This window comes from Cricetulus griseus, chromosome 2, assembly GCF_003668045.3.
Source record: "Cricetulus griseus strain 17A/GY chromosome 2, alternate assembly CriGri-PICRH-1.0, whole genome shotgun sequence".
Taxonomy (NCBI): domain Eukaryota; kingdom Metazoa; phylum Chordata; class Mammalia; order Rodentia; family Cricetidae; genus Cricetulus; species Cricetulus griseus.
In genome coordinates this window covers 426,771,933-426,844,021 of record NC_048595.1, presented here as the reverse complement: position 1 = coordinate 426,844,021, position 72,089 = coordinate 426,771,933, and the positions used below count along the sequence as shown (strand labels likewise).

At 41.9% G+C, this 72,089-nt stretch overlaps 1 pseudogene; it reads right to left on the bottom strand.

Annotated features, from left to right (window-relative positions):
• Positions 1-52,614: 52,614 nt before the first annotated feature.
• LOC100757774 lies at positions 52,615-53,155 on the bottom strand (annotated as a pseudogene).
• Positions 53,156-72,089: the final 18,934 nt, after the last annotated feature.

Here is a 72,089-nt window from a genome sequence, read left to right as displayed (position 1 = left end):
TCTTGGTTTTTGAGACATAGTCTCTCAGTGAACCTGGATCTTATGGAATTATACCGGCTAGCTTGTGAGCCCCAAGCATTATTCAATTTCCACTTCTCTTTTGTTCTGGAGTTACAGGAGCTCTCCTCCACACCTGTATTTTAACGGAATGCTACGGATTTGATATCAGTCCTCATGTTTGCACGGTAGGCATTGAGTCACTCTCACAATCCCTCCTCTCTCTGTACTTCTTACCATACCCACAGCCTCGAATGCAAAGGAGAATGACACACCTTTTTGGAGACATGGTTGGTGACCCTTCTTTTATAGGAAGTAGGTCAGAATCTCCTCTGCCTGTCTCAAGATAAGTCTATCCTTACACCTGGTATTTGGAATGAGGGAGATGAGGTGGGTCTTTCTGGATGAAAGAAGGCTTAGTCGTCTAACACAGTTTAAAAAACAAACCCTTATACTTTGGGGTTAGGAAAGTCAATCTAATGACCGAATGCCTACTTTGATCTTCCTCTGCATCCTGGTTTCAATTTTTCAGGCACCTGATGATAGAATAATGGAGGAGACCGAGGCATGACATTAAACATGCTTGGCTCTTCTTGTCTGTTCACTTCTACAAAGCCTTTTTAGAGCTCCCCTCCACAGACTCCAGCACTTTCCAAGGTGATCCCTGGTCATCTTAGAGCTTCCACTATTATTAGGTCACATGATAGTGTGCCTAAAGAGGATACAGTATAGAGGCAGCTAGGGGAAAAGAGAAGAGAAACAGAGGCAAATCAGCAAGGATGTCATGTGTGCCATAAAGGTGCTGAGAAGCATGGCAGTATGCTCTGGAAACTGGCTGCTTTTTCTGTCTTCTGCCTGTCCTGGAGTTGAAGCCCATTTCCAGCTCCTTCTAGCAATGTGAACTTGTACAACTTCCTCGACATCTCTGTTCCCAAGTCTAATTACAGTGCTTGTCCCATAGGAATATTTTGAGGATTAAATGAATTCTTAGGCAACATCAGGACATAGTGAATATTAGGTGGCAGTATTTATCACCAATCCTACTGCCGTCATCACCATCACCAACCTCTTCCTCCTCTGTAGCATAATGAACATGGACTTATTAGATGCAACCTCACCTCAGGACTAGCTTAGATGGTAGATGAGATTCAGTCCTCATTCATGCTCTGAGAGCAATTGCAAGCAGAGTTAGAAGGTTCTGGACGGAGCAGTCAGGTATCTGGAAAAGCTCTGTCCCGGACAAGCAGGGGGAATCCTCTTCAGATCCTGTTCCCAATACCTCCATTTCTTTTGTTTGGTTCACTTGATTAACAAGAACAAAAGAAGAGAATCTATCTTGTTGCCCGAAGATGAGCCAAGGCTATTCTGAAGCCTTCCCATCTCGGAGTCTCTGTCCTTGGCATACAAGTTTTCTTTGCTACAGTCTCACAGTACATCTCTCTCCTCTCCAAAGAATGAAGCACAAAAACAAAACAGTTACTTCTACCATATAAAACTGGAACTTTGTTCATGCTCTGAATGACATGGTTTCTCGCTTCTTCCCTTCACCATGGGGACAGGGTGGAGCCCACATTCCCACAAGGAACCCAAGGTCACAACATTCATGGGCAATTGCTGCTACTAGAATGCATTTCCAATTCACACACACAAAGTACTTCCTACTATCTCTTAAATTATGGTCCTATATTTATCACTGCCAGCACACCCCTCCCTCCCATCCCAGCTCCCCAACCCCTCATCCCTGCTCCCCCTTTCATCATGTTTCCATTCTTCTTCTTTCCATTCACAGAGCCAATTTTGTGATAAGAAGAATGCAATTGTTGCTAACATTGATTTCCCTGCTCATTGAAATTTACTTGATGCCAAAGGCTGAGGTTTGTGGTATAAGTCTGCCTTTGCTTCCAATTTTTCTCCCTATGGGTGTTTAATCTGTGCTGAATTTCATTACTAGCTGAATTACTGTGTTCTCAACAGAGGACAGAATATTTTTAGTGTCAACTTTTTTCTTTTTTCCATCTTCCACTCTGTTACTTTTAACTTTCAATAATACATATTGACAGTTATTTGCACACGCACGTGCCCCCCCACAGGTGCGCAAGTGTATACACACACACACACACACAGAGAGAGAGAGAGAGAGAGAGAGAGAGAGAGAGAGAGAGAGAGAGAGAAAGAGAGAGACAGACAGACAGACAGACAGACAGAGACAGAGACAGAGACAGACACACAGAGAGGTATGTGCCTATATTCTTTCTTTCTCTCTCAGACCAGCCCTGCTCTCCTCTCTCCACATCCCATCTTTTCTCATTATTGCCTTGTTGAACAGGTTGGCATTTCAGCTTTGTCCTTCCCACTGGCTGGGATGGGAGGGAGCTTCCTCCATTGGGAGGTTATTGGGGATCTACATACTGTCCTCAAAATACACCTCCAGCTCTGAAACTGTGAATCACAGGGGTCTGACCCCCACCCTTTTGGAACATGAGAGGCTACGTCAGCTTTCTAAGAGACCAGAGTCAGGGCAATCCAAAACACATGATTTTATATAATATTTTCATAATTAGATACCTAAATGTGTGTAATGTGTGCATGTATATGCACAAATGTGTGTGTGTGTGTGTGTGTGTGTGTGTGTGTGTGATGGTGGGGGAGAGGCAAGGATTCATGTGAAGTCAGGAATAAAATTTTTCCTTTGCTCATTTATTCTTAATTCCTAAGATACACACAAATGGAGTTACCCCATAATGGATGGGCAATATCCCAACTGGGAACTATATCCTATCAAATAAATGCCCAAGTATCAGGGATGAGTTACCTCTTTAGGAGTTGTTGACCAGTGGGGTCTTATAGACCAAACATTACTGACTATCATCAATGCTAATGATTATCTTCTAGAACTTGAAAGAATGACACTATAGCTGAAGATACTTGAGTCGTGGAACACTAAGATCCGTACCAGCTAGCTCTCATATGCTAGTACTATGCATACTCTCAGATGAGAAAAGTAATTATCAGTCTCACCCAGCTGTGAACTCTGCACCTGCAGCAACAACCCACCTGGCAAGAGATGCCAATAGTGGCATGCACCCTTTAAAACTGAATTTAAGACCTGCTCTGTGAGACAGAGCCCATAGCTGACACTATCAATGAGGCCAAGATCCTGTGTTTAGATAGGTAATAGGACCTAGCAGAGAACCTACTGCTTTTCTTTTGCTACAAGTACAAAGCATTAATGTTGGCTTCTAAGGTTTTATTGCTATATCTGTAGATCAGAGCATTTCTATCCTCATCAAACAAGCTTCATCTTGCAGTTGATGCTGATTAACACAGACTTGTCAGCTCCATCACAACAATTCAAGGCCCAGGGATCTCTGCAGAGATGGGAGTGGAGTAAAAAACAGAGGTAGTGGATTAATTCTTCTCAATAAGAATTATTCTGAAAAAAAAAGTGATTTTGACCCAAAAACTCCATTCTTCTGTGAATGGGTCCTGTGGAATAAGCTCTGCTGTGCAAGTTCATCTGCTCCTTGGTTATTGGGTCTACATGTCCACCAGTAGCTCTGGGACTCAGTTCCCTTAGCTTAAGCTTGCTAATCCCTGAGGAGACTTCCAGGTCAGTTGGTATTTCTCATCCTATGAGTCTTCTCTGGATTCATGGGTGAGGCTACTTTCTGGAAATACAGCACCAAATGACCTCGATGCTTTCTGTCATTCTCAATGCGGTCCTCCAGTGTCATGATTGGATAGGACTCAGGTACTGCAATAGGCTTGGGGAACAGCACCATTTGTGAGAGGGATGAGGGATGGTCTAACTGTTAACCACATATTCACGAAAAGAGTCATTCATGGCCTCTCCAGTCTCTTACATGTAGCCTGAAGTAAGTGAAATGAAAGAATTTCTTCCTGGCCATTGAGGGCCCCAAGTCTGATGTACTGGGGTAAAATTGAGCTATAAGGACCTGAAAGATGTAAAATGGTTCTCCAAACTGTGAGTGTGTTGTTCTCTGAACCTCCTACAAGCCTTAGCCTCTCTCTTACTTGATTCAGGGGCTCAGAGGAATACTTCTCTGCTGTGTAGGATCCAGAGAAAACTTGTTACCAAGTGAGGAAAACTCCTGAGAGGGATTCACATCCAGCCAGGGAATGCTTAGTCAGTCAGTTTCTCCTGAGAAACAATGAATTGGCTCAACGAGAAAGGGAGCAGGCCAAAGTATGTTGTGAAACCAAAAGCAAAAGGAGACTAAAAAAGTGATGGAAAAATTCATAAAAAGAGTTGGAACTCTTATAAAAGCCCAGCCCATCAGTAGGAATTCTGGAAGAGAAGGCTCCGATGCCATAGCTTCAGCAGTTTGAGCCTGAGAACACACACACACACACACACACACACACACACACACACACACACACACACACACACACTTTATTATGTATGTATCTCAAAAAAGACATATATGGATTCTTCCTATTATTCACTTAGTGTTTTTCTTCCTCTTAAAAAGCTAGGCCATTCAAAATGACTCTTAAAGAATAGATATCCAGAGAATAAAATATATTAGAAGAATTGAAGAACTCAGGTGCATATATAAGCTGAAGCAGCAGAGATAGCCCCATAAGACACAAGGTCATCCCAGAGCTGGCGTTAGTACACGATGCTTGACAAGGAACATCTCTGCAGTGAGGCTAACGATGTAGATAGTTAATCAAGGACTAGTAAATTAAGACAAGTTGTAGCTCTCCAAGTTATTACCATAAGGGGATTCAAGGAGGGACCTGAAGCTCTCAGCAGTCTCTGCAAATACCTTCTACATGGGAAAACTGAGGTAGTGTGGGAGAACATCTGTGCTCAGGCCTGGACATCTATGGCATCAGAGCCTACACTTTCAGAGTTCCTTCTGATGAGCTGACTTATTTGAGTCCCAACTCTTTTCTGATCTTCTTGGTTCTAATTTTTGTGCAGGGTGATAGATACGAATCTAATTTTATTGTTCTGCATGTGGACATCCAGCTTCCCCAGCACCATTTGTCTTTTCCCCAGTGCAGGTTTGTTTGTTTTTGTTTATTTTCTTCTTTGTCAAGTAGAAGATGGCTGTAGCTATGAGTACACATGTTTGGGTCTTCTATTTTATTCCATTGATATACATGTCTATTTTTGTGCTAGTACCATACTGTTTTTATTACTATAGCTCTATTATATTTTGAAGTCTTGCATATCAATCCTTGCAGTCCTCTTTTTGCTCAGGATAGCCTTGGCTACCTGGAGTCTTTTCTGGATTCTTTTGAATTCTAGGGTTCCTCCCATTTCTGTAAAGAATGTTGTGGATATTTTGATTAGGATTACATTGGATCTGTAAATTGCTTTGGGAAGGATAGTGATTTTCACGTTATTAATTCTATCAATCGGTGAATGTGGTATGTCTTTCCATTTTCTAGTGTCCTGATCTTTCTTCAGAGATTTGAAGTTTTCGTCATAAAGGTCTTTCACCTCTTAGATTCCATTTATTTCACGATATTTTATTGCATTTGATGCTGTTGTGAATGGGAGTGTGTCCGTTATCTTGTTGTGCTTGTTGTTGGTATTATAGAAAGGCTACTGGTTTTTCTAAGTTAATTTTGTGCCCTGTTACTTTGCTGAAATTGCTGATTGTTTCTAGAAGTATTTGGGATCTCTTATGTATAATATTATATCCTCTGCAAGAAGGGATAATTTGGCTTCTTTTCCTATTTATATTCCTTTTATTTCCTTCCCTTGCCTTTTTATTCCAGCTAGTGCTTCCAGGTCTGTGTTGGGAAAGAGTGGGGGTAGTGGGTAGCCTTGTGTCATTCCTGATTTTGATGAAATTGCTTTGAGCTTTTCTACATTTAGGACAGTGTTTGGCTGCTGCCTTGCCATATATAGCCTTTTTTATATTGAGGTATGTTCCCTCAAGTCCTACTCTTTTAGGACTTTTGTCATGAAAATATGTTGGGTTTTGTAAGAAGCTCTTTTTACATCTATTGAGATGATCATGTGATCATCTTTGTGTTTAAGTCCATTTATATGATTTATTATATTTATTGACTTACATATGTTGGACCGGCCTTGCATTGCTGGGATAGCCCTGACTTGATAATAGTGGATCATCTTCTTGATATGTGCTTGTATTTGGTTTGCTAGCATTTTTATTAAGAATTTTTACATCTATATTCATCAGAGATGTTGTGTGTGTGTGTGTGTGTGTGTGTGTGTGTGTGTGTGTGTGTGTGTGTGTGTGTGTTTACTAACCTGGTATTATCTGATTATTAGAGTTAAATTGGCTTTGTAGAATGAGTTTGGGAGTGATCTTTCCTCCCTCCCTCTCTCCACCTCCCTCCCCTCTTCTATCCATTCTTCCCTTTATTTTTTCTCAAGAGTTTAAGAAGGATTAGTTGTAGTTCTTTGAAAGCCAGTAGAATTCTGCTGTGAATCTGCTGGCCTTGGGATTTTTTCCTTTTTTAGTCAGGAGGCCTTTTATTATAGTTTCAATCTCCTCCTTCATCATGAGTTCATTTAGGATGTTGGCATCTTTTTGGTTTAACTTTGGTATTGTTTAATCTAGAAATTTACCCATTTCTCTTATATTTTCCATCTTAATTGAGCACAAGCTTTTAAACTCATAGTATTCTACATTTTATTGGTGTCTGTTGTCATATTTTTCTGCTCATTTCTAACTCTGTTAATATGGGCCATCTCTTTATTTTGGTTAGTTGGGCCAAAGTTTTGTCAATCATGTTTATCTTCTCAAAGAACAAGCTCTAAAATCCATTGATTCTTTGTATTGTTTACTTTGTTTTTATTTCATTAATTTCTGCTTTGATTTTTATTATTTCTTGCCATCTCCTCGGTTTGGTTTTGGTTTGTCCTCAATTTTCCAAGTCTCAAGTTGCATCATTTACTTGTGCTCTTTCTGATTTTTTAATGTAGGCACTTAGGGCTATAAACTTCCCTCTTAGAACCATTTATAGTGTGTCCCAGAGGTTTTGTTGTGTTGAGTTTTCATAGTTCCAGGAATATTTATATTTCTTTTCTTGATTTCACATTTGACCCATTCATCATTCAGCAATGAGTGGTTGAATGTCTATGAGTTCATCAGACTTTTGTTTGCTATTGATTTTAAGTTTTATTGCAAAATGATCCCAGATAGGAAATATGAGGTTGTTTCAGTTTTTCTGCTTTTATTAGGTTTTCTTTGTGTCCTAGCTTGTAATCTATTTGAGAAGAGCTTTCATATGTTATTGAATAGAATGTATATCCTTTGGCATTTAGGTAGAATGTCATCTAGTAATCTGTAAGGTCTATTTGATATCATTTAACTCTGAAGTTTTTCTGTTTACTTTGTCCAGATGACTTGTCTATTGGATAAAGTGGGGTATTAAAGTCTACTATTACTGGGGTGGTAATAATCTATGTCTTTAATTCCATTAGTATGCTTTTTTATGAAACTGGCTTCACCAGAGTTTAGTGCATATATGTTTAGTACTGTGGTATTTTCTTGATTAATTGATCTCTTGTTTAGAATGAAATGCCCTTCTTTGTCCGTTCTGATTAGTATTAGTTGGAAGTCTGTTTTGTCAAATATTAGGATGGCAATACCTGTTTGCTTCTTGATCTCATTTGCTTGGAACCCCTTTTGCCATTCTTTCTTGCAGACAACAGATATATGGATTTTTTTTCTTAATCTTTTTGTTGAAGAGATGAGACCATTAGTATTGAAAAGTATGTGTAGGTTGCAGTAATTTTGCTGCTTTGTGTTTGTGATTGTGGTTTGTTTTCATTAAATTATAGCATCATTGTTTTCCTTTGAGAGTCTCTTGTCCATGCTTATTCTTTTCTTCCGTTTGAAGTATTTCTTTCAGCATTCTGCTTAGCATTTTCTATTGTCGTTTTAAGGTGTATGGATCATGGACAGTTTTTCTTTTCACTTAAAATATAGCAGATAGTTTTGCTGGGTACAATAGTGAGGCTGGTAGTTGTGACCATTTAGAACGTGGAGTATATTTCCCCAGACTCCTAGCTTTCATAGTTTTCCTTGAGAAAGCAGGTGTTATTCTGATGTGTTTTCCTTTATATGTGACCTGTGGTTTTCTTCTTGCAGCTTTCCTTTTTTGTTCTGTGTACTTAGTGTCTTGAATATGATAGCTTTTGGGGTGTTTCTGTTTTGGTCTTCTTTCGTCAGGGTTCTGTGTGCTTCTTGTATCTATATGGGTGTGTCTTTCCTAAGTTTGGCAGAGTTTTCTTCTATGATCTTGTTAAATATATGGCCTATGTCATTTCTTGAGATTCTTCTTCCTCTTCTCTGACTTTAATTAAGTGATTTGGTCTTTAATGGTATCCCACATTTCCTGCATATTTCTATCCTGTACTTTTTAAACATTTTCATTTTCTTTGATTATTTTGTCCAGATTTTCTACTTTATCTCCAAATACTAATATTTTTTCTCCAGTTTTATTCATTCTGCTTGTAAGGCTTTCCCCTGGATTTTTTAATTGGGATGTTGAGTTTTCAACTCCATTTTTATTTGGTCTCGTGTTCTCTTCAACATTTCCAACTCTTCATTGAATTCAGTTTTCAAATTCTAGATTATTTTTGTTATTTCCCCTAGGTATGCATTTGTATTTATTTTAATTATCACTCAAGCACTTATTGTTACCCTTTTAGAGTTCAATGAAGTTGTTTGTCCATGTCTTCTTCTTTAAGGTTTTTGAAATCTTTGATAAAGTTTTTGGCTGCTTTTTTTACTTCTTGTTCTGAGTTCATGTAGGCAGTTCTCTTTAGAGAACCCTTCTATGGGACTAGTGGGTTTGACAGAAGACATGCTGTTTCAGCCACTCATGTGGTTTTCATTTTTGTATTTTGACCTAGGTGTATGAAATTTCTTTCTTTAGTTGTATGTCTGGGGTCATAATCTGGCCTTCCTTAGACTGGGTCAGTGTAGGAGACACATGACCTGAACTAGGCCAGGTAAAGCATATCAGGGAGCTGTTTAACTGGACTGTGGAAAGATGATTCCCAAACTGCCAGTCTAGGGCAGGGCAGGCAAAATAATTCACAAATGAAGAGGGTTCATAGTCACAGGGTTGGAACTAGGCCTGTGGGTTTTCATATGATGAAGAGCTGGGGGAAGAGAAGAAAGGGGGGAAATGATTTGCTTAGGAATGGTAGCTAACATGCAAAAAGATTCATGGGCCACAGATCTGGAACTAGACTTGTTCTCTCTGCTTCTTGCTTGTAGCTCAAAATGTGAGCTCTCAGCTTCTTCTGTCATCATGTCTCCTGTTTGCTGCTATGGTTTCTCACCAGGATGGACTCTTATCCCTCTGGAACCTCTTTCCTATAAAAGTTGCATTGGTCATAGTGCTTTATCACAGCAAGAGAAAAGCAACTACTATTGTTTGTAGGTTCTGTTATGAAAAAAAAATTGTGAGTTATGTTATCTTTACATATTAGGTCTTAATGTTTTTCTATTTATCCATGTGTCTAAGAGACCATTTGTTACTGCCTAGTCCACAGCTAGTCTTTTAATAGTTGTGTTTATCTTATTGTATGAAAAAAATCATTCTTTAGTCTCTAGTTGATGGACTTGCAGGTTGTCTCCATGCTTCAATTACAGTAGATTACAAAGGTGATCCTTACTCAGGTCTGCATCCATACTCGTGGTTAGTCTTTCTTCTGGTCTCTACCCAACCTGAAGCAAAGGCAGGGGATACTTTCAGACCACTAATTTTGTGTGACTATTTAGCATTGCTCTATCACTAATTAGCCACAGGTTGCCATTTACTGCATAGGTTAATTTTACAGCAACCTTTAGGGGGCCTCATCAAAATGAATTCTTGAAATTGAACTCTTAACAGAATCAAAATCATGGTAAAAATGTTAAAAAAAAAAGCCTGCAAAGAGTTCCACCAGGTCTTTGGTACTCCATGAGCAAGACAGACTATTGAACAGTAGGGAAGGAGGTGATCTATGCTTCTATTTAACTTTTTTTGTGTCAGTTCATGGAGCATTTGTCTGCTGAGTCTTGGCAAGAGACTTAGAGGTTTGGGTGAGTTTAATTTTGTGGTTAGGAAGCTTGAAGTAGGGGAGCATAAAATATTAGGGGTGTGGTTTTAATTTCTAAAACACCTTAACCACTACACAGCTCATGCATTGAAATGCTCAGAAGACACAGAGCAGCACACAGGACTTCCTGTCCTCCATCTGTGACTACAAGCAAGAGGAAACATATCAGAGGCTTCTGTGAGATTTCCAACTTTGCCGCTGTCCTCCAAATTCTCACAGCCCTTTGCTGTCATTTGGAATTGTCACAATCCCTACTGTGCTTTCCTTCATTTATGGATCCTCTGCCTTATTTATTTGGAGATTGGGGAAGAAAGAAAAAGAAGGAGTGATTTTGTCAAGAGCCATCTCACATCTTTATGAGCCACATGGCTTAATGTACACAATCTTTTCTCATGCTTGTTATTCTTTGAAGACTTTTCTTGCATATGCATTGCTATCCCAGGTTTCATTTGGCTTCTGTCTCTTCTCTATGCTCCCTTTTCTGTTGTTTCCTTGTACCTTTTCTTCCAGTCTCTGTGTTCTCTCAACTCTATATTCTTATTTAAGAGTGGCTGCTGGGCACCATGTAGCACTTGAGCTCTAGCCCTTGGTGAGTCCAGATTTTCATCTCTTGGTCTTGAAATCATCTTGTTTGGATGGAGTTCCTGGGGCCACTGCCTTCAATTCCCACGCCAAGTTCTTCTTTGGATAGAAGTGTGTGGAGAGTTGCCACATGTCTGAATGTTTATGTCTAATTGTAGTCTTACCTTTCTCACACCGGTATACTTGTTTCCAGGTGGCTGGACCATACCTAGCCAACCGAGCCTCTTTAGAGGGTCTGTTTCCTACCAGTGCACTCCTTGAATCTGTTCTGGGTCTGGATGCTTCTATACCAACTCTGTCCTTCTTACTCTGCCCAGTGCTATGAATGCCATTTTCACAACTGGCCCTGTGTGCCCTCACCTTCACACCTCCAACACCCCCTTCCCATCTCCTGTGAAATACTCTTCAGTCTTTGGGGCTCACATTAACTACAACCTTCTCTGAGGGCTTTCTCATAGATGGAGAAATATATGCATGGGAATGTACAAAGTGAAAAGAATTCTTTCCACACGCATCATCTCCTCTCCTCAGAGATAAACACACAGGGCTATTTCTACTTTTAGAACATCTGTGGGTTATCTCCATGACTGTTTAAAAATACTTGGCCTTCATTTAAAAATCTCAAACCTGAAACAGTATCTTCTGAAACTATTTATATTGGTACTATTTTTAGCTGCAAAGTCAGGCTTATTCCTGACATCCCATTCATTAGATCTATTTATTACCTTAAAGAATATATCAAAACCCATTTCTCCATTGAAAAAACTTAGAAAACATTATGATTTCTCCAGTATTTGAGAATGAATTCATTGTCCATTTACTTCCATTCATTTATCCCACTTTCCAGTGTCACCATCCCTTTGGAATTTACAAGTATACAGCATTTATAGGTGTCTCCTCTAGCCATAAAGCCGTGTCAACAGCTTTTATGAGTAGTTAGAACGCATAAACAAAATATCATTTATTCCAGACCTTATCATGTGTTTGAATTTGAAAAGAAAGGAAGATGTTTGATACTGTCATAAAAAAATACTTCAAAGGCCAGGACAAATAGATGCTCCTTGAAGATTCCCTTGATAATTCACAATTATGCCACAGGATATGATAAAAAAAGGGAAGAACACACAGGTCCGGAATCCTGTGTTGCCTCTAAAATGGATGGGGTAGGTAGAAGAATATGATGGGCACAAATGCCACCCTTGTATTCTGGGATATTGTGGGAGAAGGGGTGAAGACCAAGGAAGAAGAAAATGTTGAGCAGTAGGGGAGGTGGAGTATGGGAACAGGCAAGTCACCTCCAGATTTCTAGATATAATGGAGTTAAAAGCCTGGGAACTATCTTCTCTCCTCTTACAGGAGGTCTTCTGAAAAACAGCCTGCTGATGATAAACCCCAAGATTGGGAAAAGAAAGGATCAGACTGTTCTTTCAAAGAGCCTAAGGTTCCTGTGAGTTGGTTAAAATGCTGAACAGGACCTCCTTGAGGGCAGTGAGTGGACTTCTGGGTAAGGGAAATGAAGCATTGGTAGCTAAGGGATTACCTAGAGGATCCATCAGAAGACTCCATCAGCCCTGCATATCATCCACACTTGTAGGGAGAAGATCTATGTACCTCTACCGCTGACCACACCCGTTTGGTGTGGTCACAGGTAAGTAGAAGGCCTGTGGAATAAAGGGCTGAGGAAAGGAACACACGCTCTCCTTCTGGTCAGGTCTCAAAAGGCTGCCGAGACTAACCTGGGTTTTCGGTGTAAGTAATCTTCCACAATAAATAACCAACATCATTCTTATGCCGTATCCTGTTATAATTCTTTTACAGCTGGTGTCAGGAGTGAGCGTGATCACAGGTATGTAGTTCTTCTCCCTACACACACCAGTCACAGGAGCCTGAGTGATGCTGGGTCATATATGGGAAGGATACCAGGATGCAGACAATAATATATATATATATATATATATATATATATATATATATATATCCCTTGAGTTCTGCCAGTCTGAAGTCTCATAGCCCATATCAGTACACTTGCTGAGAAAGAAGCATTTCAAAAAGGTTCTAACCTATAGCACTTACTAGAGGGCAGTGTGAAGATGGAAGGGTCTGCTCTCCCCACAACATGCAGAGAACACTGGAAGCTATATTCATGTGTCTGGATACCATACTGGCAACAGAAAGGATAGAGGAGTAGTGATTTATGAAAACTCAAGCATCTAAAAGCACTGTTTATTGCATTTAACTGAAATTATATGACTGAATTGAATCAGTTTTTTTTTTTCTCTCCCAGCACATGTGGCCATCTGGAGAGAATTATACCAGTTATAGAGATGTGAAGAAGCCACCCTGTCTTGCACATCTGGGTGTGTATGAGTCTTTAGCCCCAAGAGATCTTCACTGCTATTATCATTATTTTAACTGCCCAGAGCTTAAATATCTGGCAAACAACCTCCAACCTAAGAAAGCCTGACTGTCCTGTAAAAACTGGCATTATTCATAGTCATGGGGGACAGGGAGACGCTTTGTCTTTGAAACTTCTCACGATAATTCAAAAATCCCATTTTGCTGAGGATTGACCATTGACCAAAATTTCCAGTTGCCCAGAAGTTACCAAGTAGACTGATTTGAACTGTACCTCTTTGTATTGCCCCTACCAGAGGAATTATGAAATCATCAAATATGGTCTTCACTCCCTGTAGGTGCTGGAACTGGGCATGGGGGTAGCAGCTGAGAATGAATTAAGTCCCTGAGTCAGTCTAGTGCAGCTCTAGGCATGTATCTCAAGGTCTCCAAGGCCTTCCTAGGACAACCTCTCTCTTTAGTACCTAGCCTCCCAGTGCCCTGAGAATATACAAACGCCCTCTCCAGGCTGTAGGACTTGCTTGTTCATACTGGCCTCTCCCTTCCCTTTTCAACTCCATCTGCTTACATCTTGAACCTCACATAGTAAATACTTTTATGCCAAAGGTTTAAACATTTTGTTATGTAAATCCTAAAAAACCCAAAGCTCTTTTCTGTTCCTTGCAGATAGGATCCTGCTGGCTGCTCAGTTCCTTTAATAGCTACCCCCTTGTCACACTCAGTTTCTCAGTTTAATTGTCTTCTTGATGAAATGGTCCCTTTGATCTTGTGTGCTCTTCTGTGGCTTCTCATCATTACGATTCACGACCCTCTGGTTATTGATGACTTATCACAAGTTGTGACTTTAGCTACTAATTAGTTCCTGTATCATCTCTCACATTGTAGTGTAAGCTCTAAGAGGACCGCGCATGTCTTGATGATCATTGTGTCTGCCTGAATAGCAGAGGTCTTGTCAATGGGTTTTAGTCTCAATGAGTAACGGTTTGATGAATGAAGTGGATAGGTATTGAATGCTCTAAGCGCTGTTCATACACATGGTATCCAAAGGGAAGAAGATAGACACAAGGCCTCCACATAGACTGCAAGCTGGATAGTGTCCCTCAAGGAGGCTGCGCCTTGGCTATCTCCAGGGAATCACCCATTATAGTCTGTAATCGGAATAGTGTCCTTCTAGGAGACTGTGCCTTCATATCTCCTGGGGAGATGAAGTGGCAAGCTTCCTTATGGCAGAATGAGGGTTAAAATGCCACAGAATAAAAGACAAAGACAAATGGAGCCTGTTCAAAGTAAGACAGATGTTTTGCCTCTTATCACTTTGTTTCCATGAAGAAAAGGGGGAGTGGGAGCCGTTGGGAGATAATAAGGAGAATTTGTCTGGCTTCGATTTCTTCCTGAATTGCCCAGTCACTGGAAACCTGGGACACTTTCTTGGCTCTCTCTTCCCCTTGACCCCTTGTAGTCTCCCCAGTGAGTGTGTGCTTGTAGGAAAAAACTAGCAAGTGGCAGAGGGGAGGGGGCTTGGAGAAGAAACCAAAAGCTGGCTTCTGCTAGACTCCAAAGCCATTCAGACCCACAATGAATTTGTGGTTGTCACCAGGGAAGCAGTATGGCAATATTACATTCTCGGCTGCTAACTGTGGAGTCCCATGGAAATAAACAAGTTCGATGAGTTATGGGCATGGGGCAGAAAGGGGGCGGGGCCAGCCTCTTAACCTCAGGTGGACAGAAATTTTACATGAGCAGGAAGGGGTCCCTGGCCTTTGACAAACTAATTAATGATGGCTAGAAAAGGATGCTGCCTGCATCACTATGGGATGCTACACAAATTCTCCTGGACACCATTGCTCATCTTCATTCTCAAGAAGAGAGTATTAGGCACCTACATGAGCCAGAAACTTGTCTTATTGAAAATCAATGCAATAAACACATAGTTTTCTCTGGTGGATACATAATCTAAAGATTATATGAATTTATGAAAATTTTGTTTTATGTGCTTATATTTTAGGAACACTTCAATGCCAAGAGCAAAACTGTTCTGTTTGGGAACCTCTTAAATTTGTCATAGTGGTGATCTTGAATAATGAAAGTGACTTAGGCAGTCAACAGAGAGAAAGCAGAAAGGAAAAATGAATTAAATCTACCCCAGGAGACTAACATCCAGGAGCTTCTTATGGGTAAAATGACAGTGATCCTCAGGGGACAGGGAGACTCTGGGCAGGAAAGAGGCAGCTCCTGGGTGGTTTTAGGGTCCTTGGCAGACAAAACAGGGTAGAACTTCCCAGCCCTCCCCTCTATTTCTAGACCATTTCTGCCTGTTTGATATGTCCTTCTTTTCATTCCCTCCACTGGGTCCTTTTCCTTCTCTGGACAACCACAGCTGCCTCCCTCAGCTCTTCCTCCCTTGCTTCAGAGACAGACTTTCCTGAAGTCATTGTTTTTCTTATCCCTCAAGTCAACACCCACCCCATAGCCATATCCCTTCTTTTTCATGTTCGGTATAGACCATGAATTATAGCATTTTAGCCTATCCTCACAATAGAAAATAACACTTTAACTTAAACTAGTGTTTGCTACAGTTTGGGTAACTTGTGGCCAAATACTTGACTAATATGCACTAGAACTCCCTGGTTCATTTGACCAGTTAAATTTTATTCCTTATTTTATTTTAGCATTGTATGTTATTGAAAAAAAAAAGTTTACATTTTTTGTGAGGCACACCATGGTAATTTAGTACACACACACACACACACACACACACACACACACACACACACACACACACGAGTTATGAGCTCCCATCTCTTCAAAGAGTAATAATCTATGTGTGTCAGGAATGCCATACTTTTTAGTAATTTTGAAATATATCTATGCTGTCTTAACCTATTGAGACGCACTGCTTGAGAAGGACCAGAAGATGTCCCTTCTATGTCTACTGCCCCGACTCAGCTTCTGTCTTCCCTTTCCTATACCTTCCAAGCTTGAGGGACTGTTGCTCCATTCCATTCCATGCTACTCCAGTAACAAGGCTGACTTACTAGTTTCCACAAATGAGTGAGAACACGTGATGTTTTTCTTTCTGTACCTAGCTTATTTCCCTTAATGCTATTACCTCCAGGTTCATCCATGTCCCTACAAATAACAGCTTTTTATTCTTTTATTATAACTAGGTGTAAGTGATCATGTAAATCTACAATATAAAATCAATTTACAGCAGTCATATCTTCATGCATCAATGATAAGGTTTCTATAAAAGAAATGAAAGAATAGATCTCATTCGTGAGAGCTACAAAATGAAAATGACTGAGGAAGTAAAATATCTCTACAATGAAAATTATAAAATGCATGAAGAGGAGATAATAAAGGGGGAGATACCTTTTGTTCATAGATTAGAAAATTTGATAATATTAAAAAGACCACATTACAGTTATCTGTAGATTCGATGCCATTCCAGATTGATTACCTGTGTTGTCATGCTATGGCTGATCTTGTCCCATACATCTCCTGTAATGAGGAAAGTAAAATTCATGGAGGGAAAGTAATATGTGACTTGAAAAGGAATCCAGTATTCAGCATCTCCCTATCTCTTTGATCTGAAATTATCATAAAAGCCAAAGGTGGGCAAAGAGCCAGTGTGGGCACAGAGAACACACACTATTCAAAACCTTGACTCCTGAGGCTCTGATCATCTTGTGGAAACAGACTCTGAAAATATGGGCAGCCCTCACCACCTGGAAGAGCTGGGCAGCCCTGGGCACCTGCTCCTGGAGGTTTTCCGTTTGCTTCTGTAAATTGCTTTCCTGGAGACAGATTCAGCCTCTGCTTATTGGTCCAGAGCATCATTCAGACCTGAGCTCCTTGGCTGCACACTCATGAGTGCATGCTGATTAGCTGAATGAAGGACGCACAGGAACCATGCCGCTTGGGGCAGTCCAGCCCTCTTTGTGTTTCTCCTTCGTCTTAGCCTCTATTGAATCCCATGGAAAAGCTCAACACCTACTTTTCTACCTCAGTTTTCCCTCTGGAGGTAGTGTCATGGTTACAGCCTTCACTCTGAACGCCAGATACTTTAATTCCCTCTTCCTAAACCCCAGCAGCAGATGAGATCTCAGGGTGCACCTCTGTTTTGGTTAGAGCTTTCTCTTGGGCTGCCCTTGGTTACCATTCTGGCCTCACACAAGCACCAGCTCCTTGGAGAGGCCTTGAGTGATATGCCACCCTGGCCCATGACTTCATCCCCTGGATGGCTTGGGTAGTCTTTTCTTCATAGTACTCAGCACTAAGTAATCACATTCGTATGTTCATTTGTTTAGTTCCTATGTTTTTCTTACTACAATTCAAATATCCCTTCTAGAGCAGAAGTGTTCAATTTTGTGTGCCCCCATTTGAAAGCCAAATCTACCCTGTAAAAATACATTCAAAAATCAAGTATTGAACAGAAATGGATTGAACATGGACTTTTGTAATGAACTAATTCTACAATACTTTATCTTTCTGTGCTGTGAGGACAGGGGGATTATAAAGCACCCAACAAGCCTTCTCATTGTTTCTTGGTCTCAAATGCCCAGCATAACAAAAGAGGGTCACTCATTGACTGACCTTTGTGATACTCACCAAGGTCTTTCTTGATCCAACAGTGAGTTACCCCATCACCACTAAATCAGGCCAGAGCAGCTCTCGCTCTCTAATTACTTTGGGCGAGATGTGTTCCTTCACTCACTGGTTGCTTTTTCCCTCTGCTTGATGTCTGAGTTCCCAGGGACAGTGTCTCTTTTTTTCTGATCTCTCTGGAATCCCAGAGGCATCAGATAATTTCAAGAGTCTCCTGGAGAACCGAGAGAGAGAGAGAGAGAGAGAGAGAGAGAGAGAGAGAGAGAGAGAGAGAGAATGGCTTATTTTTGCTGCTATAGCTGTTAGGGTGGGTTTCTGGTTTAGCTATCTTGTCCATTGGGATGTATCGTTCTCATCTGTGTATGCTAAGCTTCAAGGCTCCCTGCCACCTGCCCCCGTAGCCAAATTCCCAGTGTCCACGTACCATTATTTGCTGTCTCTCATAAAATGTTTTCTGATCCTTTTCCACATGCCCCAGCACTGTCCCCACATTTAATCTCTGTCTCCTGGACACCTCTAAAGGTCTGTACCTGTCTCTCTTCATTCCAAAATTCCTCCACACCCGAAAACCATTACTCAAAGCTTTTCCTGTAATGGAATATTCTGTATTCACTCTCCTTGGTTTTTTCCTACAAGAGCAATTCCAGTCATCTTCTGTCTGTCTGTCTGCACAAATCCACCTCCACAGGACCCTAACGAGTTCAGATATGACTAGGCATAGTATTTTGGGTCTTCAAATTTTTAAAAATCTGATTCTGATTTTGCTTTATTTTTAAAGTCCCGATGGGGAAGAGGATGTTTATATTTTGTATTTTGTTTTATTTGTTTAGATTTTTAAATTTTATTTTATGTGAATAAGTATTTTGCCTGCATGTATGTACACCATATGTGTGGCGTTCCTGGTGCCTGTGGAGGTCAAAGAGAGCACTGGATGGATCCCCTGGAACTGGAGTTGCAGATAGCTGTAAGCTTCCACATGAGTTCTGGGAATCCAAATTAAGTACTCTGCAAGAACTACAAGAGTTCCTGACTTCTGAGCTATCTCTCCAGCTCCTGCACTTTCCTTTTCTTTTTAAAATTAATTTTAAAAATTATTTATTTTTACTTTATGTTCACTGGTGTTGTGCCTGCATGTATGTCTGTGTGAGGATGCTGGGTCTCCTGGAACTGGAGTTACAGACAGTTGTGAGCTGCCATGTGGGTGCTGAGAATTGAACCTGGGTCCTCTAGAAAAATAGCCAGTGCTCTTAACTGCTGAGCCATCTCTCCAGCCCCTCCTGTACTTTCTTTAAGTAATTTCTTGTCTCTCTTTGGGGTCATAAGAGTAGAGTAGAAATTGAAAGGCCTTAAGTGAATTAGCTATCATGATCCCAGAGTAATTCCTCTTTGTACCCTCCTCTCACTCTGTCTTCTGTGCCTCCTTCCCATATCCAGGCAGCTAACACATTGCAACTCATAGAAATGATCTCGAGTCAACCAAAAACCTCTTCTGCACAGCGTGGCAGAGGGAACAGGAGGTGGCAGAATGGAGAGGAAGAGCCTCTGCCCTCGGGGGTCTTTCAGTTTATTAGAGAAGCAGAGGTAAAGGAAAACACAGCAAGGTGGTGGAAGGAAATGGCTTGGCAGGCCAGAATCTTGGCTCCTGGGTCTTTGTTTCACCCACCATTGACTCTCCTGGCAACTGTCTAGGAATATTTCAGAGTCACTTGGGTAGAGCCTGAGAATGAATCAAACGTCTCTTTTCATCGACCCACCAGGTCTGGCTGAGAGCTATGACGGTCATTCTGTCCATTCCTGGCCCCGAGGCCAGACCACATCAATTCATCCTGCTCAGCCAGGGGTAGCTGCTGTTTCCAAACCTCACCGGAGACGATCCTGCCCAGCACTGTCTACTTTTCCTGCTCTGGTGGTTTTAAGCCTTGGAAATGAATGGCTTAGCCCAGCTGCATTCCTTGGACAGCCTGAAGCCTTGCATATTTGTCAAGCCCTCTTGGAGAGGGAACTCAAGGGGATCTAGAGGCAAAGGCTTGTGCAGGGAGGCACAGCCAAAGTCAGCTTTTTCCACTGGGCCATTCAGCTACATTCTGACTGTGCTCCAAGGTGGGCAAGTGGTTCCTGTTTGCAAAAAAGATGAATGTTGGGTGTTTGACTTCTTCCTGTATCTGGGCCCAGAAGCCCTGGCAGAGAAAACATACTCTAATTTGGAAAAAAAAAAAAAAAAGCCTTTGGATTCCACCTGCCTGCTCAATCGTCAGCAACTCCTTTTCTTCCACCCACCAACCATGTGGGATTGCAGCCTGCCAGGGCAGGCCTCATGGACAGAGCTGTCTCTGCTTGGGATCCCCCAGTTATGTCTATTCTGCTGGATGGAACACTGACAGCGGATATCACTCAATGCTGCTGTACCCCAGGCTCTAAACAAGGGAAGAAGAAGTGGTCTTGGGCGAAGTGGTCATGCCTAGGGGACAGCATGTGGATGGAAGGCTGAGATTTAAGCATCTTTCAGACAGATCCTTGGATCATTTTTTTTTAAATATGCTTTCACCATGGAAAATTCCATTCTTTCCAGATCATTTTAGTGTCTCCAGTTCTGAATGGAGGTCCTTCACAGAGCCTGATGACCAACTGTGGTGGGAAGCGTGCTAGAGCTGGTCAGCACACCGTGCTGCATCTTCTTGCAGCCCAGGGAGCTGCTCCTCTTCAACGCTGCTGTGTTGTCCCTGAGAGAGAGCGGGCGGGGGGGGGGCGGGGGGAGCTGGGAATAAGCAAAGAGTGCCTCTGCCTAGATAAAAGCTTGTGCTAGGCTTGCAGAAAGTCAGTCACTTCTGCGGGGAGAACTCTCAGGAAGTCTGGAAAGGCAGAAACTGCTCGGCAAAGGGCTGTGGAGTACATGAGACTAAAGGGCCGACAGGAGGGACTCCAGACAACTTCATCAGGAAATACCTACCTTGCAAACAAAACCAGCAGGAAGTTATCAGTTTAAGAGGCATTTAAGTGGGAAAGGAAGAGGAATCCTTGTGTGCTTTAAGAAGAGAGTAACATGAGTCTTGGCATTGAGATTCACCCTTACCTTTAGCCAGCTGGTGGCTCTGCTTCCTGGCAAGCTGGCATTTCTTTATTATGTTAAGTGGTCTCTATCTTCCACTTGGGTTTCCCCTTAGGATCCCAGAAGATGGGGTGGCTGTGGGGATCCTCCTCCTTCCTTTCTCTCAGGCTGAGGCTCAGCAGTGTGCCAAGTTGTTTGTCAAAGGCTATGTCCTTGCAACAGTGATAAAGTGCTCTACAGTCCTGTCCCTATTTCCTTCCTAGCTGCTTCTTTGGTCCTAAAGGTGTTAACCATTCCCCACTCTTGCTAGTCTTGTGACCTCATGCTTTTCTGATGTCCTTCACAAAACTCATCCACATCCTGGCAAGACCCTCCTATTTGTAAACTCTCCTCACCCCTCCCTGAGTGTATCATCTGTTTCTTACTGGGGACCTGAAAGGAAATGAGGAACAAGTGAAGATCCTGGCTCATCTCAAGGCTCCAGAGAGCGACAAGAATATTAAGCCAACATGTTAGAGAACCGTAACGGTTGTATGGAAATGGCCTTCTCCCTGCTTCTGCAACATTGTAGCAATCAAGAGAAGACTAGACATGCATATGTGGCTGTCTGTGTAGCCCTGTGGGCTCATGGGCCTAAAAAAGAAAGCAGAGAAGAGTGGTAGGCTCAACTCTGCCTTTGTAAACGGGTGCAGTTGTACTATACCTGTCAAGTCATGAACACTGGGGATGCTGCTGCAACCTACATCCCTGGGAAACAGAAAACTGATCCATGCCTAGGAGAGGGAAGGAGGCAGAACACAATTCTGGAGCAAAGTCCTAGGTTAAGAACCTGCTGGCTCAAGAGACCGAATCTGTGATATTCCTCATACCACAAAATGGAAATTCCAAGCTGTTCACATGTAAAGCAAAATTCTGAAATATTGGAGAATATGAACAAGTCAGATATATAATGAAAAAGTTTTAATGGGAAAAGCTTTACTAAAGATGAAATTAAAATGTTAAACAACCAAAAAATGATTTGGAAATATGTCTGCTTAGGATTACTAAAGAAAGAAATCAACAAATTAAATGATACAAGACACAATGATTCAAAGGAACCAAAAATTTAAGCACACAAAAAGTAACAACAATAAAAGAAACTGGTACTAAAATAAAGCCATCGGGTGAAAATCATGTGATAAGAATAAATGTTTAGAGTTTAGAGTCAAAACAGTCAACAAAGAGAAGTGGACGTGAAGATCAACTTTACGTAATATCTGGTCAAATTTTATTCTGGAAAACATTGTGTGGATATTTTGGATGAAACTAACATTTTAACTAAGTCAGACTGTTCTCTAGTCATGCTATGTGCCAGATATAACTAAGTTATGATCAGGATAGTGCTGAAGAAAGAGTCAACTAAAATTTTAAGCTAGCTAAATTAATGATGATCATGAGTGCAAGATGAAGACATATTATTTATGTACACAAAAATTAAGACTATTTCTCATACAGAAAGAACCCTTACATTTAGTCAGGTGAAAGCCTAAAAACAGTTAAAAATCCCAACCTCTCTCATTTAAGAGAATTCTCTGACAGACTGTCTTCACAATCCATTAGCATAATTGGAAATCTAGTATTTGCTGGTCCCACCGAAGATTTGGTTCTTAGGTAGTGCTTTCTCATTGCCTCCTTGTATGGGGGAAGGAATAAGGTAGTACTTTGGGATCTGTTTACTGAGGACCCTATATTTGTAACCTAATGAGTTTTCAAACCTCCATCCTTTGTAGTCTTAGTTGCAAGCTTTAGCCTTTAATGGCTGGGCTCTCTCTCCATCCCTCCATCTCTTCAACATACTGGGCAAGAGTGTTGGCTTCCATGTGGGAGTTTGGGGTAATAGAAATATTTGCCATCAGTGAGTAAGACTGTGGCAGCTATTTTTAGGCCAGTAGATTAACCAGCTCACAGTCAGTGAAGCAGACAGAGAGAAAGAATATAGGTTTTGCTGATGTTAGTGGGCTCCCCATTAATCAAGCCTGGAATTGCCCTACCCAAGGACTTCTTTCTAGGGATGATATACTTTCGTCATTGTTTAAGTCAGTTTAGATGTTAAAACTCCCTGTTACTTGTAGCCCAGAGCATCCAAAGTCATTGAACTACCAAATCAAATTCTCGCCATCAGGGGAGAGGAAGTTCCATGCAGTCTCAGATCTGTGGTTTTCCCTTGAGAGTGGGGAGTGGGTTAGGGAAGCCCAGGATGACAGCTAGCCTTGGTTCCTCATATCACATTGGGCAGGAAGAAAGTCACTCAGGGAGCTGGCTTGTGAGTAGCTGGGGAAGCAGCGTTGTTCTTGGGCCTTCAACTGAGGCACTGTCCTAATGACCAAACAGGCAGGAATCCAGCAGGGAAGACAACAAGGCCCTTGGAGCTTCTTGCTACTCAGATTAGATGCATGGAGGTAATAAAAACCACCCCAAAGAAACGGTAAAAAGGAGGTCTTGGAAGGCACATCCAGAGGAGTGCAAAGGAAGAACAGAAGGAACCCGTGGAAGGAAAAATCTTCCAGACCAAATGATGATCCAAAAATAATGAGACCAAAGTTCAAAGAAGTAATTTAAACCAAATAAGGCAGGGAAGGCCTAGCCAGCAAGGGGCGGGCTTGCTCTACAGGGAGTGGGTGAGCTACAGGCAGCAGGATGGGGCTAAGCAGAGTTCAGCTTAGGACAACCAATGGGTCAGAGAAAAGGGAGACATGTTGCTGCAGCTGCCAAGGTCAGAGGAGAGGCAGGACTAAATAGTACCTTCTCACCTGGGTAGCCCCACCACACCTGGGACATTGCCTCCACCTCACCATTAGCGGGACTGCTCCAATTTGCAAAGCATGTCAGAGCCCACTGGACCAGACCAATAAAGCAAACCTTGCTTGCTTATGGTCATGTTTCTGTTTAGGCTCTCATTTATATTTGATTGCCCCAAAGAATTACAGGGCCATTCCACAAGCCTAGGAAGAGAGAAGCTTATCATTAGCTGCCTGCTCATTCTGCAGACAGAGGCTCTCGGCAGTCCTAAGACCTAGGCAATTGTCCAAAGATATAGAGGTAGAACATTCCACTGGCTCATTTGGGCATTCTGCATGTGGGTGTGAGTGTTCATTTACACATGAAAACACCTTTCTATTTCCTTTTATTTTTCGCACATATGCTATTCCAAATGTGTGTCCTCTACTATCTACCAGGGCCTCTTAAGTCCTAATAGTGAGCAGTGTGTGTGTGTAGTGGTGTTGTTAACTGGGACTTCAGCATTTAAAGAGGTATTGACATTTGAGGAGAAGAGTCCCTCTGTATCCTTTATTTGATTGTGATGTCCAATACTTAGTTCTCGGCAGAAGACAAAACTGAATGGTTTGCCATGTTCACCATTGGATTCCTATTGCACTCAGAAACACAAAGAAAGTAAACTTTTAGCATTTGAATCTTTTCCTCTGACTGATCTAATATGAGCCCTGACAGCATTAGCTTGTAGGATGACATTGCTGGTGTCAACTCATCTAGATCGGTAACATTGTATTTTAAAAGACTCTGAGTTGGTTGAAAATGTCCTCCTTTTCTTGCTCCTTCCATGGAGCTATCTGAAAACATGGCACTATGGAGAGAGATAGAGATAGAGATAGAGAGATAGAGAGAGAGAGAGAGAGAGAGAGAGAGAGAGAGAGAGAGAGAGAGGGAGGGAGGGAGATGGAGGGAAGGAGGGAGGGAGGGAGGGAGAGAGAGAAATAGAGAGAGAGAGAGAGAGAGAGAGAGAGAGAGAGAGAGAGAGAGAGAGAGAGAGAAAGAGACTCTGAGGCATCACAGTACTTACTGTATAAATTCCCATTCATGTCAACTGGGGTGGATATCTGGTCTTCAGTGCCAATAGCCATTGGGGCAATATGATTTCTTCTTAACCTGGGGTCCTATCAGTACCACACTGTCCTTTCTCTGGAGCAAATTGCACTTCTGGGTCCACTGCTAATACTGAAGATCCTATGGAGTCCAGGAAGTAGGATTATAAACTGTGTGCTGTAGGCTTTCCTCGCTGGTCATGTACCTGCTATGCTGCTGGACAGTCAATGTTGATTGTGCCTTTCTCTGGGGCTCTTCTAAGAGGCTCACAGTTTCTGCCAGGTTTTAGCTGGTACCACCACTGCTGGTGACCTCCAGCAAGTGTTTCCAGGTCCTCCTATATCTACCTGGAGTTTGACCCTACCCCTCCTTTTTTGTTTTTTCTTTTGGCTTCCTTCCAAGAGGGAGAAAATAAAGTGTGGTGAATTTGATCTCTTTGCTCTACGACTGTCTGCTTCCTACAGTCCACCTTGGGTCAGCCAGGTCATTTTTCCTGGCATTCTTACTTGAGGTATGGTTTTCGTCTCCTGATTCCCTGAAACCGATGGAAAACCTGTTCAAGGACCAGAACTCACCTTCAGCGATGTGATATGGATTTTTAAGTATTTAAAAAATATAGCTATCACATTAGCATATGCAGGTCTGGAGGTTGAGCGGCAACCTTGTGTGGAAAGGAAGCTTTACTAAAGGAAGCTAAAGCAGGCGACCCTCAACTGCACAGGAATGACACCCCCAAGGTTCCCACATGTTCCTTTTGTAATGTGGGACCATGGACTTCTTTTTCTTTCTTTTAATTTAAAGTAGCACAAAGCCTCCATCCTTCATTGTCTCTTATCATCCTACAGTGGTGCGACAGGTCAATCCCTGGCTACCATATGAATCCTACTGAATGATGTGTTAATTGATACATAGCCACACACAGTTACAGATTTCATATCCCTGGACCCATCTCTAACTCAGTTTCCCTATCAAGAAGGTGGAGCTGTAATTGTTTCTTTGTCCCAGGCTTTTGGGGATCGTGGATTCTTGTGAAGCATATGGTCAATACTAAGCAGGTAGCAAGCCCTCTTTCTAGCAGTCATACATAGTAATTAGTGTCCAGTGTGGGATGCTGAGTCCCTGGCCAATTTCCCCAAAGTGAACCTAACTGAGTTAGTTTTGTTTGTCTCCAAGAATTTAGAATCTATGAATCCACGATTTCCATGTGAGCTCATGCAGGCTGAGGAGGCTGTGACTGGAGTGTTAAATGGTAAATCAGCAGCCTCAAATTTCAGGCAGGAGTCACAAGTCCAGGGCCATCAGGGCCTCTGGATCTTCAGAGTGTGACTTTGCAGAGCTTGCAGGGACCTGCTAAAGTTCTGTGCCTGCAGGAGCACAGCTCAGAGCGTTCACCATAGGCCTATCCCTTGCACGGGTCCACCCAATCAGAGCTCTGTTGCTATGCCTTCTCCATCTGACTCTGGGCACAGCTAACACTGTCTGCAGACATCTCTCGGCTGTCTCCCTGTTGTTTAGGCTGATGTTCAGACATGGAACACATACTTTTCTTGTTGTGCTCCCTGCTTCCCCACCACTCAGCCTCGGGGACTAACACCCTAACTGGTATCTGACTAACTGTGTATGGAGACACACAGGCACACATGGGAATCAGATTCAGACCTATTAACTGAGAGACCTTGGCTCAAGACAGAAAATGATATCTTTGAATATCCTTGTTCCAAATATGCAATGCTGAGAGAATCTACTGCACATGGTATTTGGGGACACTAATTCAAGGGGTGCCATGGCCTCAGAAACGTAACTTTCTGTCCTTCTCTGTTCTGTTTTTGGGAGTAAAGAAATCAACAGGGAAGAGACAATGAGTATTCAAAGAGTCTTTCTCCTTACCACACACTCCCACCTTTAGCTGGGGCCCAGCCTGGACGCTAGTGTGACTATTCACAAGGTGTCAGTGAAGTGGTGCCTCTCTGCCCTCCTCTTCTCCTGGCGGACGTCTGGATTTTGTTTGCTCATCTCCTCCCCCACCCCCCAGCACACACACATGATCTCACAAGAGAAGACAAAAGCCAGACAAGCATGTGCTTAAGAGAGGGCTACATGTTGGCAGCATTCATGACAACCCAAGAGCACACTGTGGAGGAAGAAATGGTGGCCGAGGATAATTGAATGACCAAGATGATGAGATCAAATGATAGTAAAGAAAGGGAGAGTGCCACTGGAATAGGAAAACGGAGCAGGGCAGGGGGCTTAGATTACTAATGGAGTGTATATGGTTCATGTGTACATGTGTGTGAGTGTGTACAAAGGCCAGGGGTCATTTGTTGTTGCTCTTCAGGAGTCATTCACTGTGGTTTTTGAGGTGGGTTCTCTCATTGGCCTTCAGGTGCTGATGAGTCTAGGCTGGCTGGACAGAGAGCCCCAGAGAATCTATTGTCTCCTCTTCCCCAGCATAGGGGGGCACAAGTGCATAGTATGGTGTCTACTTTTTATGTGGATGCTGGGAGAATGAATGCATTACCTCAGGCTCAGGTAGCAAGCAAGCATTGACCATGTTATCTCTCCAGCCACAGTACCAGGCAGCTTGGACTTGTTTTTATTGAACTTCCTGAACTGTTGAAGATGTGTGAGCACAGGGTTAGAACAGTGATGCAGCTGTGGTGTCCTGGACTCAGCGTTGTTCTGTAGCAACACACCCCTTTGCTTTGTAAGCATCGGGCTGGCTTGTGTGCATTGTCTACAGCTTCATAAGAACACACACAAGTCAAGAAACTTAATAAGGGTCACAATGGGATAGGGCAAGTTGTGGTAAAAAGATGATTTCAGAAGACTGAATCCTTAAGCTAGTCCTTAAGCTACAATCACTGAAAGGGAAGTTAAGGAGAAAGACAAACTACATTCCTTCAGCTTTTCCCAGCTTTTCTGTCTTGGGATCTTACACACACACACACACACACACACACACACACACACACACACACACACACACAGAGAGAGAGAGAGAGAGAGAGAGAGAGAGAGAGAGAGAGAGAGAGAGATAGTGAAAACATCTGGTGAGTTTTGAAGAGCAGAGTGTGAAAACACAAGCTGTGGTCTTAAAACCTGAGGTTCAAAATAAATAAGAGATAAAAAAGTAATTGCCATGTCTTAAGGTTTTCAGCAAAGACAGTTCTTTCAGCAATTAATATCCACTATGGTGAATAAACATTTTCTGATATTAGGAATTCTGTAAGGTCATAATAATCTTTCTTTAATAAATTCAAGCAAACATATTACTTTAACATATTTTTATAAAGTAAAAAGTAAGATCTCATTTTTGGAAAATTATACCTACTTTTATACATTGAGCTGACACCTAAAGGTGAAGAAGGCTATGCTAATGATGGAATACTGGGTAACTCCTGTTTCCTTCCTTGTGCTTCAAAGCTTTGTATGATTTTTAAATACCATTTAAAAGCAAGGTCATATCCACGCTGGTGAAACACACAGAAACAGCTGACCTGAACATCCGGGAACTCTTGCTCCCCAGTCTGATAGCTGGAATATCAGCATGGGACTGATCCAGACCCAAGGAACATGGGTTTCTGTGAGGAAACCTCAAAAATCTATGGGACCTCCTGTAGAAGCCCAGTATTTATCCCTAGCATAGGTGTGGACTTTGAGAGCCCAGTCCATATAGAGGAATACTCCCTGAGCCAAGACACACAGGGGTGGGCATAGGCCCTACCCCAAAGGAAACGAAAGACTTTGATGACACTCTATGGAAGGCCTCACCATCCAGGGGGAGCAGAAAAGATATGTGACAGATAAGGTTTTAGTTGGGGGGGGGCGGGTAGGGGAGGACAGGTGGGAGAAGGGAACTGGGATTGTCATGTAAAACAGTCATGCTTCTAATTCAAATAAAAAAAGTTGGAAAAATATAAAAGCAAGGTCATATCATTTACATACACAAAATTTACATAGGCAATGTAATTTTCTTTAAAAGCAAAGGATGTCAGAATGTGTCTTGAGAAGTAACATAATGCTGCTGTTTAGTTTTACCTGTGGATCTCATGAGGTTTGCATATATTATTGTGTTCATGGCTGTGTGTGTATGCATGCCATGCATGGTGAGAACTGCAGTGTCTCAGTCACTCTGATCCATGGGGACGATGTATGATACTGAAGTTCAAGGAAAAGAACCAAAAAATGGGGACCACAACATTGGAGGGGCCCGGTAAAGCCACACTACACAATATCCAGGAAGCTCCAAACCTTTGCTGTTCTCACATAGAATGGTCTTGGTCTTTCGATGTCCAGGTGGCACTCCAGCCTCAGCTGGGTTGGCACAGAGAGGAAGGTGGGGAAGAAGAATGAAGGGAACGTACCAGTCTGGCTGGCTCTGCTCCCAGCAGGCAGACTAGTGGGTGGGCTGTCCATTAAGACATAAGCAGGGAACAAGATCCTTTCTGTAGCTGAATGGCTCTGAGGGAGATCAGAGCCCAGGAGGAACTCCCCAGTTGCCAGCATTTCTCAGAAACACAGTGGAAGTTTCTCAGACAAAGAAGACAGGTTGGCATAGTCAAAACAGGGTGAGAAGTGAGGCAGGCCAACATACCAGGGACAGTGGTGAAATCCCTGGTGTCTGGGGGTCTGCCAGTTGTACTTTCAGAGTAGCTGGAGTAGCAGCTCTCAGTACCCATTCCTGGAGAACAGGTTGGAATTGGCTGTGGGACCATGTAGGGTCAGCTCTGGCTTGGAAGACCCAACTGTGCCTGAGTTTACTTCCTGGCACCATCTCTTAACTGCAAAGATCTGCCTCTGTCTGGGTCCTTTGGTCATGGGACTCTTATGGGTCCAGTCTTATGATTTCAATTCTGTTACCTCCCCCACTGCCTTGCTTTTTCCTTTTACATTGCTGGCAACCATCCATTCTCTTCCTAACAATATGCACATCTGGCAGGGCTAGGTGCTCAAGTGCAGGACTGAAGTCCTGTTCCTGTGTTCTCAGGGTCAATAGCCTCCCTCTTTTACCTCAACCCTTCACAATTCACCAAAAAGGGAACAAACAGTACATAAACAAACAAAAATTAACACAAAACAGAAAGGCGATTTCCCGGTCTTTGGACTGAGGCACAGCGCAAAGCTGTAGCCACACAAACTTTTTTTTCCATGACCGAAGAATTATATGTCAGGACCCCTGGTTGAGCAACTATAATGCAATACCAGGGTGCTGAAAGTGCTGGGATCTGTTGCCCTCCAGTAGGTCACTTCTTAGCTATAATATAATTTTAGAGCTGTAATATAATTTTACAGATGGAAAATTCCAGAGAAAAATTTCTTGCTCTGTGTTACAAAGCAAGATGTTAGTCAACCAAAAAGGAACAGCATAGCCCTACTCCCAGCTGTTTGATATGCCCAGATCTCTAAAGTGGTTTGGCTGGAATGAGTGTCTGGCAAGTTTTTATGAGGGCAAGCCTGACTGACAGACATCCATGTCTTCACTTGCCTATGTTACACTAACCCTTTCTATCTTATCACTTGACTTTGGAATTGAAAAGAAGAGGCATTCTTAGTTGACATAAATGGAAGGTGGGTGCCTATGCTATGCTTACATCTAATTTGTTTTATTTTTTTCTTGGTCTAGTCTCTTCAAGATCGCTTTCCCTTTCCCTTTCATCTGAGAGCAACCCAGTTAATGATGTATCTCACTAGTAGTTTAATGGACAATCCAGATGACAAGTTTTGCTCCATCACAAAGTAAGTAATCAGGATCCCAAAGCAAAATGGAGACCCAATAGTGTGCTGTGAGGTCTTCAGGATGGTGGGTCCTGCCTCAAACCTGAGTTTGACCACTTGCATACTGAGAGAGCAAGGGTCTGACCCAATCTCTTGGTCAGTGTTTCTGTGATCTACCATGGCTATTCTCTCTTCACTCCGGGTGACCTTGGTCAGGATGAGGAGTCCTATAATATTACATAAAATTGTTTATCCAGAGCTTTGATGTGTATATTCTGAGACCCTGACTAAGGAATCAAGTTGTGCTTAAATGATAACTCTCCAAATTTCTTTCATTTATTGTATAGTCATGTACTAAATACTAATTCTTAAGTAAATGAGAGGAGTGGGAAATGATTTAATTTTGAATGTTGGATCCAAAGGGTACAGGGGTCATTTGATTGTATCTTGGTACCCTAAACTAGGTGGAAAAATAACCCAGGAAACTCAGTTGAGAGGCATTCATAGAGGACTTGATGCTTTATAATGTATGCACCAGTGTTGGTCAAGCTAGAACTACTCTCTTGATTAGGTTTCTCACTCTGGGCAAGGTATGTGGCCTTTACCCCCAATTTGCCAATATAGAATGATAATCCTTACAAGTTGGATTACAGATGAATTCTTGAATGAGTGAATGATGGAAGCAGAGGAAGAAGCCTATCATACTTTCCAATCATTTTATCCTTGACCCCACTTCCATACAACAGGGAATATAGAAAACATTGTTATCTCTATATGGGAAAAATGTGGATTTATCTTTATTTAGTACTAAAGAAGAAGATGTAGCAGTACTTTCTCATCGTGACCACTAGCTCGCAAATAACAACCCAGAGACTTATTATTAATTATGAAAGCTTGGCTTTAGCTTAGGCTTGTCTCAACTAGCTCTTATAACTTAAAGTAATTCATTATATTAATCTATGTTCTGCCACATGGCATTACCTCTCTTCCATCTTTCAACTCCTGTTTCTTCTCTGTGTCTGGCTGATGACTCTGCCATTCTTCTTCCCAGAGTCCTCTCTGTCTGTGGAAGTCCCGCATAACCTCTTCCTTCCTAGCTAGCTGCCTGTGGTTTTGGGGGCCAAGATGGGCATCAGCTAAAGGCTAGAATGGGAAAATCCCAGACTCTTGTGGAGAGCCTGGAGGAAGTGCGGGAAAGCCAGGCTCCCATGGCTGCAAAGCCACTAGAGAATGGCTGCCTCATGATCTTGTGCTCCACACTGGATGCCAGATGAAGCATTTATCTAATTATTTTTTATCAATAAAAACTCAGGAGTCAGATATTGTTGTAAGAACACAATTGATCAGAGAAGTGGTGGAGAAGCAACCAGTGGCCTCCTCTCTCTCCTTCCACTATCCAAAAAGGGCTAAGAATCTTTCTAAACCTCTCTCTACTACTTCCTGTGCCTTTCTATATGTCCTTCTTCCTCCAAAACCTCTATGGCTAGTTTTGGTCAGCTAGTAGCTAGCTCCACCCTCTGATTCAAAATGAACTTTATTGATAGTCTTGGGAGTGTTAGAGTGCAATCAAAATATCCCACAACAAGAAAGAAGAATATGAATAGACATTTTCTTATTTTCCCAGATAGCTTCAGGTAAAATTGCTCCACAAACTGAGTGTTAAGAGTCCAGTCAACTGTCTCAGGAGGAAAAGAAGTAACATGAAGTATCTGATTCTCTGTCTCCTTGAGACTGCCTGATACAAGGTGTAAGCATCCTTGCCCAAGCAGGCAAGATACTAATCTGAAATCAAGAAGATGGTCCCTGGCAGAGCAGACCTTTCTGAGGGATGCAGGATTAGGATGCTGGAGGAGTCCTTGGCAGTGTACAGATCTGAGGTCTAGTCTGCAATCTTATTTTCCATGCCTCCTGAGGAGCTTGCTGGGCAAGAAATGCAATAATCTGAAGACTATTGAGCACCATCCAACCCATCTTGGAACCCTTGTTGGAAAACCAGAGTGAGGGGAAGTATGTTCGGATAGTCCCTACTTCTGAAGATCAATGGCTACTTGGGTGATTTTCTGCATTTTTTTTTTTGGTACAACTTCTAATTTAGGGCAAGAAAATAACAGGTAATGTTAAGAATGGCTGCTCATTCTTAAAATGCTTTGGAGAACCAAAACTTTGGGGAAGTCAAAGCAAGAAATAGTGGGGATTGCCAGGGCAAAATAGCATCTTAATGAAGAATTCCAAGAGCTTGGCATTTTCTCTCATACCTGTTTACTAAATACCCAGCTATTTTACTCTTGGTTTTTTTTTTTTTTTTTTTTTTTTTTTTTTTTTTTTTTTTTTTTTGTGTGTGTGTGTGTGTGTGTGTGTGTGTGTGTGTGTGTGTGTGACAGCTGTCTTTAGGTCCCTAAATGCATTTGAGTCTACATTACATTAAACACAGGAAAAATGAGAAAGACATGACTTTTGCACTTAATCTTAAACATAATATGAATTGTTGGAAAAATCTTGTATTAACAATTTAAAAAATATAGCACAAGAGAGCTAAGGAAATGGTTCTGTCAGTTAATTGTGTGGGCCCGAGTTCAAAACCCCAGCACCACATTAACAAAAAGAAAAGCTGGCATTTTTTTAAAAAAAAAAGGAAAGAAGAGGTGTGGTGGTACATACCTGTGATCCTAGCACTCAAGTAGAGGCAGGCAGATTCTCAAAGCTCACTGTCCAGTCTTTCTGAATCGGTGAGCTTGAGGTTCACTGAGAGATCCTGTCTCAAAAAATAAGGTGAAAAATGGTAGAGGAAGAGACCTGACATCAACCTCTGGTCTCCACATGCACATGTATGTACACACACACACACACACACACACACACACACACATGCACGCACACAGACACGTAGAGGCTCACATGCATATACACAATCACTGACAAATTCTAGTGTTGCATTTTCCTCTTGTAAAAATTGTCTAGTTGTTCTCCATTTGCCTTTGAACAGAATGTCATAATATCCTGGATTCTTGTGATATCAGTTGGCTCTGTCTCTCTTAAGTGGAGGAAAACAAAGCCTATAGAAGGTGGGTGGCTGAGGTAGCTGACTTAGTAGCCTCCCAGGTTCTCACATCTCTCATTTTGCTGGATTAGCATTACCAAAAATGATCTGACCTTTACGAAGGCAGGCTTCCGGCTCTTCATGGGGTAGAGCCTACCCTTGGGTCTCCAGTTCTAAGTGCGCAGGTGTGTCTGTCTCCTCAGCTGCTTCTCCCATCTCCAGGTTTAGGGCCTCTTTACAGCCATATGTTCACATCTGATGGGGAAAATGAAAGCTCAGGGCTTTCCACCATCTTCCTCCTGCCTCTATGCTTTGCCCAAGGGTGCCGTTACATAAGGCATTTCCTATTAGCTATGATCTTAAATCTCATTTTCATCTTTCCACTCTCCTCCTCCCTCCTCCGACTTCTCTGTCCCACTGTTAATTCTGCGTTTTTATTTTGTCATCCACGGGATTTACTTCATCAGGAATGGTTGGTGTCTTATTCGCGCTTGTGTCTAACACAGGCTTAGCCAAGATTTTGCTTAGGAAACTTTTATTCAATGGGGTTACTCCACAGCTCCCTACAGTCAGGACTAAGTTTAAAATTCAGATCCCATTGATTTTCACCCCAATGCTCTTACTTCCTGTTCCTTTGACTATTTGTCCTTTGGTTTTCAGAGCTCATCTGAAGTCCTGATCTGTTTGTTTCACTGTTCATGCTATGCCTTCTCTCAGAGAGTAAACGCTTTTTTGGGAAAGGACACATTTTCCCTTGGTAATTGATCTGAGGCACAAAGCCGAAGCATACTGCCTATTTGCTAACAATGCTTGTTAAGTTAGGAAAGAAATGGATGCTTTGAAAGTACAATGGTGTCTGCTCAGATATTTGCCTGTTGTCTCTTCCTTGCCTTTTCCTATATTTTTTCTATATTTTCTCTTTACCTTACATTTCTGCAAGGCTCTTTAATCTAACTCCGATAAAGGGGAGAAGTTCCAGGTAGCTGTGGTATAATAGATGTCAGTGCATCTCCAGGCTGGAGAGACGTATCTGCATGTTAGTTTCTTGGCGGGGACACTAAAACTGGGGTGGATGGAATATACAGGAAAGCCGAGTCAAGCTTGATTCTAGAGACATCCACCCTGGGTTCTAGCTGAGAACACTGGCTTCTGAAACCTCACAGCCTCACACTGGGACTGAAGAGAACAATACCAAGCAAGAGGACTGGGGACACTCCTGCCTTTTTATGACTACGGGAGAGTTATGTTCCAGAGTGTAGCTAGGCTAACTTGGCCTCCTCATCTCTAGACTCTGGAATGGTCTTCCCTTGGCTCTACATGCCCTGCTGTAGGTTGTACCTAACCTCTTTGCTCCCTTCAGCTTCCCCCGTTCATTATCACTCTGCTTCTCCAGAATCCATGTGCTTTGTTCTCTACTTTTTTTTTTTTCAATTTCTTCCTGTAAGGTTTCATCCACTCCCAGGACTTTGACAGTCACTATGCATTGTTTTAAGCCCTTTTCCCTAAGAAGTATGCTTAGTTACTCACTGGACATTGTAATTGAATTTCTCTCAAGAAATAAGATACGGAGTTTCAAACTGTTGACCTATTCCCTCCTAAGTGTCATTTTGATAAATGACATCAGAGTATACCCCATCTTGAGGATCTATTGGACTCAACTTTATTATAACCTCCTGCCCCTGTCATTTAATAGTCACTAAATCCCATAAGTTGATCAGTGTCCAATAATCCAATGATCTTGACTGTGTACTTCCACTCTCCAGGCTCCTTTGCCCTGCCGGCAGTTATAACCAGTGCTTGGAACCACTGTGTGCTCTTGCTCTGATGAATGCATCCATTCACCTCAAAGTGCTGTTTCTTTGTCTAGAACAAGGGAGGTCTTGAACTATAGCTCTGAGTCTTCTCCTGGTACTTATCTAAAATTATATAATATATAGACACATGTATACATATGTAATTATATATCTCAGCTTATATAGATCACAGTCTCCAAAATGAAAGGCTGAGCTTTCTGTCCCCAGTTTTTTCTTCAATAGGCCAAAAGAGTTTTGTTTGGATACTGACAGCCCTCAGAACCAAACCTATAGTGAGGATGATTTCCCAGGAATTCCTGAGGGAGACGCCCTGCACTTCTGCCATCATAACAGAGAAGAGACCTGGCTGCCTGGAGGGAATGCCTGTTGCTTTCTTCTTTATTAACACTTACCCTACTTGTTCTATTGCTGCAGAGGCAGGCACGCAACTGGAAAATCCTCTGATGCTTGTTTGCTCTGAAAATTAACTAGAAGGTGAATAGTAAGTTCTGTCCCTATCACTGTCCCAGTGGACAAGACAACAAGATTGCTCCTAAGGCTTGAAGGCTCCCCAAAGACCAAGTTTCCTTTGTCCTTGATTTAGGAGCCTCTTGGAAGGGCATCAAGGAGAAGGGGGAGATGGTACATCTGCTATGAACTGGTGGATTGAACATGCCCCTGGAATAGCATTGCCCCAAGTATGAGAAAATGCTGCTCTTGACCACACAGTGGCCCAGAAAAAAGAAACAGCTTGTCTTACCTACTGAAGTTGTTTCTTGCTTCACGTGGTAACAAAGTGAGCAGTTTGTCTTCGATACTTCTAGTGTGTGTGTGTGTGTGTGTGTGTGTGTCTGTGTCTGTGTGTGTGTCTGTGTGTGTGTGTGTGTCTTTCATGCAATGTTTCCATCTTATTGTCCTAGACTAAAAGCAGGATGGTGGGGGAGGTACAATACTCGTGATAATGCTCACTGACATTTCTGGTAAGAAGTTGGCAAAGGCCCTTCAAGAGATGTTAAGATATCTCTGTCCTTTCTAACACAGTCCAACCAAAATAGGAATTTGAAGTTATCTCTACCCTCATCAGTCTGGCTCTGCCTTTTTATAGGTATGGAAAACCAGACTTTCTGCAAATTAGTGATGTATTTTGGCTTCCTAATCCTGTGTACTTTCCATTCCTGTAAGCTTCCTAATTGCATTCGGATTTCCTTATTCTCCAGAGCCAAGAAGCATCAACATGTAGCTTTAAAAATGCTGCTAACTCCTGAATAAATAAGAGTAAGTCAGCAGGGTAGCATGTGGGGGTCTTTTCTTCCTAACCTCAGATGAAGTGCTTGCATTAAATTCCAGCTCCGGGTCACTCCAGTATATTGTGACCTTGAGGAACTGTGGGGATAATAGACCACTATCCAAAGCCCCATGCTGACTCTTGAGAGGATGAGAGGTGAGATTTTGTTGCTGCTGCTGCTATTAGCTTATTTCTGTGGAACAAGGAAAGACATCCCTAACTTTTGATTAGTAGAATTTGTTGTGAGCCTAAGACATAGAGAGTCCTCAGCTGGAGTGACTTTGTTTGGAGATGGGGCAGGCTCCCATTTCGTCAGTTAGAATCACATGGTGACTTAACATTAAATCATTAGAATTTCTTTAAGATAAAATTTGGGGGAAGGGCATTCAAGGTAGTCTCTCCACTATTTCTTAGATTCTTAGTTGGGGGGCCATCCTTATGGATTCCTATGAGATTGATGACCACCTTAAATGTTATCATAGAGCCTTCATCCATTAGCTGATGGAAGCAGAAGCAGAGATTCACAGTTAAGCACTGAGCCAAACTCCTAGAATCCAGTTGTAGAGAGGGAGGAGTCAAGACCAGGCTGGGAAAACCCACAGAAACATCTGACCTGAGCAAGTAGGAGCTCATGGACCCCACACTGACAGCTGGGGAATCTGTATAAGACTGAACCAGGCCCCCTGAATATGGGGGGCTTGGGCAGTCTATGGGGCCTCTGGCAGTGGAACCAGTATTTATCCCTAGTGCATGAACCGGCTTTTTGAAGCCCATTCCCTATGGAGGGATACTCTTTCAGCCTAGATACAGGGGGGAGGGCCACGGTCCCGCCCCAAATGATGTGCCAGACTTTGATGATCCCCCATGGGAGGCCTCACTCTCTGGGGAGTGGATGGGGGGTGGGATGGGGAGATTGTGGGGGAGTGGGAGAACAAGATGGGAGGGAACTGGGATTGGTATGTAAAATAAGATTGTTTTTAATTTAAATAAAAATTAATAAAAAGATAAACTTTTGGGAAATGTAGGTTTGGAAACATTGCAACTGGTTCCCAGGCCTGGTTGTGCTCCTGGAGTATTTAGTATGAAAAATGCAATAGTCCCTTTGTCATAGACCTTAAGTCATGAGACTGGCAAGTAGATGTGATGATAATAATGTTATATACAAAACACAAATTGAGTAAGGCGGTAGAGCATACCAGACAAGAGGATGTGTTTATATGCAGCATGGTGCCAGGTTCTAAAGCAGGCTTCCCAAGACTTTTTTAACCCTCCCTTTGAAAACTAAGTCCTCAGCTCTGCCCCCTGGAGAGTGCTGGCTGTGTTTAGTGGCTTCTATGAAAAGGAAAAAGAGGAGTGATGCATAGCTCTGGAAGCTAGGTGATTAAAGCTTTGTCTACTTCTCCTCCTTGGGTTGTTTGCCGAAGGGCAAGTTAGCTGCTATGTTGAGGATACACAAGCAGTTTATAAGGAGGCTCATGTGGCAATAATGGAGAACTCTTGCCAACCCTGTGGAATGGAGCCATCCAGGAAACAGACAGTCAGCTCCAGTCCAACTGTCAAATACCTGCAGCACCTGCCAACATCTTGAGCTTACCACAGTGGAATGAGAACTTGGACCAGGCCACCCAGGTAAACTGACTCCAGGTTTCTGAGCTGAAAAAAATGAACACAATTCACATATATTGTTTGTTTGATAGTTTAAAGCCACAGATTTTTCATATTTGTTAAATAGCCATAAATAACATACTGTGTGGAGAATGAGATAGTTGTTTTCAAATTGATGTGGCAAAATAACTGACAGAAGAAATGTGAGGAAACTAAATCTTGACTCACAATTTCAGGTGGTATGGTCCATTATGGCAGTGAAGACACAGGGAAGCAACACCTGGTGTCATGTGCATGTGTCAGAACTGCTCATGTATGAGGTGGCAGAGCAGGAAGCAGACAGAGCAGTTGAAACCAGAAGGGGATCAACCTTCAAGCCCAGCCCATGTCAGCCCACCTCTACCAGTTAGGCCACTTACCCTAGAAATTCTACAATCTTTGAAAACAATGCCAACAGCTGGGGAGCCAGGGTTCAAATACAGGGGCCCCTGGAGGACATATCACCTTGGAATCCTAACAGGGAAGTTATTTTTTTGGAGGGTAATTGTTCAACAGAGAAAAGTAAAAAGAGGCAAGAGTGTTTGAGAGGGAGAGAAGTGGCAAGATGCTGTGGGCAAAAGCATGCTGGAATATTGAAGGAATCCCAAGACCTGCACATACCAATTAAACCATTCTTTCAAAGGACAGCCAGAGCTGTATCCTCTGGGAATTACCTCATTGTTCTCTCTGATGGAACTTCTACTGTTTCAATTACTTGATAGTTCTCTAAAGTTAGAACTCATGGTGACACAAATGATCTTTCACAAGAGGTATGAAGAATACTGTTCATGGGTACAAAACTGCATTCTACCTTGAAGAAAAGAAGGTCTTGATTTGCATTTCCTTAATGGCTAACTACACTGAGCATTTCTGTATATGCTTAATTGACCAATTTTACATATTTTTTAGGACAAAGTACATTTGCATTCTTTGATGGTTTAAAATGCTTCTCTTATTTTTGCATCTTAAGAATTCTTTATACATTCTGGGAAGAGACCCTTAGGTAAATAAATAACTTATAGTCATTTATCATGAAATTCATCTTCCCACTTTGTGGATGCTATTATTTGAGAACCAAATTTTCAACTTTACCCACATAGACATTTATTCTTTTGTTGCTTATGCTTTCAAAGAAAACATGAAAGGAAATCATCAAAGAGCTTGCTGCTTAAAAAAAAAAGCCATGAACATTTATTCTGTTTTCTTCTGTGAGTTTTTGTGTGTTAGCTCTTACACTTAGATCTCTTACACAGAGTCTTTTTTGTGTTTGAAAATGCATGTGTGTAACAGGGACTACTACAGCAATAGGGTGGGGGTGGGGGGAACTGGAGGAGGGCAAGGGGACCTGAAACAGAAGTGCAGGAGATTAGAAAGCAACAAAGAATAAACACAGGTACACAGTGGCACAATGAACATGGGGGCAGAGTGAATGTAGCTCTGCAGGGCAATTGCTTCTTAGAAAAAAAAAATGTCCTAAACTGGCCTAGAAAGCAAACTGGTACAGGAAGTTCATTTGGTTTTTATCCTAACAAGGGTTGTGAGGGTATCTTTCCCCAAAACTCATAGTCTTTCTCAATTGGCTAGATTTTAAAGAATCAGAACAAAGGAATTGAAGGAAAGGAAGAAAAGGTTCATAACTCCAGGTTGTGAAGCTAGAGAAATGGGGATGGGAGGTGACTTTGTGTAAACAAAAGGCGTCTTAGTGAATATTCTATTGCCATAAAGAGACACCAAGACCATGGCAAATCTTATAAAGGAAAACATTTAATTGGGGGTTGGCTAATAGTTCAGAGATTGAGTTCATTATCATCATGGCAGGAAACATAGCAGCACTGAAAGCAGACATGATGCTGGGGAAGGAGCTGAGAGTTCTACATCTGGATCAGCAAGCATCAGGAAGAGAAAGACATCGGGTCTGTCTTGAGCTTTGTGAAATCCAAAGCCCATCCCTAAGGACACACTTCCATATACAATAAGACCTCATCTACCTCAAGAAGACCACACCTTCTAATAGTGCCACTCCCTGGTGATTCAAACCTATGGGCCTTTGGGTGCCATTCCTATTCAAACCACCACATTCGGGGAGACTGAAATATTTGCATGTAAGTTTTATGAGGTGTTGGAGATCAAAGGTGAAGGGAATTTAAGGAATGCCTTTTACAAGCAAGCTACCTTTGATAGGAAAAACCAAAAAGAAAACATTTCTTATAGGAAGATGATCAACAAAAACAAAGTATAAATGAAAATGGCACAATGAGATGCATTTCTCCATATGCTTATTTAAAAACCCAATAAAAAGAAAATTCTGGTGTATACTAATTGACAAAGTTTCAAATTCATTCCTTTGCATGTGGAGACTCAGCTGTCTCTCTGCCAGAAGGGTTTTCATTCCTTGTTGAATTAGCTTTGCACCTCTTTTGAAGGAAATTGATGATAAATGCGTGGGTTTATTTGTTGATCTCAATTTTATTTCATTGATCTCCATGTCTGTCTTCATGCAAGCACACTACACTGTTTTATTAGTATACATTTCCAGGAAATTCTGAAATTGGAGAGTTTGGGTTCCCAAAACTACTCATGTTTTTCAAAACTGTTTTTAGTTTTGTGTGAGTCTTTTGCATTTCTACCTGAATTTAATTATCAGCTGATACCATGATTGGGATAATTTTATATGTATAGATGTAGCTAAGGAGTATGTTCATCTTAGCAATTCTAAGTCTCCTGATCTATGAACATCCATAATAATTCTGCTTTCTTAGATCTTAAAATTGTCTCTGACATAACATAATGGTTTTATGTATATGTTTCACTCCTTTTATTATATTATATGTATTTCTAAGGGTTTGATTATCTTTATTGTGGTATTTTATTCTTTTTAATAGCACTGATATCTTAATTTAACTTCCAAAATTTTCATGGCCATTTCCTTTTCTTGCCTTTTGGCCTGACTAGCCCCTCCATTACAATGCTGACTAAAAGTTGCAAGAATGAACATTGCTGTTTTGATACTGACCTTATAGGAAAATATTCAGTCTTTTATCATTAAGTATGATGCGAACATACAGATTTCTCATAAATTGTTTTCTCAGGTTGAGAAAGTTCTTTGCTAGTGTCATTTGTTTGTTATGATGCAATGGTGTTGAAGTTTTGTCAATTTTTTCAGTATTCAGATTAATGAGCATGCTACTCTTTTATTCTACAACCTTGCATTTCTAAGATAAGTCCCATCTTTTCTTTTCTTTTTTTCTTTTTGGTTTTTCGAGACAGGGTTTCTCTGTGTAGCTTTGGAGCCTATCCTGGCACTTGCTCTGGAGACCAGGCTGGCCTCAAACTCACAGAGATCCTCCTGCCTTTGCCTCCCAAGTGCTGGGATTAAAGGCATGCGCCACCAATGCCTGGCAAGTCCCATCCTTTCTATATACCATTTAATTTGTTGGTGTCAGGTAGTGTACTGCTAAGTATTTTTTCCTATCTTTCTTTATAAGGGATGTTGGTCTGTAGTTTTCTTATGAGGCCTTTGTGTATGAGGCCCCAATAATTCAAGCCTCCTATAACAAATTGAGAAGTATTCCTTCCTCTTATCCTTGCTTGGGAAAAATTCCTGAAGATTGATGCTAACATTTTCTTAGAATACTTGGTAAGTTGTAAACAAACTGATTTAGCTGTCACTGATTTATTTGTTTATTTTCTTTATCTCTTGAGCATGCATTTATAATTTGTAATTTATAACCTTTCTGGGGATTTATACATTCCATGTAAGTTATTCAATTTTTTGGTATGCAGCTGTTACTACAAATCTTTTTATTTATGTAATGTTAGTTGTGGCATTTCTTCTTTTATTCTTAGTTTTATGAATTTGAGTCTTCTTTATGTATTTGTGAATCAGCTTGTCTTTTTTTTACTGACTCAGTAAATCTTATAGGCTATTAGCCAGCTGCATATTAGGTGAGATGTTAGGAACATTGGTATCTTTCTTTGTGTTTATACCTCTGTTCTTCATATTCTGTCTTGAGTCAATTTTAACAGCTTAACATTTCTCTCACTAATGAAAAATTGAGTTTCTGTTTTTGTGAAAGTTAGTTTTGAATTCTTGAAGATTATTCTTTAGGAAAGAAATGATGAAAATCAGAAATTGGTGAAGATGTAGAGTGTAATAGGAAATGAGACAAGAGAGAAGGATTAGAAAGATGAAGCCTTAGGTCCATGCTAAGGAGATTGCTTTTGCTCTGAGATGAAGCAGTGAGCACCATGGCAGAAAAGTCATTTCCTTAACTGGAACTTCAGTGACCTGTAATATCTCTTCACTCTCATAGGATAACTGTGAGAAGAAAAATGAGACCATGGACTAAAAATCCCAGGTCAGGTTGGAGGTCATTTTCAGGTCCTAACAATTTAGCTTGAATTATTACCTTCCAATCCTTATTTCTTGGCATATTCCCCAGGGAAGAAGGTATAGACACTCTTAGACAACTAAGCTTTGAATCCTGAAAAAGGTTTATTTTGTTCAAGAAGATACTTGGAGATTGAACATGAATATGGGACACAACCCATATTCATAAAAGTCATTAGCCCTCTAAGAGAGAGAGGATGGAGCTGGAGACAGCTGAAAGATCTAAATATGGGTCCATTTCTTTCTAATGCCACACATGGCTGAGGGCAGGTTCTGATGGTGGACGGGCAAGATTGAGGAGTGGACACAAAGCATGAGAGAGAAGTTATGGGTTGTAAAAGTGACAGAAGACCTCAGACAAATTCAAATTCTGAAGTTGGAGAGTGAAACAAGGTAGTGCACATTAATGCCAACAGAAAAAGTTTAGGACATGTATATATTATGTTTGGAATTGAGAGAGGTAGAGGCCAGCAGAGAGGAATGGCACTGATCCAGAGGAACTGTATGCCTGGCTCCCATAGTGTTCTCAGATGAGAAAACAAATCAAATCAGTATTTCATTCAATTTGTATTTATTTTTATTTTATTCTGCCCATGCTTCACCTAGATGTTAAGCCATTTGTGACAATTTAAAAATATATCGCCATGTTCCAAATCCTCCCTGACAAATTTGTACCCATTGAATAAGATCAATTCTTGCTGATTGGGAGAAAGCCTACTTTTTCTGCTTTGTTCATCAGTCAACTGTTTCTGGGAGAATTTAGCTGAAGTGTGGAGAAAGAAAGTCAATTCCACCCAACCTCTAAGGAAGAGAAGAGATAGGATTCCACGAAGAGAGTCCAAGAGTTGGTCTAACCACACAACCCTGGCTTCGTGAAGCAGTGGGCAGTTACTTAGTGTTATCAAGACATTTTTGGAGCTCGAGTTTTTATCTATAACCTCAGGATGGGGACTTGTACAGTATGTTCTTCAGCTTCTTTTTCTTTCTTTATTTTTTATTAGCAGCAGAAGCTCTTGGGATAAGTGTTGTATAAACATAAGAGTAGACTTAAGATAAATGAATTCCTCTTCCTTAGGAAAATTTCCATGATGTATGAACATTTCTCTAGCCCTTAGTGGGACAGCAAGGTCAAGTGCCACCTCTTTAAGGAAGATTCCTTTCCCTAGATCTGAGGCTGAGGGTTGATGCTGGGGTCTGATAAGAATCTGAACTTGAGAGATAAACATTTTTATGAACAAAGAGACACTATAGGGCCAATGTTTCTCTCTCCGAGAGGCTCTCTGCTCTTCTGTGGTATTTCCTGGGATCTTTACCACAGGCAGTCTAGTCTAATCTAACCTGAACTACAGCTATTAGGGTGAGGTGCACATTCTTTTAAAATTTATTTCTTATTATAACCACCAAGTCACATTAACTGTATGAATTAAGGTGATTCATCGGGGGTAGTTATAGTCATTAATACATGCTTCTTTAAAATTGTCCACCCACCCAACTTGCTTCTACTTTCTCCCTTCTTTCTTCCAATTCTCTAATAATACCATTTTCTACTTTCAGGTCATTTTCTCCTCCTTTTGTTTTGTCTCATTTTAAGAGTTTTCCTGTGTGGGAATATTTTCAATCCCGGCTGCCATGCTCATCCCAGATGGACCCAAAGCATTTATTTGTTTCTTCATCTGCAACAAGAAGTGAGCAAACGTTTATGTAGAGTGGCTGGACTTCACAGAAGAATAATATGGGTACACTTGGGTTCCATCCCTAGCTCTGTCACTCAGTGAAACTCAGAGATTTTAAATAAGTTGTGTGTCTGACAGGTTCTCCAGGCTAACTCAATTGACAGATCATATTCTTCAAGGACTCTTGAAGTCTAACATTCTGTATCTGGGTATGACATATAGAGACCTCCCAGTGCGCTTAAGTATTTCCTTGCTTTGTCTAATTTCCCCTCTTTTACCTTCTTTTGTGTAGTGAATTTTAAATGCTTAGAGTAGTGTACATAAAGAAACTAACTTGCAGAATAAGAAAATAATACCTTGGGGATTTTATTTACACTTTATGGCATAATTTTAATTTTAAAATCAAGTAAGAATGACAGGATTCTTAAAGCCTGGTATGGTGGTATAGATCTTTAATTTCAGCACTCAGGAAACAGAGACAGAATATAGAGTGTTTAATGTCTAAGAATGTACAACTCCATTCATATACTAGAACATGAAAGAAAACACCATGACCTGGAGGTGTGATGGAACCATGCTGGCATCATCTTTGGAGCTGTGTTCACAGTATACTCAAGAAAGAGTGGTACATGCTGAAACATAGCTGGATAGGAAGACAAGACATGGAAGCATAGGTGTTCCAGGTATTAGATCTGCCTGTCACACTAAGGGGGTGAGCTGGCATTTGGATAACATGTCTCCAAATAACGGATGGAAATTTGAACCCATGATATGTGCACACACACATATGGGTGCGCGCATGCGTGTGCACACACACACACACACACACACACACACACATCACACAAAGCAAAAAGAGGAAGAAAAATGCAAAACAGAAGGAAAATAGTTCTACGCAAAAAGGCTAGCCTTCTGTCAAGATGTCCAAGGCCTAGTCTTTGTTTCATATAATAAACACTTTCCTGCCCTTTGGTATCTTTCTCATTAATTATTAATGTTAATTAGTTTTGAATATAGCTGGAATATTAGTACCAGATTTGTTTAAAATATTTCTTTCCACTCACCTAGCACCCTTTCTTAAAGCCCAATGTTTTAGAAACTTTTACACTTCCCTTCAACTTTTGGCCATATTTCCACAAAAAATAATCATCTCTCAAAAATGTTCAAATATTTGGCAGTGGTAACATAGAATGAGTCCAGCGACGGGCAAAGCAGGCAAGGTATGACTCAACTTTCTCAGAACTCTGCGTTTTCAACTAATCAGTACAGAGAGACAGACAAAGGGGCCTAGCATTAAGGTCTCCCAACCATCTTTTTTGCCATTATCTGCAACCTCTATTTATATCCTTCATTAAGAATATGCTACACATTGACATGTCATAGAATTATTTAGAGTCCCTGGCTTCAGGTCGCAAGGTGCTAGACATGCTACATGTGAGCCCTTCTTCTATTTAGGCTCATGAAATATGGGCTAATAACTTCTAGTTTTGTTTTCCCACCTTCCACATTCACAGTCTGAGGCAAATAATGAGGGCAGTAGTTTGAGTTGGTAGGGAGTGATTGAAACTGGAGATTACTGGGAAAAGTCCTAGGCCTTTTAAAACCATGTAAGTTCATGAATTAGTTACTTTTGTATAGCTATGAACAAATAACTCACACACACACACACACACACACACACACACACACACACACACACACACACACACAAGAAATGACTTAAAAGCAGAGTTTATTTTGGCTCCTGGTTTTAGAGAGTTCAGCAGAACAGTACAGTAGTGGGGATATAGACAACTGTTTATATCATGGTAAACCAGAAAACAAACTAATACAACTAGAAGGAGCCAAGGAAATGCACTCCCTAAACAACCTGAACCCTGTAACCTACTTCCTCCAGCTTGGCCCCACCTCCCAAAGCCTTGAGAATAACCTCCCAATAGTGCTATCTGCTGGGGACTTATTGTTCAAAGTGGAAGCTTGTAGGCGACATTGAAGGGTACCATCTCATGTCAGATGCTTGGAATGGGGAAGATAGACTTCCTGTGAAGAAAGTAGTCCTCTTAACTTAGAAAATCAGAGAGCATATAGTGGCCTGAATGGGTCCAGAGTGCTTCTGGACAGCAGGACCCCACTCTAGAGATGGGGTATAGTGATAAAAGTAAACCCCACAGGACATTCCCTGAAATGAATTCAATTGGAGATTTGAATCAGAAATAACATCATATAAGTTTTGTTATGGAGAAGATTGAAAAATAATTAGAAATAAAACTTGGTGTTACACAACACCTGGGGCAAAACACAGGAGAAATGCAGAGGCATAAAGTAGACTCCTGTAAGTCCCATAAAAGAGGAAGGGGCAGAGAGAGGCATTTGTTGTGTACTCCAGTCTCTGGTTCAGGGATGAAAGCTTCCCAGGCCACAGGTCTGGTTGCAGTGGCTGTGGAAGCAGAGGGAGGGGCGTGTCCAGAAGCTTTGCTGCAGAATAAGAGTCTGTGGTCTCACATTGTGTATCAGAGAATAAGCTGGCATTTGATGGCACACTCAGGCAATGGTGTTTCTTGGCAAGGGCTATGGGTGTACTCTGTGAATAACTGACAAGGGAGTCATCATATCGGAATGTCATTGTCCAATGGAGGCAGAGAGCTACAGATTCTGCCTACATACTGTAGCAATTTAGTGGTGTCCTTTTTTGGAAGAATTTCATTATTTTGAGATTTAATTATATTTTAGATTAAATAGAAAAAATAGTTATCCCTTTTAAATGACCCTGGGTATCTTACAGTTTTTATTTCCCTTAGCATCTATTAAACAGTGCACCTTCTGTGTATGAAGTTGGGACTTAATTCTTGTGTAACATATCATAAGGCACACACACACACACACACATACACACACACACACACACACACACAGAGAGACAGAGAGAGAGAGAGAGAGAGAGAGAGAGAGAGAGAGAGAGAGAGTGTTGTATAGTCTTACCCTTTTCTTGATTTCTGTTTAATCTCTATCACTTCCTTCTGTTATGGACTTTGGCTTAAATTTACTGTTATTTTTTCAGTTTCTTCTTTTAGTTTCGCTTTGTGTGTGTGTGTGTGTGTGTGTGTGTGTGTGTGTGTGTGTGCACGAGCATGTGTGTGAGCGTGCACACACATACACTTGCAAATAAGTGAGCCCACATGTGCTCATACAAAGGCCAGGGAAGATGTTGGGTGTCTTCCTCTACCACTTCCCACCATATTCCCCTGAGACGGGGTCTCTCACTGAAACAGAAGCTCACCATTTCAACTGAGCAGCCTGGCCTGTGGGCTCCAGGCATCTTCCTGTCTCTGCCTTCTGACAAAGGGGTTATAGGCACCTGTTACCTTATCCTACTTTCTTGTGTAGTTGCTTGGGATTTGAACTCAATCCTTGTGCCTGAGCTTCCACCCCATAAACCATTTCTCACTTATCTTTTTAAGTTGCTCAAAGACAAAGCTACAGTGATGGCTTCAAAACATTATCCTATTTTTATAGCATAGCCATTATGTGTCATACACTCCCCCATGAGTATTACTTAAGTGTCAGACAGCAATCCTTTATCATTTTAAATTCTTTATTTTATCTATTTTATATTTTTGCTTTCCCATTTTGTGATCATCTCTCATAATTTGATAATATCAAGATTTTGATAATTTGAGTATTACTATTAAATAAATATACAGAAGAAAACAGAAGCAAAAGGAAATGTCTTTCCATGAGTTGAAACCCCTAGGAAAACTTCCAGGAAGGAGACAGTCCAGCGACCAACAAAAGTATGGAAAGAAACCAGCCATACAAAGAACAGAACCCAGTGAGCTCAAAGTGCAAAGTGCAAAGGCCCTGACACAAGAACACAAGAGAAAAAAATCTACAGACATGGTAGGAAAGTTGGCCCGAGGTCTATCTTCTGGAGCATTCTGCTTCCAGAAGGACTGGAGAGGCCACAGTGATGGGGGTCAGAGCACCTCCACATCTGGCCTGAATGGTCTCTGGGGAAGGACTGCTGTCCTTGGGAGTCTATGCTGATTAAACTGTTAGTGTTTCATTCTTGGAATACAGTGCTCTGTGCTTTGTTAATAGTTTTGTGTGTTGCTGGGAATTGAACCCAGGGCCTCATATGTGCAATCTACCATAGAGCTAAATTAAATTCTTTATCCCCTGAAAGTTTGCCACGAGAAACCACTGGATTTTCTTTCTTTTTTAGTTTTTATATATATTTTTTTACACTCCAACGAAACTTCCCAGATTGACCTCAAATAACTGATTCATATCAAATATATTTCTTTGCCTTTGCTGTTGCCTTCTTGAATGGCTTTCTTTGATTCGTGGTGACAAGATTAAACTGATAAATCATGGACACGATCTTGTGCCATCCGTTTTCAACTTTATTCTTTCCCACTGCCAAGGATCTGTGATGGAAAAAGTTCCTCAGTAGGCCACAGCTGGCTCCAGCTCCACAGCGAGTTAATAAACATCTGTTGAAGTAGAGCCTCCCTTCCTCTCCTCTTCCCAAGCCGCCTGGCCAAGGGACTGTTCTCTTTATCTCTGATATCTTTTCCTGGATCTTCTCTCTGCTTTGGCTCTGCAGACCTTTCATCACCTCCCTCCATTCTAAATGATTCATAGCACGCATGTTTCTCTCGGGTCAGTCTTGGGAAAGTGTAGAGCAGTCCCTGGCTTCTCACCAGTGATGGGGACCTGGCTTCTGGGCCTCACACTCTCCCTTCACATGCAGAAAACGGCCCATTCCTTACAGCAGAGGAAGTGCTCATGGCCCTCACTGCCAGCCAAGAAGGTGGCTTGATAGGATCAGTAGATCAATACTTCATGAGAAAAATGAGTTCAATCCCGTGTGGGATACCTCTCTCATTAAAGGAAAAAAACAAATTGTCCTGTGCTGCTTTTTGGAGGAAAGTTCTTGCCAAGGTTCTTTTTCTCAGTTGTCCCAGTCAGGAACCCCTTCCCGATGAAGGGACAATCCCATTCTTCTCTGTACCATGATGTGTTGGTTAGTGAAGGAACAGAATTCTTCCTTCCATTGTATTCAGTGTATTTGCCTCTAACTGGAGCGGGGTAAAGATCTGACTTTCACAGCGCCGCATTTAATAGTGGGTGGAGTAACAGTGTTCAGTGTTGTGCACAGTTCACACATGGTACCATTTCTTAGCTCCTTGGCTCCATGTTCTCTCAGGAGAATTGCAGCTCATAGTCTTGTGTCTTCACCTCACTCTGTATGGAAACGCCTTTGAGTCACATCTCCTGGTCTGGAGACCATGGATGGAGGATGGTCATCTTTTCTATGTTTTCCAACTGGGTCTGCAGGCAGGGCAGATCTCTGTTTCCTTGTAGCTACACTGCAGGGAGCTAGGGAGATGAATGATCAGAGAATGGGCTTAAGATGAAGATGTGAGCAGGTGAAACAGGAGGGCCCATGTTCTTTAAGATCCAATTCTTACTCTCCAACAATTGTTTAGATGTTCCAGTGTTAAGGAATGGTTAGGTATATCTGTTATCTATGAGATGGCTTTTCCCTTCCATCCATATATAAGTCTTAGGACTCTTGTGTCTTTTGACTTGGTAGGAAAGAAACTAGAAGGTAATGATGGCAGCCTCTCTTCAGTCTTCATCTAAAATTTTATACTAAATTGAGTCTTTGCAAGTGAATTTTACAGACGCACTGGCTGTCTCTCAGAGTTCCAAAGAGTCTTGTGCATACACCCATTTTTACTTTTAGTATTCATGCCTGAAAAACCCAGAGATGTCAGGTCCAAGCACCCAAAGAAGTGGAGACAAAGAGAGGCCCAGCTGCCTCACCTCAGATCACAGACATGTTGTTAAGCCCACTGTCTTCACGTTTTTCCCAGGGTTATTTGAACTGGCATTGTATATCAATGACATCTTGTCTGCTTCATGCTGGCAGAGAAGGTGCCACAATAAGGATATTAAAATCACGTCTACATCCTGGTGTTTATGAAGCACCTTGTGATACTTAATCTTGATTGACAACTTGGTGGTGGGATTTCGAATCATAACGTAAACAAGTTACTGGGCCTGTCTGTGAAGGATTATTGAGATTAGGTTATTGGGGTGGTACAAAGCACTTTACTTGAGGTTGGTACCATTCTATGGACTGGGATACTGGACTGAAGAAAAAGGAGAAATAAAGCTGAGGGTAAGCTGTGTCCTTCATGATAATGAAGGCAACACTACCAGCCACCTTAAGTTCCTCTGGCTGCCTTGACTTCCCTATCATGAAGGTCTATATCCAGGAACTTTGAGCCAAAACCAACCTGTTCTTCTTTATTAAATTGTTTTAGTCAGGTATTATGTCCCAGAAACAAAACAAGTAACTAACACATGCTTTTTTTTTTTTCTTTCTGTTATTTGTACCCACACACTCCTAGATCTTAGATGATAATCCCGGGAATGAATTAATTCCTGGAGGGAACTAATTAAGCCATCAGCTACACATCCCTTCATCTCCATGATTCAATACCTTTTCTCTTGCTCCGTTTATCACCCTTGGCACAAACACTGCAGATGGAATGGTGATTCTAGTCACATTGAGAAAAGCCCTGGACGTGTTTAATTTCCTGCCACACTATGACAAAGACCTCACTTCATGTCTTTGTGACCAAATCTCTGTAACTTCGCAAGAGCAGAATGTATTGAACTAGGGATACCCAGAGTCCTTGTGTCGTTTGGGATGTCGCCAGGGCCAGCTATGGGGTCTGAATGTTTTCATTTTATTCCTGCTTTAATGCCCTGCCTATTTCTCCCATTTCAAAATGTCGTGGAGTAGGCTGGTGTCATTTGTTTTCATAAATTAATGTCCATTGCAATTTATGGCCAGATGGGCCACGAAAAACAGGAGCCTTGTGAGCCTCTTGGAAAGTCCAAAGAAAAGCAGTGGGCATCGCTCGGGGTGAACTTTTGCACTTCGGGACTTCATTCTGGGCAGAGAGTAAATACTGATGAAAAATCTTGTTTTAAAACAGTCAGGCACAAAGGATCCCTTCTTAGGACTATTTTTGCCACTGTTTCTAATTTCTGTAGCAACTAGAAAAAATGTAAATACAGTGAATTCTTCGTACTGGGAAACTGTGTGTGTGTGTGTGTGTGTGTGTGTGTGTGTGTGTGTGTGTGTGTGTGTGTTGGGGAAAATTTCATTTGGCTAGGAACTCAGAAATCTAGAGTTGGATTCCTTCAGAGAAATGCCATAGCCAGATATATAGTGGGCTACCCATTAGATCGTAAAGTGTCAAATCTCTGACCCTGCATGTACATCTCTACTTTAGTTATTTCTCCACGGGTCAGTGAGGAGAAATGGGTCAGTGAGAGGGGAAAGGAAAAAAGGCAAAAACACTGGAGAATTTGATGATTCGATGCTTCTATGAAATAATGGCTTGTGGGAAGCTGGACTCAAAGGTCAGCTTGGCAACAGCCAGAGAGGAGGCTGCTTGGCAGCTGTGTGAATCCAGAGAGCATGTGCAGTGAGATTGCTTCTTCCCACAAGGCTACATGCCTCAGGGCATGTGAAGGGCAGGACTCAAGGAGACCTGAGGCAGGCAAGTTTAGAAGGCAGTCTAGTTCCATGGAACCCTAATTGGTTTTGGGTTCTGCATGCCCTTCACTTCTATAACCATCTCGGTAGCTTAGTTCCTTACTTCCTGTGCTAAGGATATGACTTATATCTCTCAATATACCTAGCAGCTCAGAGCCCTTACCTACATCAGGCTACATGCATACCCCTCTCTGGATGACAGTATAAGTTTCTTTGCCTCTAACAACAATCACACAAATAATTTCTATTTAAATACATCTGGATATGAGGAATAGAAAGGTTGATCTGGTCTGAACTTTGTGTGTGTGTGTGTGTGTGTGTGTGTGTGTGTGTGTGTGTGTGCGCGCGTGCGCGTGCACAGGTGCATAACAAGGCAAAATTGTGTTCTCTAGTAAATTTTTTTGGGAGAATCTCCTGTTTACATCTTGTGCCTATGTATAATTATAAAAATGTATACTGCATATGGCTAAAATTGCATGCATTATGGAAATGGACATAGGCCATAGAAAAAATGATTATATAACCTAATATTTCAGTCAAAAAAAGAAAAAAACAAGAAAACCCCAAAAAAACAAAAGCCCACATTTACTACACCCATTAGTAACCCAAATCCTTCTCCCCTGGAATGGCTTTAAAGGAAGCTCCAGGGGATAATTAGCCCCTGGAGTACCTCACTCACGTGGTTTGCTGTGGACCTTGACAATGTAACCCTTTCTGATATGTCCTATTACTTTAATAAAGCTGTCTTGCTGTGTGAGACCTTTTTCTTTTCTTTTTTCTCTTCCCACACTGCAGAAGCTAACTTTATTTGTTCAAGAGCTTGGAGGACAAGCAGCAAACAAGCCTGAGCTTTGATCTGGGAGCTCCTATCACTTATCAGGGAAGAAACCAACTGTGAACTATATACAAGTTAAAGACTAAAGGTTTGATTAATCACACTGTAGGTTTGGGATTTCCAACCTAGGACTTGGCAGTCACAGGCCCCTTAGATCCTTCTGCACATCCCCCAGGGTTTCTGCATGCTTCCAGAGCTGAGCAACCTTGTCAGCCTTTAGATTCTGGTGGATGATGCTGGTTAATTGCTGAACATTAAAGATGCAGGGAGACTGACTGGCAAAGACTTCGTTCTCAGAGCTATATATTCCCTTCACCATTGTTGACATGGGATGACTCTAAGTTAGGTTTTTCATGGATTCAGTGAGGGCACTCTCGCTTAACCCAGCAGCCCATGGGTCTATCCTTTTAGCTTAATGACTTCAAATGCACTTTCCACCACCACATATTATACACTCCCTTCCAATTCTCTCTGTCATTGTCTGTTTCTATATCTGGATTCAGTTCCTGGAGAGAAATGCCTGCCATGTTTGCACCACTCCATACAACCATGCTGGAGTCACTATGTTCTCCCAGAATTCAACCCTGACCCGTGCCGGAATGAATACCAACCATCTCTGTCATCACATAGCAGAACCTAGCAGAACCCAGACTGCAAACATATCTAACCACATGTTGCATAGGTAACCATTTAGTTTCCAGGTGAATATCTACTAGGTTAGAAACTAAGTCTAAGATTGGATCAACAGAATGCTGGTGATGGACAGGAGCCTGAAGATTACTCTGTTCAGATATTTTGTTTGATTTGAAATAGAACTTGACTAGTAATTTGTATAACTAGTTCAAATCATAAACTATAGCGCAACAAGACTCAAAGAAATTATCTTAGGATTTGAGAATTATTTTATCCTTATTCCAACAGTTAGCCTTTAAATCTTTTTAAATAGGCACAATGCTATCCAAAGATCTGTCTAATGCTCTTCATATAACTTTTAGAACCTTATAATATTAAAACAATTAAGTTCATATATCAAACTCTGTGATGTAGGTGATGCAGGATCTCTCCTTCCCCCTCAGTCCTCATAACTGGACTGATTTAGACTCTGCCCCTTAGAAGCACAGTTTGTCCATCAGTCAGCAAGACAGGTGAACAGGACAGGTGCAGCTGTACCTTAGGTTGCTTGTATCTTGTAGGGCAAAACAGTAATTACAATAAAGTAGAGTGTGTGATGACAGAAGATTGGAGACTTTGCTAGGGGTTCTGTTCCAGAATGGAGGACAGTGGGTAGCCAACAGAAGTTACATTCAAAGTGAAAAGAAAAATGCTGCTTGTATCAGGCCAAAATGGAGCCAGGGAAGAATAATGCATCGAGAGAAAGACAGATCCTCTGCAATAAGATAGGATTTCCTCAACACCACATGTGTGAATTGGTAGAAATAAGGCAGGAAGGAAAAGAGAGGCCAAAGACAATCACTGGGCAGCTAGAAGATTATTTCTGTGTCCACAGTGGAACAATCCACAAGATTACTGTTCCTGCTGAATAATTTCAGCCAGCTTGCATCAAGACAGGCAAATTTTGATTAATTTCATAGAATACTGAATGGATGTATATCCTGGACAATCTGTGAAACTCTGAATGCCTTTCCTGGCAAGAGTCCTTAGCAGATATGTACTTGTTCTGCAGGAATAGTCTGGTCAATACCATGAGGCCCTCTGCACCCAGAGACATCTTTCTACCCAGTATAGATATCATCTCTAAAGACTATCTAAGTGGCAAGAACTCTGCCTCCTTGAAGTTCACTGGACTGGATAATAACCAATGGAGACAGTCACAATGTTTGCAGGTAAAACAGAAGCACAAAGAAGCCCATGGATATTCTTCTCCAGAAAGCAACAAAAGCCACAAGTAATAAGAAAATACTTAAAGAGACTAAAAAGAATTATAAGGACAAACAGATGTCATAATGGCCTAAGTGAGAATCCAAAGTATAAGAAGCCACAGAGAGATCTGAAAAATGACTAAATGGTAATTCTGTCAAAGCTGAGAAACAGCAACAGCAACATGTTACGCGTGCGATGTAGAGTTGGGATTTATGCTACTGGGAGGGTTGCCAGGAACAGGTTTGCTAGTGAGCAGTCTAACACTACTTAGACAAATTAACATGGATCTCACATAGGCAACCCAAGAACATCTCAGCAAAGTCCAGACGGGATGTGTTGGGATATGCTCATTGTGGTATTTGTAATGATAGTAATATGGAAATCTACCAATGCAAATTAGATAGGTAACAACATGACTATAATACATAATGTGAACTGTGTAAGAGACAGAACAGGGAACCTGGATAAACATTCAATAACACAGACACATTTAAAACATGGCTAGAGAAGAATTAAGAAGCAAAGACAAGCATGGTGATACATACCTTTAATTCTAACACCCAGGAGGCAGAAGAAGGTGGATGGATCTCTATGAATGTGAAGCTAGCCTGGCCTACAGCGTGAGTTCAGGTCAACCAGGGCTATATAGTGAGATCCTGTTTAAAAAAACAAGAATTAAGAAGTATAAAGATACGTAAAAGTATTTTTAAACTGACAATACATATACTAAAAAAAAATATTTTTAAAGAACACATACAAATCAAGAGATGAATATAAATTAAGCCCAGTGGGAATGATTGCCTATGGGGTTGAGGAATAGAGAAATAGAATGCAGGAATTTGGATCAACAGAAATTAATAAACAAATTAAATAGGTAATTGATCATGGTTAGAGGAATACGATGAACTCTTATCTCCTACCTACAAAGGGAAGAGAAGAAAGGAAGAAGAAAGTGAGAGTGGCATAAAGCACTTAAACCCTGGGCTAGTCATGTGCCCTGGAAGCAAGAGTCTAAAGTAAAGCATGCTATTCCAGATCTGGGACACTCTACAACATAGTTGGGGAGTTTCTGGACACCTCGAAAAACCCTGTGTTTGTAATAAACATCTGCCCCCGAAGTCATATGAGTAACCCAATGTACACAAGTCCCATCACATAAATAGCAGGCTAAGATACTTCTGTATCAGGCTGTTGATAAGGACTGTGCCAGTTGAAGGTTTTATCTAGAAAATATCATTTGGTCCTAACAACTATTTCTTGCCTAAGTACAATCCTCTTTGTACTGCAAGTGAGGAAAACTGACACAGAGAGGTTGCCACATTCTCCAAATCATAGCCAGTAACTGGTGGTTGGCTGTACTTAGGACCCAGACAGTGTCAACCTGGTCATGTGCTTGGAGCCACAGCTCTGTATCAAACAACTCTCTGGAGTAAAGGTCATTTAAAAAGTGGCCAGGCTCTTCCAGTGTTAGGCTTGGCTAATCTCTCAGACTCCTTGGATGTCTTTACTCACTAACCCTGACACACCAGTTAATGTAACACTAGACTGGGGAAACAAAACAAAACAAACAAAACTGAAATGCTGTGTCTGCCCTTGCTCTCTCAACCCCACTAATGACACTAGATTTGGAACCAGCCATTCTTTCTCTCTACGGGTAGTGTGACCTTGAATTCATCATTAAGCTTCTGTAGTCTGTTTCTTCATCTGAAATGGTGAGGACACTGACAGTTAGCTCTCACTTATGTTGCTATAGGGATCCAATGAGATGTGTAAATAACTGTGAATATGACACGGCCCATGTTGGGGCAATTGGGATAAAAGTGGTCCTATCCCCCCTCATCCGCCATTGTGTCTTTCGTTACACTATGATACAGCCCAGGAGAGATAGGCACCTTATATGAAAGGACAGCACTGTCCTTTCTTCCTGGGCATCTTGTGTGAGCCTTAACTTGACAGCAAAGAGTACAGTGGCACTGTGGTGTAAGTTCAGTGTTACATTGGCCTCAAACAACTGGCCAAGTGACTGTGAGCTGAAACCTCTGGAAGCTTGAGCACAAAGGAACCTTTCCTCCTATAGGCTGTTTACATCAGATATTTTATTGCAGCAATGGAAAGCTAACAGTGTCTGTTCTCAATTTTCTTGGCAACTAGAGTACTTTGGCCCGGAATCTTCCCACTCCTGACTCTTGCCCTTGAGGCCTGATGTAAGTAGAGGCAAAGAGTGAGAATATGGTAGCCGATGGAGAGGTTGAGCAGAGTGGAGTTTTGCATGCTCAATTCACTCTAGTTCTAATGGTTATTGTGTGGTGGGCCATTCTCTCTAAGTCTTTGTTTCCTCACCTGCAACATTATTGGCCCTAGGAGGTATCAGAAGAGACAATGGAGGAAAAGATTTTGTGCATGCAAAAAAGTCCATGGGGGATACTTAGCAAGCACATGTTAAGCCGGCCTGTGTCCTTTGACATGCAGCCTTACTATCTGTAAGATGAAGGTAGTAACTGCAGGGACCACATACGATTTCCATCAGGATCAAGTTATGTGGCACCCAGAAAGTGCTTGGCATAGCACTGGATTGTTAGGCATGATGCTTATTTTGTGCAACCTAAACTAGGGAACAGAAGTGTTGAGATACTTCATGTGCTAATGTGTGCAACTAACTTTGATATGTGTAGGGCACGATGGAGTTGGTAGGTGAATGGAGAAATGGACAGAATTGACTGAACCAATCTTAGCAGGTGGGTCTCATGGTGAGCACATGTAGGTTCGCCAACCATTCTCACAGCATTTCTGCATGTTTAAATTGTTCCTAATAAAATGTGGTGAGAAAGCAGAACAAAACACAACAGAGATCTGAATGTCAAAATGGTCCAAGAATCCGGATTCAAACAAGAAAACGGTGTGAGAGCTACTGAAGGGTCAAAATGAACTGCCCTTGCTGCCTTTCCTCGTCATAAAAGACAATATCAAGTGCCAAGGCTTTGGAGCATGAAGGTGTGCTTGACCTCTGATGTATAATGGTATACAGAGGTGCTTGAGAGGCCACACGGAATAGGGGGAATGGAGCAGACCTCTTAGAGTCCTATCTCGGCCTGTGTTTTCCAGCTTGCTCAGCTGAGAGAAGTTGATGAAATCAGAGCACTTCGTTTTCCTTCCCTGTGAAAATGGACATAGTATCACTTATCTCCTAAGACCGCTTGGGGGATTACTTGAATGAATTTCACCATCATCCCATCATCTTAGGAAAGCTTATTGTCTCAGCTCTGATGTTCCCCCCAAGGCTCCACTTTACTCCCTGTTAACTGGAGGCATCTGGAGAGACTCAGTTGCTGGAGGATGGGAGAATGGTAGGCAGGGTCAGAGTGGGTGAAGTTAGGATAAGCTGAGTAGGAGTCAGCTCCCAGAAACATGTATGTTCAGGCGCTAGTCTGATGAAAACAGAGATCTAGGCTATTTGCTTGTTCTGTGTCAGGCACGCGATGTCTAACGTTATATTTAAAACACTGAAAGTATAACCCTGCCATGGTTCCTTTGCAGGCTCTTCATCAACCTGGGCAGAGCGTGTGGCTGGCAGGGAGCCAGCCTCATCCCCTGACCTCCTCCTCCACGTGACTCAGCACAGATCTGGCATTTTATGAGTTTCTAGGTCCAAGTTTGAACTTGCCCCAAATGAAAGCCTCCCTCCCTCCCTCGATACACTTTCTCTCCATTTCCCAGCCCACTCTCCATTTCCAATTTATCAGCTAGTAAATTCTGAGTTGAACTTGGAGCCAGCGTTTCATTTATTTCTGGCAAAAGATCAAGTTCTTCCAAGAAAAGAAAAAAAGGAGGGGTGTGGAGGGAAGCTCAAAAAGAAAAAAACAAAAGCCTCGTTAAACAAAAAGGGCTCCTGGAGACAGCTCCATAGGGCTGAGTTGCTCAGTGAAGAAAGAACGCATCTTTTGATCTATTAAATGTGAGTGTGGTTAAAACAGTTTGAAATGAGTTGAGCATGCAGAGGGCATACCAGTGTAGCCCAGATGGGCTCCTGCCTTGGAAAGATCATGGGGTCACTGGGACACAAGACTTTCAAACTGCAGGAAGGGTTTGACGGTAACATGGTACCCACATTCATTTTCATTCGGGCTTTTGAATAGTCGAAAACATTTTTCTAACAGATTATCCTGATGGAGCTGGTAAGCTTGTGAAGAGCATGAGATCTTTCTGGCAATACAAACTAACCTGAATTATGGAAGAAGACACACTGTAGCACAATGACGCAGAAATGTAAAGTGAATTATGACTGACAACTTGTCTGATGGTAGCCATCAGCTTGGGAAAATCTTTCCTAAGTTTCATAATATTGATTGATGGGAATATTATGGAAAATGGTGAATACTCATTCATACTGTAAGCAGCAATGTAAGTGATCTTATCTCTCTAGAAGGAAATCTGACCTTTTTTTCTCTACACTGGTTCCCACAATGATGTTTTATTCACCCCCTTGTATGCTCACAGGCAATCACTTCTCACATGTGCCTTTCATGTCATTATGCTTGGATTCATATCAAATGTGGGTTATTTTGGGGGGATTCAATTTATTTTACAAAATGGCATTATAGCATAGATTTATTTTACTTTTTAAATTTGGCACCACATTTTCAACATTATTTTTCAAGAGCACCACTGCTTCAAAATTCGGTGCAGAACTCTGCCACATATATCCAGTAATGTTTCGATACTTTTCCACTCACCACCACCTTCTCATTTCTGTCCCAAACAAAAGCACTACAAACGAAACAACAACAAAATGCCCCTCCCGCAGTGGCACTGAAATCCCTTATTCTGGTCATTGTGTGTGTGTGTGTGTGTGTGTGTGTGTGTGTGTGTGTGTGTGTGTGTGTGACTCTAGAGTCATCTGGGAAGAGGGAATAGAGAACCACAATTGAGAAAATGTCTTCATCAAATGGCCCATTGACAAGTCTGTGGGACATTTTCTTGATTAATGATTGATGTGGAAATGCCAAGCCCACTGTGGGTGGTGTCACCCTTAGGCAAATGGTCCTAGCTTATACAAAAGAGCAAACTGAGCATGCCAAAGAGAGGAAGCCAGGAAGTAGCTTTTTACCATGGTTCCTGCCTCTTCTCCTGTTTGAGTTTTTGCCCTGATTTCCCCTAATGATAGGAATTTGTGATTGGGGCTTGTAAGTCAAAGAAACCATTTCTGCCCCAAGTTGCTTTTGGTTATGGTCTTTATCACATCAAAAGAAAGCAAAGCAGGACACCCCCTTCATGAATGTGTCATCATTTCTTTGTATATCCGTGTCTCTATCTGTATCCATATCTACAAATCTGTATCTATTTATATCTATTTAGGATAGACTTACTGAATTATCTCTTTTCCTTTCTAATGGTGCTTTTAAGTCAAGCACATTTGTTGTTTTATAATTACTGGTGGAAATGTCAAATAAGTGCTGGCTTGGAAGTGGATTAATAGAGTGTGGCTTTTTTTGCAAAAGAATTTTTGAAATTTTAATTGGTTCATCTAAGAGTAAAATATGTTGAGGAAAATGATGTATTCTAAGTGACAAAGTTGGTCCCAAATTGTTTTGTGAAGAATGTGAAGACCCAAAGTTTGCCTCACTGTTTAGTAGTGAAATGTTAGTCTTGGCCTCACACATTCCCTCCCGTGTTTGTATGTGTTTGTGTACACACAGGTTCATACATTGTAGCACTCATGTCAAGGACAGCTGTTGGAGTCAATTCTTTTCACCTTGAGAATGTCTGGGGCATTGAGGCATCTGGCCTGTCCACTGTCTTCTAGGTTCTCACTTAGAAATAATGACTTCCATCAGTCTATCACGTAAGAAGGACCCTTCATTCATAAAGGAAATACCTATGGAATAAGAGCTATGTATGGCTATAGATCATATATATGCTAATATATGTTTTGATTTCAATGTTGATATCAATATTTATACAGAGATGGCGAGGGGAATGAAGATGTTCAATTTCTTCCCTGTGATTTTATGAATGTGCTCATAAGGGTTTATGAATGTGTGTAACACATGTATTTTTTTTTTCTGCATGGCACGGATACACCGCAGAGACTGACAATTCTGGTGTTACCCCACTTAGATTTGCAACATTGACTTCACATTTACCAGCTAGTAAGTGTGGGCCAGTGAGTTGGCTCCTCCAAAACTTTGGCTTTCTCATTTCTAGTGGTGATTGCTGCTTATTTCACACAACTTGAAGGACTAAAGGAAAAGAGCATGTTAAAATGATTGGCCCATATGTGGAAACAGTTCTTTATGGTTACAGTCTAAACCAGCTCTGTCCAGAGAAGAATACTGTTTCTAAAGCAGTTATTTTTAACTCATCTCCTGAGACTGTCCTCTGACTGAGAAAGGGTTGGTGGGTGGCAGTGTGTGTCTTCAGACTGTAGACCTTTAGAATACTCATCACTTGGGATTGAGCTGTCCTTTTCAGTCTTCTTGCATACATCAATGAGAACATGGTACCCAAAGAAGTTCAGTGGCCCAGTGCAGGCTTCCAAAGCTTTGATCTTCTTTAGGTTTCCCTCATTGGATTTAGAAGCATCTATGCATGGGTATCCATAGCTATTCGTTAAAGAGAGATTTATACCCAAAGGGAATCTCATGGATGAAAGCGCTGTAGAAGGATGTTAACTCATTACCCTCCTGGTGGTTCTCTTGACAGGATGCTTGGGACAGGGGTGGGGGGATCTCGAGCATGTGGAAAAACCCAAGCAGGTCATCTGACTCACCCCCCCCCACACACACACACACAGAGAGAGAGAGAGAGAGAGAGAGAGAGAGAGAGAGAGAGAGAGAGAGGTCTATTGCTTTTCTTTGAGGTAACAGTTCTTCAATGCAGAGGCACCACCGATTCTTTTGAAGGAAAATTGTTGCTCCATCTTTGAGCTTGTCTGTCCAAAAGACCTAGGAACCAACCCCACTACCCAGAAAGGAGCTTGTACTACTATGGTCCCCATTAGAAAGGAGGTATCAGCTGAATGAATGGCATCATTGTATTCATCAAAGAGCCTTTGGAAGACTAAGGACCCTGGGCAGCAGCTTATGTTAAAACACAAAGGGGAAAAAGTCCTTACCCTCAACAGCCTGGTATGGTTTTCTGGGTTTGTGTCAAGGGATTTGTAACCATTAGAGCTGTCTGAAAGAGAGGAGGAAGTTTCCTACCCTTGTAAGTGTTGAATGGGAACTGGCAAACCACCTGCGCAGATAGACAGAGGAGTGAGGTGACCTCAAAGCTCACTCCATGAAGAGATCTCTGCAGACAAAGGGAACACTGTTAGCTTTCTCGTGTTAAAAATCACTTCCAGAGCTGGAGATGCAACTCAGTGGTGGGGTGCTTGCCTGGCATATACAAAGCCCTGAGTTCAATCCCTAAGAGGGAGAGGCACAGATTCAGGCAAGAGGATTATCATGAGTTTGAGGCTAGTATGAGACTTTGTCTTAAAAATCAAAGCTAGCCAGTTGGTGTTGTCACACACTTCTAATCCAAGTGTTTGGGAGGCAGAGACAGGCATATCTCTGTGAGTTCGAGGCAGGCCTGATCTATAAAGCTACACAGATAAACCCTGTCTCAAAAAAAGAAAACAATAAAACAAAAACAAAGCTAAATAACCATCCCACAAGAATCATTTCTGTATGGAAAGAAGCCAGTATGGTATACAGCACAAAACTCCAGCTTTGGAGTTAGGACACAGGCCATGCTTATCAGTCAATAGAGTGATTTTCCAGTTCCCCTGTTCTCCTGTTCCTCGTTCCCTTGGTGTCATGAGAGGGTAAGTCATAACATTTCTAAGCTGCCTTTGTTGGGAGTTTATAGCCAGTCAGGAGATAATGTTCCATCATGGGTGCACAGATGAGCACAGGACAGACCCTCCATGAAGGAATAAACCCACAAAACTTCCTGGCCGTGCATTGTTCACTGTGTTCCTAGATGAGAGAAGCTCATGTTGGTAGTTAATCAGGAGTTTTCTCAAGCTTACTCTTCAGGTCTTGTTGAATGTGCTCAGAGAGGTCTGAACTCTTAGACCAGATACAACTTACATATGTCTACTTGCAGAAAGGAGGCGGGTTGTAAATTCTCAGGAGCCTGACTCCTAGAGGCTATGAAGGTGTTGCTGCTTCTAACCATATTGTTGCTATAGCAACTGCAACCTAGTGGCAGAGACAAGGATCTATTTTCTCATAGATCCAGAAGGCAGACATTGAATTGTTAGCAGAATAGTTCCTTATGAGGGCCAAGAGGAGAGACTCTACCACGAATGTTGTTTTCACCCTGTAGATGACCCGAGCTTTACGATTCTCTTTGACTCTCTTCCCTCTTTGCATATCCTACATACAAATCCCACACATTGTGACTTTCCCTGTCATATTAGAGAGTGAGGGCTATCCTGATGATCTCATTGAAAACATTACACTGTTTTCAAATAAGGTAATATTCTGAAGTACTAGGAGTGAGGCTGTCAGCATATGAAATGGGGAGTGGTAAAGCTTAATCACACAGCTTTTCATTCCACCCTACCTGCTCCATTGAGCATGTCCCCCTTGACAAGATGGGTAATTGGCAGTATGTTATGACAACAACTGTCCTCTTTTTTAGGTATTTCTCTCCCATTTGGCTTCTTTACCCCCAGATTTTAAACTAACATTTGTTTTTTATATAAATAAATATTTTTTGTGGACGTTGTGGGTGGTGTATTTATGAATGGCAGAAAGTTAGACAAAGACATGAACACACACACACACACACACACACAGAGAGAGAGAGAGAGAGAGAGAGAGAGAGAGAGAGAGAGAGAGGGAGAGAGAGAATGTGTATTAGGGGAGAACTTTTTTTGTGTTTTTCCTTTCAGAGCTCCTGCTTACTGAAGTACAGTATTTATTTTGTGGGTACTCATCACATATCCAGTTTCTATAGAAATAATTAATTTTGTATTCTTGCCTCTGAGTTTCCCTAAAGGAAACATGCACACCACAACGAAGCTGTTGCTCACTGTAAAGCCAGTCTCATCTTTGAAATAACCCTACCAGACATTTACATTGGCCTGTGTCCAAACACCCTTCCACGACAGCGGTCATCTCCTTCCTGGACTCAAATGACCCACTTTGCAAGTGAGTTCTTGTAACCCCAGGAAGGATGATGAGGAAGGACTCTAAGGACTCTTCTTCTGTCCCCAAAGGCTGGAGCTCCTGGGCTTGGTCATACTCATGATGGAGGCAGTCCCTGGTCAGTGTCTAACAGTTCAGATGATCACCAAGGAATGAGTTCCAAGGCCATACTCCAGGGTATTTTTGATTTCCTTTTGGGGTTAACTGTTAAGAGTAATCTAAGATTTTTTTGAACTGTGAGACTGACGAAGTATTTAAACTGACTAGAAATAAGTATCTCAGGCCTCCATCTCCTCAAGAAGTTCCTACAGCTTCATGTAGTGGGTCTCATCAGGGGAACAGATGGAGGCCATTTTGAAGCCTTTGGAGTTCATAGAGGGAAGAAAAGCCATATTTTCTTCAGTGACTCAGTGGATGGAGATGAATGCCTTATCCCCTGTCACCTGGATTCCTGGAGGATGCTTCTTCCAGCAGACTTCCTGTCTGCCCTGATACCACTCTCCAAAGCCATTCACTGAATGTCCCAAAGGCAGCCATGAGCCTCAAGGAAACTCCATTGTCCCCTTCTCAGATGTGCTAGCAATGAGTATTGTGTCACCCTGAGTTCCAGAGTAGGAGGAAGATTACCACCCTATCCCCATACCAGGTTACCACCCTATTATCAAACAAGGCAATTAGTGCAAAAGAACATGTTTGACCGTTGACCAAAAAACAAGCAAGCAGAATAAATAAGTAAGAGATCACCGAATTGAAGGAACAAAATATATCATGAAAACGCAGAACTCCAGGATGGAGCGAGGGCTCAGTGGTTAATGGTGATTGCTACAATTCCAGAAAACTGGAGTTTGGTCCCTAGAACCCATGCCAGGCAGCTCTTAACTTCCCATGACTCTAATTTCAGGAGCTCAAATGTCTTCTGGACTCTGTGTGCACTAGCACACACCTGCACAAATGCACACACAATGCATACATGCAAATAAAAATAAAATGACAATCTTAAAAAGAAGTAATCTAAAAGGCCAGTTCATGCACTAGGGAAAGGGAGGGATTCCTTGCTCAGCCTAGATACAGGGGGGAGGGGCTTGGTCCTGCCTCAAGGTGATGTGACAGACTTTGTTAACTCCCTATGGGAGGCCTCACCCTCTCTGAGGAGTAGATGTGGGGTGGGGTGGGAGAGGAGTGGGAGGAACTGGAGGAAGGGAGGGAGGGGGACCTGGGATCGGAATGTAAAATAAAAAAGATTGTTTTAAATAAAAATTAAAAAGATTTAAAATAAAACGTAATTCAGGAGTCTCCATCCTTTGGAAATCTTTGAACAATTGGAAAGAAATGGATCACATTGTCCACCAACTGCGAAGTATTAAGTTATAATTGGCAATAGATAACCAGGGGCATATAATACAATAGGCCTTGTGTCAAGTGCTGGTCCATTTGCTCAATGAATCTTGATGACACTCATTAGGAATAATTTCTAATGGTGATGAGAACAAAATGAGTGGATACACATAGGTATTCTTCGATGATATAAAGTGTTAAAATGGATAGATTCAATACATGCTATCATTTTATTAAATGATCCCTGGCATTCCTTCATGCCTAGGATGTGCACAGTAAAATAACATATACCTAACATGACATGTGATCTAGCCCTTTCACATACCTCAATATGCTACCTGGAGGACTGACATCTGCCTTTTTAAGAGAGCCATAGAAACGTTGAGCAACCTTCTTGGGGAACTACAGTTGCATGGATTCTTCGCTCAGCACCATGGGCATGCTCAGGTCAAATAGATTGGTGGCTAACCAAAACGTAGAGCTGACAAAGAATCCATTGCCTTGCTGTGATTAGTGGCTTCCGCATGAAGCCATTTGCAAGGTCTGGACTCTGCTGGTTTCAGTAGTCACATCAGTAGAGTGGGGATGCTACTGTACATGTTTATACTAATGAATTGAGTGAGCCAATGCATTTAAAAACTCCTCTCAGAGTGCTGACATCTAGGAAGTAATAAAAAACAGTAATTAAACACCCACTGTTTCAGCTTGCTTGGGAAACAGAGCCCGTGTGGGGCTCAGTCCAGGTGACACATTCTATAAAGTGTGTGGTGTTTGAAAGGAAGTGAGCCTAGAGGCATAGGGAATGGCAGAGCATAAATGTCCTGTGGGGTGAGATCCCTGTTTGTTTTTACTCAACAATGACACCCACCTTTGTCACTGAATCACTTACTCCACTCCACATTGGAGAGTGAGCTTACCAGAGTTTGGATGTATGTGCAAGAGTTTGGGTGGGGACACTGTATTCTTCTTTTTTCCTTTGTCAATTCTCACAAAGACATTTTAGCCTAAGGAATCTAGAACAAAAGCCAAAGAGCATTATGTTAAATGTCAGAGGGAACACCCCAAGTCAATAGGGTGGGACAAATAGCTGTGCTGACGAAAGGGGTCTCTTCGTCAGGTAGATCTTTGGACTTGTGGGCACGTTTCTAAACTTATCTAATCTGCACCTGAAGAGCTAGATATGACAGTCAGGAGGCATATGGGACCAGAAAACAATATGTATTCCATATGATGACTGTATGTTTGCTTTCTGTATCATGTCGATTATGTTTAAATTATTATTTGCAAATGACTTTTCTATTCACCACCCCAAATGAACTCATCTGATAGGGAGGTAAACAAGCTAAGCTCTAGAAGCAGAGACTGACTGATGAGTGAATCAAACACGCCGATGTGTTCCTGGCCCTGGCCCCCAGCTGTGTGTCCCAGTTCTACTGACACCAACCCAGTCACACAGCAATTGTTCACTCTTCACATTCTGATGGGATTGGACTAAGTCACTTTCTGGGGATGATTGTTACCCAGTCACATGTGTTCCTGAGGGAGAACTTAACTCTGTCCATATTTAGAAGTTGATGTGAGGGAAAGGGGCTGGAAGGTCAAGGGTGAATCACATGGCAACCATCCACTCCAGAATCCTTTCCAAAGGCTGACTGATGAGTTCTGAAATGCATAGCATATCTGGCACCAGGTCCTGAGTGGTAGAGACAGCATCTCCGATAAAAGAAACCCTTGCCTCTTTTCTGTGGGCTGACTGTCCTGCATCGGGTCTGTGTGAGGCCCGGCAATGGCGAGACAAAGGTAGTAAAGGAATATGTGGAGCTTGTTTGATGGGGACGTCTGATGCCTTTATTCTTCTTGTGGCTATGGCTTATCAAACACCATAGATTAGTTGCGACCCAAGTCTCTTTGTATATCAGTTATGCCCATTCAAGCTGGGTGACTGCAAGATGACAAGTCTGGCCCTCATTGAATGACAGCACACTCCCAAGCCTTCTGGTTTCACTCCAGAGCAGAGAGATAATGCTGGCCACATACAGAAGGAAAGTCACATTAGTGGTAGCCCTATGCATCTCACCAAGCCTTCCCATTACTCTGTCTGTTCTTAGAACACAATGTTCATCTTCTCTTCCCCATGCTCAGTGTGACCGCTTGGAAGGTTTGTAGGTGATAGGTCACACTAACCAGGCAGCAAAATCACCCTGGTATTCTGAAAGCTGTCACTCCCCACCTCCCCACCACAGAGCAGATAGCACCAGAAAGCTAACTCTGCCTGCATTCAGTTCTCCACAGTCTCTCTGCTGCACTGAGCACTGCCCAGGACATAGCGGTGTGTTGGTCTCTTCACTTGTATCCCTTCGTTTCGCTACGAGTCTGTTGTTGGACTGTGAGAGACGCAGCTTTATACCCTCCAACATCATTCTGCTGCCAGCAAAGATCCTATCCTTTGAGAGTTGTTTGTGGTGACTTGGAATTGTGGGTAAATAATTTGCCCTGTGTAATTGGTGGTGTTGTCTTCCCCAAATATTTTCTTTCTAAAGATTTTTGTGGGGGGTGTGTCACTGTATTGAGGGGCTTAGCTTCAGGCCCCCTGAAATTGTCTTTGCTAAAAAGTGATCTGTGATTTTTTTTTTCCTTCCAGAAATCTCAACCTTTAGAAATTATCTTCAGAAGGGGAATGCTTTGTTCCCTGGCAACACACTAAAGAAATCTCTGCAAGGGAAGGAAGCCAGTCAACACACATCTCTTGGTTACACATTAATGGGGATGAGGGACAGCCTTTCAGAAAATTGATTTTGCCAGAGAAGATATGAAGATCATGTGGGTAGGTTGGCAGGAAGGGATGAGAGGGCAAGGAACAGGCTTCCTTAAGAGGCCCAGAGCGGAAGAAATGACGATTTGGTAGCCATGAAGAAAAGTTCTTTTCATGCTTTTGACAAACATCTCCTTCACTATGAACAGCTGGGAAAACTGATGTGCAGCATGCCCTTGTTAGTTAATTTGTCTTCAGGGGGCAAAAATACAATCCTTAGACACTGTAGAATAAACATGTCAGAGGTTTTTATACTGCTCAGTAGCTAATTAAGCCAACAAGATGATACAATTGGTTTGAGGAAGATGACAGGGAGCCACAGGTGTATGATATGTGCCCACGGACAAGTCAGAATCATTTGTATGTGTACCATGGTGGAAATGATAGAAGCAAGGTGTAGTAATGGTTGCTGGTAACAGGAGAGATGGTCAGCCATCCACAGCCATTAAGTTCCACAGAGCCTGAGGAGTGAATTCTAAAGCTCTGCTCTTCATCAAGGTGCCTCCAGCCAATAAAACAATCACACTGTGCATGGGAAGTTAAGCTCTTACTCTGGGTGGTTTTATTTTATTTTATCACAATTAAATACAAAAACAAAATAACAGAAATGCCAGTGCCTCCAGGAAGTCCTTCTGGAGACATCGGCTATGGTTCTGGTTCAGCTTTCTCCAATCTCCTCTGGTATCCATAGTAACCCCTGGCTGTCTTCATCACTTCCTTTATCATATTTATAAACAACGTCATTGAAGTATCTGAATTTGCAGCTAATGTGTAGCCTCACTATTTGCAGTTCTGTGCTCTTTCAGGCATGGGATCCAACATGTTACATTTTACATGATACATTTACTTTAATGTAACAACACATTACAACACTTACATTTTCCCCAAGTGCTTATGTGATATTAGGATCTCTTTGTGGGGGTTACTGAGATAGGGAACTTGTGGATAACCATATATCTAATCTGTAGCTACATTTGTATGAAAATTTAAAAAGTAGCAGGCTATTTTGCCTTGGGGCTTTCCAATGGGAAGTAAATGGTAGCCATACAGGAGGAAAAAGGTCCAGTTTGCTGCTGGACACACACAAAAGTGGGGTGGCTTACTATGCACCTCAGAAAAATCCCAAGGAAGGATTGTGAGACTTTTACTGTAAAGAAATGGCAAAGTATGGATTAGCCAGATTACACAATGTATACATGTCTCTAAAATCACATAGTGCATTATAGTGACCATCTTTTGTGTTTGATACAACAGTTAAAATAGATTTAATTTAAGAAGGAATCTTAGAGAGCATACAATAGGAAATTATATATGAATATGGAAAACTGGAAAAGGATATATGGAACATCTAATGTGTTTCATGTGTACAAAAGACTGGAGTGATAGATTGCTTTAAAATCTGCCAAAAGGAATGATAAGTGAAGAGAAGTAAAATAATAAAGATAAATAATAAAATAGGAAAAGAATGCTGAAAATGATTACTCTGTGTGACAAGTCCTAAACTTGAAGAGTCTCAAGCATCCTCTTTACCAGCTGTAGAGTTCAGTGTCATCTTCACCCTGCCAACACTCAGGTTTTAAAAGCAGCAACAACTTTGTCCTGTTGTAGTTAATCATGGGAAATAGCCACAGGGCCTTTGACAGTCTTGCCCCAGAGAGACATGCTGGTTTGTAGGGTTAGGGTTAGGAGATAGCTTCTGGTGCTTTCTTCCTCTGCATCCATGCCCAGTGTCACTTCAGGAAACCCACAGTCCAGTTCCTTGCTCCCCAAATAAGGATGATATTAGCTTTGGTTTACATTTCCAAAGCCCTTTGCAAAGAACTCCAGGACAGCAACTGTCAAGTGAATTTAAAGGTCTGCCTAAATCCTCATCCCAGCACACAGAAGGTGTTTAGTGAAAGCTCCTATGAGCCTATTTCAGAAATCTAAGCCAGGAAGGGGATCTACAATGGCCCTACCCAACCTGTCCCTTAGGGATCTCGATTTGCAAATACCCCTGTGGTTTGTCCCACAGGTTTCCCCACTTTGTTTGTTTACAGTGACATGACTGGCTGGCACCTGGAGACAGGACAGGGTGGGGAAACCGGCACCTACAAGACTCCTTACCCTCCCACCATCAAGAGCTTTGTCCTCCAGCTCCCTCCCTGGGGCGCCAGGATCAGGTTGCTCACTCCCAGGTGCCAGAGAGACCCTTTTTCTCTTCACTCTCTTACCCAGATTGCTTCCAGTGTCCTTTCCCTAGATGGGGATGACAACTGAGAGAGGCTGTTTTGAAATGAATCTCTCTCTTCCCTTTCCTCCCTCCCTCCCCTCTGCTCCCTCAAACTGTAAGGACACTTTGGCTTCTTTCCATCACTTGGAGTTTGTGGTAGAGATTTGAATCTGTTCTTGTTCTCTGTAAATAGCTGAGAAGTTAGGGCAGGAGAGCAGTCTGGAAGGAAACCCACATATGGGATGTGAACAGGTATATGAGCAGGTTGCAGGGGTATAAACATACCTGTTTTCTCCCTGACCCGCGTGGCATGTGGATCCCAGGGTTTGTGTCCTAAGCCAGGTCTCCCTTCCCTGGCTTTTCACACGCCCCTCTGTTATAATGCATTGCTCTCATCAAAAGCCTTTTGTGACCCAGACTGCCTGCCAAGAACTGTTGCTGTATTGCTTACCTTTCTAGCCCTTTGACCTTTTCCCGGCTTACATTCTTTGCAAAGAAAGCACTCCCTGATCTTGAAGATGGTAGAACTTCCACATGACTGAGGAAATTTTATTTTCCTCAAGCTGAGCAAAACCCATCTCAAAATGATTAATTCCTAGACAGGAAGGCCATGGTCTATGTAGCTGAAAAGTCCAGGGTTACAGACGAATGCAGAAGTTCAAAAACCCTGGGCTGCCTGCTGCTCAGATTGCTAGGCACCCAGGTAGTTTCCAATTTCAGAGAAACTTTTCTTTCTTAAAAAAAAATAAAAAGGCATAGACACGTATGCCTCATATGGCTTCCACTTCCTATGTTTTATGTGACCAGCTGTACTGTCTCCCACATGTCACTTCCCTCAGCTTTTTGTTGTGATTGCTCACAGGTGGGCTCAGAGCCTGAGGTAATAGAATGAGTGCTAATAAGGCCAGACTCACATTTCAAAATTCAGCAACCTTGCAAGAAGAGGCCTTCTTTCACAGGAGAATAACAAAGCTTGAGGTTGTATTTCCTTAACCTGGAGTGTCTTGCAACTACTTCAGAAGTAAACAATGTTTGAATCATAGCCTAGGTCAGGGTCACATGACTACCTCTATATCCAGGATGTAGAGTTAACTGCATCTGAACTACTTGAATGAAGTGGGGAGGAGCACTTAAATAGCTCAGAGGTAGACAACCTCCAAGGCCAGGCTCAGGAGAATATCTCAGACCAGACCCTGCTTGCTTAGAGGTGGAGGTCAATCACATAGTAGCAGCTCTCGGTTTTACTCCAAGACAGCGAGTCAAAGAATTGGAGGCAATTTGACCAGGCCTAGAGTCAATAGCGAACATCACACAAATGTATTTATCTAGTATCTGTGCTGGTTGATACTGTCGACTTAACAGGATCTAGAATGACCCAGGACAGTCCACCTCTTCTGCCATCCCAAAGATCTGTTGTATTTTACAAAGGAGGTGTAAGTTAGTGAACAAAACTTTTCATTAAAGAGTGTCAGATTTTTTTTTTCCTGGAATGGCCATCAGAGAGAGACCTGAGTAGTGATAGCAGCAGGTGATGTTTCTGGGTCCCGTATTAAACCCACACCCGGGTGACACCATTAGCAGAACAGTGTTGTACAAAGATGGTCTTCTGAGAATTGCTATCTTTGAAGATGGACAGCAGCTGGTGAGAGGATACATGTCTCACACTTGAGTCTGCAGCTCTACCTGGCCGTCGCTGTGCTGACCCCTCCCTCCCAAGTCCTTCTAACATGTCCTCCCACTGACATTTTATGGTCTGGATTCCCTAGAACCAGGAACCCTGAGAAAGCAATACAATGAACTATAGATTAAAATGCCATAAAGATGGCCTTCTGGGTAGGAAATGGGCAAAGCCCCAGCTATCACTTAGTCTTTATTGATAAAGTCAAGGTCTGCTGACCCATAACCATCACTGTCAGATTTATTCTTTTATGGTGTGTCTGTGTGCAAGGATGCATGTATGTATATACTGTGTGTGCATGAGTGTTTGCATGCATGTATGTTATGTATGTGAACATTGTAATGTAAACATTGTGCAAGCATATGCATATGGATGTGAGTATGATCAGGTATAAATGTGTTGGTGGGGGTGCTAATGTGTGAGTGTATACTTGTGAGACTGCCTGGTGTGTTTGTAATTTGTGTGTGTGTGTGTGTGTGTGTGTGTGTGTGTGAGTGCATGCGAATGAGAGCATGTGTCTGTGTGTGAGTGTGTTAATGTGAGATTGTGAGATTGA